Here is a 72,089-nt window from a genome sequence, read left to right on the forward strand (position 1 = left end):
AGTTTCTGACAGTTTTTCCCGCCTCTGCCGCCCAGCCTCCCACGCAGGCCTCCCTTACACACCAGGACATTTACTGCTGATTGAAGGGCGTCCTCGCTGAGCAGTGTCTGAACTCTTGGGATAAGACACAACTCCCTAGCTGCTCTGCAGCCTTCCATCTTCAGCAGCCAGTTCCTGCCAGTTTCTCTCCTCTCTGCCGTCCAGCCTCCCACCTCCCATGAACAACCCACCCACACACAAGGACATTTAATGCCAGTCGCAGTGTGACCACTCTGAGCAGTGCCTGACATCTTGGGATAGGACACAGCTCCCCAGCTGCTCCACAGCCTTCCATCTTCAGCAGCCAGTTCCTGCCAGCTTTTCTCGCCACTGCCACCCAGCCTCCTGCCTCCCACGCAGACCCCACCCAACCACCAGGACATTTAATGCTGGTCACAGTGCACCCGCACCAGACGCGCCGCTGGTGCACATAGACATGCCGAAGGCAAGTCCATCTACATCCATCCATGCCTGGACTGCGTCCAGCGCCAGGACCTCTGGCCCTCGCTCCTTCCACCGCCACTCCTCAAAGGAACTCCTGGCCTTGAACATCAGACCGAGCAACATCTGCAGCTTCACAGCCACCCCAAGTACCACTAAGGGACCTTTCAGCTGCATCCACTGTTGTTTCTCCTGAAACACACAATTACCATCGTTCACCAACACCCTCAGAGAGCCTGCACAAAATGCTACAACACACCCCAAACCTCTCCAGTGCTTCCAGCTCAACATTCGCTCCTAATGCAAACACGCAATGGAAATCTGGGATACCATCACCACTCTTGACAAGGACATAGCATTTATCACAGAAACATGAATTGACCCTTCCTCATCCCCCGCATCAACAAACTCGGTGGGTTCATCGCCATAATTTTTAAGGAATCCATCCACTTCATCACCAAAGACGGCGACCAAACCATCCTCATGGAACACCTCAACTTCCAAGTCCAGAATAACTCCAGCACCACCATTAGAGGCACTCGAGTATGCAGACTCCTGGGACCATGAGCAGCCTTGTGCAATGCCATCGCCAACTTCTTTTCACCCCTCACCATCGACTCTCTGCAGTACTTTCTACTCTGCAACCACAACTTCCACCTCAAGGACCCCAACGACACCAACTCCATCGCCCTCCTGGAGAATAAGGCAGGACACACACTTGATGCAATCTTCATGTCCAGCGATCGATGCAAGCTGATCCACGTTACGGATCCCATGTGGACCGACCACCACATCGTCCATTTCTCCATTTCTGATGCCCATCACTCCATTGCCAAAATCTGCAGCATTCCCCGCTGCATCTTAAGCAAGGTCATCGAAGACCTATGGACACAAACCCTTCAAACTTCACAACCAGCACCGAAGACTGACCTCAACCAGGAAGTCAAGAACCTCACCTCCTGCATCACTAGTTGTGCCGACAAAGTTGCATTGCTGAAACATACCAAATCCATCAACTCCTCCAGACCAGCCAGCTGGTACACCCCGGAGCTCAGAAACATCAAACGCAGCTACTACTTACTCGAGAAAAAATGGCACACAACCAAGGACCCTTCCAACAGAACAGCCTTCAAGGAAGCCCTCAGAAACTATCACAACCGCATCAAAGCAACGAAGAGAGCAGCCATCATCACCCGCATTAACACCGCAGCCAACTGCTCCAAGGAACTCTTCAAAATCCTCAATGAGTTCTCCAATTCTACAGCCACAGAAAACATCATCCATTAATTCCAGGAAATCTGTGGCTCCCTGTCAAACTACTTCCACAACAAAATAGCCACCATCTACAACAACTTCGACCCCCAACCCGACACCTCCGACCTGGAAAACCTTCCCCAAGCAGCACCCATCAGACACCTGCGCACCACCTGGACCCCAGTCACTACGCAGAGCACAGCCACCATCATGGCCTCCGTACACTCAGGGGCACCCACTGACCCCTGTTCCCACTGTCTCTTCAACCTTGGGTCCAGCACTATTAGCTCAGTACTGACCAGCATCCTCAATAACTCCATCTCCATGGCCTCCTTCCCTGATGGATGGAGGCATGCAGAGGTCACCCCCCTCCTATAGAAGCCTTCCGCCGACCCCAACAACCTAAAATATTACAGGCCAATCTCCTGCTACCGCACCCGGTCATTTAAAACATCATCAATCAACAGCTCACTGAACACCTAGAACAAAACCACCTGCTTGACTCTTCGCAGTCAGGATTTTGAGCTGATCACTGCATTGAGACCACACTGATTGCAGTCAACCTGGCCTACAAAGCTCTACACAGTCAAGGACTGACCTACATCAACCACAGACTAAACCTCTACATCCCGCAAGACAGCTACACTCTGCAACACTGAACTTCACACCCATCCCCCAAACCATTGCACTCACAGCGGCGGCCGCTCCTTTTCCTATATCGCAGTCAAGTCCTGGAATGACCTACCCCTGCACCTCAGAACAGCGCCTTCCTTAGCTGTGTTCAAGAAATGTCTCAAGACATGACTCTTCCACGGAGACACGGCATCCACAACGCGCCAAGAGACTCAGGGGTGACAGTTGCCACGCTTTACAAATCTCTGATTGATTGATTGAATGTGTTCCAAGGTGCTTACAGTTAGCTAACCTATCCTCTACATACTTTGTGGTGCTTTTGATGTTAGTGCTTTGTTTCAGTGATTTAGAATTCACAGTCTTGCAGTCTCACTATCTAACTTATGATACTGTTATTTTGGAAATCCTCCAGGCTACAGCTTTTGTGATGTTTATGTGGGCATCTCCGAGCTTTGTAGATTTTGTAGATTGGTTCTTTCATGTGTGCACGTCTGTTCATTCCCTTGACTATTCTTCCTTAGAGTGGTCTCTTTCTGATCTCCCGATTTTGCTATATTCTGTTTAGCATGCAAAACCCCTACACCTCCTAACGTTTTCTTGCATCTCGTGTCTCCGATTTTGTCCAGGATGCCTAGCAACGTTTGTTAAGGTTGGAGACTTTATTTTTGATGCCTGCCAGCAGTGCTTGGCAGTCCAAGATCATGCGAAAAAATTCACATCTAGTTTGGTGACATCTGTAACAAACAGCGGGTCCTGCCCATATTCATTCATCGGAACGGGGTGGTATATATCCTATGTCAGTAGTTAAGATGAATCAGCCGCAATTTGGCCGCTATTGCCAGTGCATTGCCACAATCCTTATTGATTTACATGTGCTGCTTTCGAACCTATCATCATACTTCTTTGATTTTCACCAGATACATAAAAAGCCCCCACATGCTGCTGCACTAACTTTGGAGCACACTCACTCAGAATGTTATTTATCTTCGCATCTCAGAACTATAACCATTGTCCCATTGTCTAAATAGTGCTGTGGGATCTCTACAAGAGATAGAAAGGTGCTTTAGAAATGCTGCATTACAATACGATCATGTTTGAGTCAGGGATAGGTTAAGGGTTAGGGAGATTGTACGAATTAACATTAGCTTTGGGGTATTGTTAGGCGTACAGTGAAATTAAGTGAAAGATTGATGGTTAGGCATAGAGATAGGATTAGGTTTAAAATTCGGTTTATGGTTAGGGCAGATTGTATAGCAATCATCTTAAAACTTCCTTATGCTGCGTTCCCCTGAGTATATTAAAAGTGTCAGCCCGACAAAAATGACATAACCTGCTAAAATATTTTACAGAATAGTACATTAAAAGTTAAGGCTTGTTTGCCTGTGCTATTTAATGTGTCCACAATTATCCTCTAAATCTTACATCTAAAGTGTGCTGTGAGGCCTACATTATACTCCCTAGGGCCACCTTTGTGTCTAGCAAAAAATGCCCACAGGAAAGTGATGGGTACCTTTGCCTTTCTGTGAACAAAGGTATATTGTCTTAAGACTGTGATGTAAAGATGCATGTATAAAAGTACAAATGTGAATGCACACTGTACATATATATATGAGCATTCGCAAACATCCGTACCTATTGTGCATTCAACTGGCTCTCACACTCTTGCAGATAGGTAGCAATGATGTACAGCAGTATGTGCAAAGCTGCACGTTCCAAATTAAAATCTTAGTAAGATAGTGCAGTGGCCCATTGCCCTTGTTGCAGATGGCCTTGAGTAAATTGCAGAATACTTATTGTGGTCCTCTTAAATTATGAAGTGTTTATACATCTGCTGTAAAGATCTGCATGTGAGCTGTTTAGCATATATTTCAAATATGTCAATCCTTTCACGACTGAAGCAAACTTTAGTTCTTAAAACACTGAGCAAACATTTGCATTGAGTTGGGCAGCAAAATTATTAACAGCAAAATAGTACAATTTGGATTTTGTGCTTTGAAGAGAGTCTTCTTCATTAGGCTATTCGAGCGTCAGCTGTAGATTTTATATTTTTTTCCTGCCTATAACAAAATAAAATAAATAGAAGCTTCTTCTTGTTCTTGACACGCCCACCTTCATCTAACTCTGTCAGCTTGTGAAATGACAGCCAGCTGTGTCACTTCTGACAGCTACTTGGTAGCAACTTGGTCAAACGAAAAGCAGTCAGTTACTGGTGTGGTTAACGGTTATAATGTGTGTTACAGTTAAAACAGGGTTCAAGTAACGTTTTTTATACCTTACTAAAAACCATTCAAAGATGGCCACGGCTGCGTGAGTATACAGGTGCAGGTATTAACACACACAAGCGCATGCGGCCAAATTTGGATGTTTTTTAGCAAAGTATAAAAAATCAAAGAAAGCGGCCAATCCTTGACCATACATGTAGCCACATACATGTAGCCACATGGGCGGCCATTTCAAAACTGGTTTCGTTAGGTTTCATTTATTTCCTAGATGGCCATCTGCAAGGGCAGCCAACTTACATTCGCTTTGCCAAAGTTTTACAAAAACCGTTGCAATATGTATCCACATGCCTGCGCACACATGGACAGTCACATTTAATTGTTTTTGTTCATATATTTACTTAGAAACATTCAAAGGAAATAAGTGTTAACAAAGCTACTTGATCAGCAGCCGAAGCCAGAATTAATGACTTTGCAAATACTTGATAAATTATGGAGACTCCAAGTTTTGATTACACCTAGTGCTGACCGTTTCTCTTGCATCTAAGCACTCTCAGGCTTTGCCCCAGTAGGATCTGAGACACTTCCCTGGGGAACAATGTGTGTTTTGAGGAGCAGGTTATGTTTACTAATTTACAAACTTTCCATCACTCCACCAGATCTACCGGGTGTTCTTTGTCCACCAAGATTGGATTATGGAGTGGCCACAAGGAAACATTGCCACCTTCAACATATCTCCTGCATAAATATCTCTATCGAAGAGAAGTATTGTTAGGTAATGTCTAAGCAGCATATTTACATTGTTCCTCTCTGCTAAATGTGTACCAAACAAGCCAAAACGAGCATGAGATGTTCATTTTCTATCCCAAACATCTTGTGCGTGCAAACAGTGCGCTTTCTTAACATGAAGATAAACAACAATCAAATCTCCTGCTAGATTTCATTTTAAATGTAAATTTTCCTCAGATGTTTTGAAGTTTGTAAACATGGCATCTCTCTCTCTCTCTAAGTGATCACATGCTGTTTAGGGAGAGAAAACAGCAAGCCTGCTCTAACCCTGTACAATTGGAGCAAGTACCTTCTTTTAATTGTATGCAGCTCCATTACAGACTCAGACTAAATGGCTTGGAAGAGTGGGACTATAGAGGCATTGGTCTCCCTTCACTTTCTACCAAGGTCACTGATGTCACCTGTTTTAAGAGGGCGTAAATCATTAGTGTAGAATCTTGTTTTGTTTGGGGAGGTCTTTGTCCTCTTGCCATTCTTATCTTTGTAGGTTTGTCCTGAAGAGCAGCCATTTAGAGGATCTTGAAGGGAAGGTTGAATAGCTGGCAGTCTGGTTTCTCATTATGGGCATTAATAAATAAACAATGAAAGGGGTTCTCTAGCACCAGGATCTTTTTCAACCAGAAAAATCTGTCTCAAAACATGAAATGCCATTTGTCTAGCCTTGTAATAGCTTGATTAGAATTTGGATGTGGGAGCCTTTCAGCTAAACCCATTTCAAAAGTCCTACATAACATTGATTTTGTAAGATTTGAAATGAGCTTTGGAAGTTGTGTACAGCAGTGATCTACAAGTACATTGTGTCATATTACATTGCGTACTCACTTTACATCATGTTATAATAGTTTAAAGAGTTGCTTTGTCACCAATAAGGTCTCATGGGCCCTGCACACTGTTCTTGGCCTATGGTACTTCAGACATCTTAGTTGAAGAGATAGGTTTACAGACGCTTGCAGAATGACAGGTGATCTGGCATAGCATTGAGAGGCTATTTGTTCCAAAAACATAAGTCTAAGAACAAAAAAGATCCTCACAGACCTCATCAGGATGAGATCCACCTTGAGGCTGGTCATGCTGTTGGCATTTGTGAAGAGCAGAGTGGTTGCAAAGGTCTATAAGTGGTTAACCTGCTTTGTAGGAATTATGGACCAGATTTACAAGGCCCTTGTGCCTCCTTGCGCCACACTAGAGTCATATTTTTTTTACACTGATGTGGCATTAAGGAGGTCATTTCCCTGCGCCATATTTACAAGCCACGTTGTAACCCCTTGCGCCACATTATACCTGCGTCTGGTATAATGAATGCAAGGTGGGGGCATTCCCACACAGGGAGGCCGCATAAAAATGGTGCAGTGAAATCTACAAGATTTTACTACCACGTTTTTTTCTGTCATTTTTAATGCCCGCTTGGGGCAGGTGTTAAAGAGACAGGCCCATATTAACCTATGGGCCACCCTAGTGCTTTGATGCACTAGTGCCATAATTTATGGCGCTAATCCAGCAAAGAGCCTCAATAGTGTCATAAATTATGATGCTATTGTGGAAACAAGCGCCATGGTGCACCGTATTGTGAATATGGTGCAACCCTGGTGTCATTAGGTGGGCCACGGGAGGCGCAAGAAAAGTGGCACATCTGGACCGATGTGCCACTTTCTTGTAGATCGGGACCTATGTTCCTTATTTTTTTATTTCTCTGTGAGCAAAGTATAGATCTATGGAATAACTATACGTTTTTCCTTTTGTGGCCAATAAAGATGCCTGAATATGAAGGAAAATCAATCTATTGAAGGAATCTTAAGCAGAAATCAGGCTCTCTCATTTTGCAACCTCTTCCAAGTTATCAGCAAACAGAACATTCAAGATTCAATATAATAGTTCTTGGATTTGCTGAGGATCTCAAGGTACATGAACATTGTTTTTAAGCTAGTGTCACAGAATGTGTCTCATATGGTGCCACAATAAACTCGGTATACATTATGACTCACATGTTTTAACCAATAAACCAACTATAGGAGAGGCACTCTAGTAAAAAGCTCAAATCGATAGATTGATATTAGTGAAGTATTGACTTAGAGGCACTAGGCATGAGAACGTCCCAGCTCATTCAGTCACTTAAGATCATCATGCAATGTGCAAAGGTATTGTTATCAATATTTTGTGTTAAATATTTCATTGATTTCTGTGTTAAAAAAGATGGGCGTTAAATCCTACTTTTGAGGAACTCCACATTGGGGATTACTAAAAAGACAGGACAGTACCAGCGGAATAGCATGTATAATTCCCCAGTTCTTTCAGTCTGATCAGTAGAATGTTAGGCTTAACAGTGCTGAATGTCAGAGATAAGGTTGCTTGTGGACAATAATGGAAATTAATACTTCCTGTGCCTGCCCGCATTCTCACAGCATCCAGAAAATAAACCAAATATGTGTCTCTCCATCTTTGTCGGCTGCAAATATTTTTATGAAGAACAGATTTGCTGCACAATTGTGCTTTCAAAGAGTTTTTAGATAAAAGTGGCAATTTAGAAATATGTCTGTCATTAACTGGATATTCAGGATAGAGTAAGTTGTTTTCAGAAGGTAAACCACCATTATTCCTTTTAAGGCAGCAGAAGCAATACACTTTCTTTGTCTATTTGCTACAGGGACAGTATATAAACAATGAAGAGGCTATCAGTAGCACGTGTATGCTGTATGTTGAGGTAGTACTGTCGTACTACTCACTTTGGGCTGAATTTATTAAGGGGTTGGGTTGTCTTTGTGTAATGCAAGGTGACACAAGGCAACGCAATTCCTTAATTCAGATTTACAAAGCCATAAAAGAGGAGTTTTGTGCCACCTTTTGTGGCTTTGTAAATAATCGTAACACAACACAGCTGTGTGCACTGCATTATATTCCATTTCGATCCAGGAGGCGTTCCATAGGTAGAGCATGGCATTCCCATGCATCGACCCATGGCTTTGATATATTTGCAGATTTACAAAGGTCTGTAAACCTGGAATTGCATTAAATCCGTACACCTCCCAGACGATGTTCACACACACAGAAAGAGGAACATGCCTCATGGATTGTTTTTATGCAGGAAGGTATCCCTTTCCTATTTCCTTCTATAGCCTCTCCTGTCCATTATCTGTTGTTCTATCCTTGTAGACCCAAGAGCATGGCAGTAAGACAGCAGCCTACATGAAATATTTATGCAGGCCTATCTTGATTAAATAGTCCCTATTTATTGCTACTGTTGAGGTCTGGGGCTCAGGTCTCCTAAAACAAAGGGGCCCGTCACAAACTGCATTTTTGATCCATTTGTAGTTCCTCAATAGTGCTGCTAGCATACTACAAAATTCTGTTCACAGTCTACCTAGGTTCAAACTCTTCTTTTCCTATCTAATTTAGTAGTAAATGTAGGAGGGACAGAGGGAGAATCTGGAAAATTGAGAGTGCTTACTGAAAGGAGGGGGATTAAGGTAGGAGTGAGGAATGTTTAAGGGAAGGTTAGTGAGAGGTTTACGAAAGGACATGCACCCATCCACAGAAGAGTAAGCCAGTACCTGTTTACAAACTGCTCTTCTAAATAAATTTACTGCAGCCAAAAAGCCCCCAAAACAATTGCAAATATTCTCCAGCTCAAAGCTGGAGTAAGTTCAAAACCACACATGGCCACTGCTGCTCTGCAACATCCCCCATAAAAAAATAAAGGAGGTAGAGACATAAAAGAAAATCCCATTGAAAATAGTGTTAAGATATATTAAATTATTTAAACTAGTTAAAAATATAAATAAATATAATTTAATGTAAAAATTATCTAATAATAAAAGATATATTTTTATGTATTATATTCATAAACCTTTACAAATTAAAAAAACTTATATAACATTATGTTTTATTAAAATATACATACATTACTTTACTTAATTTTAACAATCACCTTTAACTATTTTTGTACATAATAAAAATTATTATTTAATAATTTAAGCTTCAGATAAATAATTTAAATGTCATTCTATATAGTCAGAAATTGCATTTTAAATGTAAATTGTTATTCATGCTATAACTTGTTTACCATTGTTATATAACTACCATAAACATATACAATTATCTTACTATAAAATGTTACCATAAAATATTGTATCAATTTTTTTCATAAATTTAATAAACGTTCACATTTTTCCCTTTTATTTATCATGAATAGATCTCTGCTTCAAAAGCAGCATTGCCCGCCAAGTGTGCAGAACATCTAACACAGTCATAAAGTCACAACTAATAGTAACTTTCAAGTCATACTTGATATTTTTTGTGACGACGTCTTCTTATTTCAGGGCTGGGGACATGTAAATGTACACCTTTGAGCAACTTTATATGCTTAAATGGTGAATAGTCCAAAGGAATAAAGTTACTCAAAAGTGTGATAGTAAACTTATTCATGTAGATTTATGGATTAATTATGTTTATTATGCTTACGGCAATGTAAGAATAAACATAGTTATAGACATACAGCCCAGAAGGCTGACTGTATTGAATTTGAGAATTGCAAAGTAAGTAACACAGCTGTTCACCTACATCCCTGGGGCCAGCAGCATTGGCAAGATATTTTTAATATGAACAGGAACACCCAAAAGCAACAACCCCCTCCCCCCTTCCATAATATGTAGCTAAGTCTATATCCCTGATTAGCAGCAGGGTAGGTGGATAGGTGACAGTGCACAATGATCAGCTGGATAAAGCAGAGCTGGGCTGTCGCTGTGTTCAGGCAGGGGAATCAAACAGAGACATTTAAGGTAGGTAGGGCAAGGTAATTTGTTGAATTATGAGAAAATAATTTGGCTAAATGGTGCCCATAAATCATCGATGAGTTATTCCCTTAATCCGCATCTAGAGACAATTTTCATCCCCAGTATAAACCACAACTTGTGGAGCCAAGTGGTATGGTTTGGAGTCCTATTCATGCCCCATAAAGAGAGAATCACCTGGTGGGCTGTTCCAAGTGCTAGTGCCATTTGTCCTCCTCTCATAGAGCGAATCAGGTATGTTAGTGGATTGGGCAGCCCCAAGATGGTGTAGTCCGGGAACCTCGGGATGGTTGTGTCAAAGGTCTGATCTATGTTGTTAAGTATGCAAGCCCAATAGCGTTCAAATTTCAGGCAATGCCAAAGAAGGTGAAGTAGGATGCCCGTGTTCCTCCAGCCCCTCCAACCCTCTTTCGAACACTCTGGGTTCCACGCATGAACCCGAGCTGGGGTTGGGTACCAATACAACACTATTTTGCATGACGTTTCGGTGCTCACCATGTTTTGAGCCATGTGCCTGGCTCTATAGAAAATGTCTTCACAGTCGTTGGTAATAATAGCCCTACCCAGTTCCACATCCCATCTGGTTTGTCCCTTGGGTTTGGTCAGCAGGGTCCCCTTGCCTAGTAGGTTGTAAAGCTCGGGGGTAAGGTGTTTATCAACTTTTTTTTTTTAATTCCATTTTTCAAAGGTGGTAAGTAGTCTTTCTGTGTGTGGTTTATTGGAGATGTGCATCACCGAATGTCGTGCCTAGAGGTATTGAAGACGGTCTGTTTCTTATAAGTCAGAAGCAGATTTCAGGCCTTCAAACAGAATGATTCCCTGTGTATCAAATAAATACTCCACATGTTTAAAGCCACCATACTGCCATCATTGGAACCTATCCTTTTGCATCTCTGGTGGGAATTCTGGTCTGGACAGAATTAGGGTCATAGGGGAGGGAACGAAAGTAAGGCTGGCTTTAACTGCATTCCAAATCCTAAAGACCGAACTAGTCACTGGCGAGTAGTAAATCCCTCTGGCCCGGTGCTTATGTGGGAGCCAAGGTTCCTTCCGGATATGAGAGACCGTTATGGGCTGATCCATGAAACACCCCGGGAAGCAGAGCTGAGTGGCCTGGAAACAGCACAGTAGCATGGGTAATGCTTGGCCCTGGTCAGTGCGTCAGGGCATCAAAGGATTGAGGTGATGGGCTGAAATGTTGGTAAAAAGTTTTGTGTCAATATTAAGGAGAGAGATGGGTCAGTAAGACCATCACAGCATGGGATCTTTGCCAGGTTATGGTATAATGGAGATTGATGCTTCGCGCATGGAGTCAGTGAGGGAGTCTCTGTCGGGGAATGAAATGAACAGGTGTATGAGTAGTGGAGCGAGTTCCTGACATAAGATTTTGTAGAATTGTTGGGAAAAGCTGTCTGGTCCATGGTATCTCATCACTTTTAAGCGGGAAATGGGTGAAATTACCTTGTCAATCCAGATGGGTTTCTCTAGTGATGCAGAGTCACTGATGGGAAGGGAGGTGAGCGGGGCCAAGTCAAGATAATCAGAGGAGTTCCCTCCTAGAGTATCAGAAGCCTTACAGAGTGCATTATAGAAGAGTTGAAATGCAGATGTTATATGTGTGTCAGTGCTCGCTTCAGTAGTCGGGGTATCATGGGTCCCCTGGATCGAGCTCGAGTAGACTTTTGCACTGAGGTAGTGGGCTCACAACCTGCTACAGCGGCTGCTCCTGAGATAGAACGTGTGCTTCAAGCATGCCATTGCGTATTCTGCACTGTTGAAGTCCAAGCGATTGAGGAGTAGCTGAGTTTTTTCAAGTTTCTTCTAGATTCTAGGGGTCCCAGTGTGCTAAAGCATAGTTTTTAGTTCAAGGACTTTCTGTTCTAAATGTTGGTTGTCCTTCGCTGCCACTGCTATAAATTCCCCTCTTACCACTAATTTCCCTAGTCTCCCATAAAGAAGCTAAGGATCTCTCTCCATTGTCGTTGTTATGGAGGCAATCAGTGATTACTTTGTGCAGGGAATCAATCCTGGATTGGGCCTGCAGGAGGGTATTGCAGAGGGTCCAGTCTGTTTGTTTATGTTTGTGTAAAGTCTAGGCATCATACTAGATGCAGGGGTGCATGGCTCGGCAGAGATCTGGGAGTAATGAAAATGTCATGCACTAGAGCTTGGCAGGCTAGGTTGCTAGAAAGTGATAGATTTGAGCATAGGTTTTGTGTGACACTGAGCAATATGTGTAGTCTCTTGTGTTAAAATGGGATATCCACCAGATATCCCCTAACCCATAATCCCCCAACCAGAGGAGGCCAGTGGCTAACAAGTCTTCAGCTAGGTCAGAGGATTGGGCGGAACGGTCTAAGATATCATCCATGACTAGAATCATGTCACCTCCCACCAACATGGCAGTGTCAGAGGAGCGGAGTATGGGTTTTAGGGCATTTATGAGGAAGGCCACTTGATGTTCACTAGGTGCATAGACTTTGGCAGGGGTAAAACGAAGGGTGCCCACTGAACCTATAAGCCAAGAGCTGCATTTGAGTTCAGTTACATTAGATAGTATCTCACCATTGGACCCCCTGGAAAGAAGGATCGCCACCCAGTGCTTTGCAGTGTTTGAGGACCAAAGTTGATGTAGGAACCATCAGGATTGAATTTTGGGTGTCTTTGGGAAGTAGATGAGCCTCCAGAAGAAGGCAGACATCACTGCCAGACTGCTTGAGTAGTGAAAGGACGGCAGATCGCTTGGTAGGGTCAGTGAAGCCTGGAACATTGAGGCTTATTATTGTGAGATGCAGAAAGGCAGGTGGGAGAAGGGAAGCATCATGAGTTTCACCAGGCTGGGGAATCGAGGCATGGAGTAGGGAAGTGGCCTAGGAGGAGTTGTTCAGCACCATGTGCCATTTGATGTCAGAGGAAAACCATAAGGAATGGAGGAGTAAATAGCCATTAAGAATAACACCCCAAAAACAGCAACAATAACAACATTCTAAACTGAAAGAGTCTGTTGTTAATTGTAAATAGCCTGTAGGGCATGGACTGGTAGGGAGCTCAGAACTGGACATGTTGACCTCCGCCGCCACAGGCCACTGTATGGAGAAGATGGGCCAGCCCAGGCCAGGCCGGGCTGCCTTAGTGTAGGCCACCGGAGAGATTGGTCTCAAGAAAGGGCACCACCAGTTTTGGTAGTCAGACTGTCCAGCATCGCCTGTCATTCCTGGATGTGTCCCCCTCGGCCTGGATTAGGATATTTCTTGTGTTTGCCTGTGGACTTCCATGTTGTCGACTGGGGTGAGGACTCATAAGGTAAGCCAGGAGCAGAACATGGCTTGGAGCCATCTGGAAGGTCGAGAACACAACGTGCGTCTTTAAGCATTTTGAGTTGGTGAAGTTGATCCTACCAGCGGAAGATTAGTCTGAAAGGAAGCCCAGAGCCATTTGTTATTTCAATGGCACGCAGATAGTCAGTGATTGACTTAAAGTTTCAGCGGCGCTGGAGGGTGAGGAGGGAGACACCTTGAAATAGACCTATGGAATGCCCATGGAAGTGTATTGGCTGTTTAGCACTGGCTTTCAGTAGGATTTCTTCAGTTATTTGAAAGTCATGCATGCAGGCCAGAATGTCTGGCAGTTTGGCCTTGGGGCCCGAGGGCAGTCGGCTCTGTGCACTCTGTCCAGTTGCAGTTCCATGTCGTCTTCGAAGTGCAGGTTTGAGCGGAACAGCACTTGAGTGCATTCTCTGCTGTCTGAGCCCGTGGGGACCCTCGGAGGCGGATGTTGTTGCAGCAACAGTGATTTTGGAGTTCCTACATGTGGGCCTTAAGATCATCAACTTGTTCATGAAGGCGAATGACCTTGTGGCTCAGCATTTCCAATTCCTCACCTCCAATGGTTTCACTATTCTCCAGGGCAGACACCCTCTTCCGCATTGAGGACAAGTCTTGGCACAGTTCTCGCTTGTCTTGGGAGAGGCCCTTTTTAAGGTGCTCTATCTATCTATCACCTGTGAGGTTATCCACTCACTGCAGAGCTCTAGTCGAATAGCTAGGTCTTGAGGCCCCACCTGAACTCCTGTTGGGATGGAGCTGTTCTCAGGTGGGTTGGGAGGCTGTTCTAGGCTTTGGCTGCGAAGAAGGTAAAAGTGCGCTCTCGGAGGGGCATATGCAGGAGGTGAATGCAAGAGAGAGTTTTTCTGAGTGGTTGAAGACCATGTCGAACTCTGCAGAGAGGTCGAGGATAACGAGTGTGGTTGAATCTCCTAGGTCAAGCAAGGTCCAGATGTCGTCTGTAGAGGTGATCAGTGCAGATTCGGTGCAGTGATTGGTTCTGAATCTGGATTGGGAGGTGCCTAGAAGTTCGTGGTCTTCTAGGGATGTGGTGAGCTGCTGGTTAATGTCAGTTTTCAGAGAGTTGAGAAGGGACGCCAAGAAGGCTCAGGTCACTGTTGCCTAGTCATGGTCAGAGGATCCCTCGAGTTTGAATTGTGATGGGGTTGAGAGCCAGGGACTGAATCCTTTGTTGAAGCTGGGGCAGAGCGGGTGACATGTCCCATACCGTCTGGTCTCACTTGTGTTTAGCTGCTGCCATGGTGGGGAAGTTGTTTTATCAACCAGGGTTCAGATAATCCAAATGTCGGTAAAGGCTGCTCCCACAGTAAGGTGGGGTCTGCTATGAGATCTTAAGGGGCAAGGTTTCCCAACTTCAGTGGGAGTTCCTCAGCAGACGTACTCCTTGTATAGAAATCAGTGTGCCAATTGTTGCAGTAGCCGAGTGTGTGCAGGCCTTCTGGGTGGGGGCCCTGGCACAGGGGAGCGTTGTCTTAACCAGGACCACACTCTCCCAAATGCAGGGCTGAAGTGACAGCTAAAGTGGGGGCCAAATGCACTTGGCGCCGTACTGAGGTGAGGGGCCAAGGGATCCCATCATGATCACTGCTCGAGCGAGGTGCAAACAGTGTGCCTTGCAAGGGCCAGGAAGGCTGTCGAAAAGACAGGACCCCCAAGGCGAGTATCAGTTCCTAAAGCATTGTCATCAAAGTCTGGGACACTCGATCATCCACCCCAGACTCTATGGCCCACAGGAATTCAGGTAACCTGATAGAGAGAGGTGTGCCTGGAACCTCCACCGGCCCTTTCTGTTGCTGTCAGATCCTGGGGCCTGACCCCCTTCAGCATCCACTATGCAATAAGCACCAATGAGTCTCACTCACTGTTTACAAGCTCCATAATGTTGATTCTCAGGGGCTTTCCGTCTCACCATGGATGTGTTGTGAGTGGTCAAAGGAAACGTGGCTCCAGGGATGCCTCCCACAGGCTCCACACTGAGCACAAATGCAGTTTAGGGCCACTGAATGCCGAGTGGGGCCTCTCCTGGACAGGGGCCTTTAACGGCTGGTTCAAGCCCTTTTTAGTGTGCTCTTGAGTGGAGCTCAAGCCTGCTGCTTGAAGTTAGAGGTTACAGAGGAGGGCCCTTTCAGGTATCGTGCGGTGTGTGCAAAACTGTTGTACAGTCTCTAGAAGTGGCAAAACATTCTTCCAGAGGAGGCCGCCTGTGCAGGTCCGGTGGTGACATTGGAGCCACCAGTAGCACGAGCTGCCTTCTGCTATGCAGGCAAAACAAAGGCAGTACTAAGGCTGGTCGGGCTGTGGATACATTTACATCCACCGCGCGGTTTCAAGGTGCGTGGAAACTTGTCTATAATGGGGGTCCTGGAGCAGGGCCCGCAGTGGTGTTGGGGCCTCTGGTAGCCTGCATGGTCCTCTATTCTGCAGGTGGGGTGAAGGCGGCCTCCATGCTGTTTTGAGTTGTGGGGCTCAAACTGCCGCCATTGTGACAGGCGCACCACACATTGACTCAAGTCCACATTGTCCCTAGGAGGAATCCAAGGGCCCGGCAGGCTGCTGCTCCACTCACAGGTTAGTGGGGCAGCCTGTAAGCCAGGGTCTGGAACGCCACTTTGTGTCACAATTTCAGGCCTGGGCAGCGGAGGAGCATGTCGTGCGACTTACTCTACTGCCATCTTAGGCACGCCTTCCCGTAGTTTTACTCATGTGTAACTTTACCTTTGCGAATAATACCCACAGTATCAAAAGCTCTTGTTATTCACTGAGAATGTTTGCAGCTTTCCAATAATACTCCATTAGGCAGATGAGGCAGTAAACAGGCCTTGCAGGAACTCTGCAGGTGGCTCCTTTGTTCTTTAGTGTAAAACAATGCTATGAGTGGCTGCAGTGTAGAGTGGAATTGGCAACGGCATTCTCTGTCATTCCTTTACCACAGATAATTAGTTGGTGCTACCTGGCAGCATTATTTGAGAGTGGCACATTCTAAAGAAAATGTGCTGCTAGATTATTAGACATTGGGTAATGAATGTCTCTATAGTATTCAATGCACCACCCAAACAAAAGAGTTAGAAACTTATTTAAGGTTTAGTTGTCTGGTGACAAAGCAGCAGGAGTGTGGGAGGTACTGCCTCCACCGCTCCAGCCCGCTGGCCAGAGGTAGAGTTTGTCACATGTGCATTATAATATGAAGAAAATGGACAAATGTGAGTCCCAAGCTTGTTGCTCCACAGGACACAAATGACAATTTCATGATAAGGACCAACAAGAAGAAAGCCGATCAGAGGTTGCTTGTATTTCAATTCAGAAGAAATTGGGCTTGAAGTCCCCTTGGCACAGCTTTAGTACTGTTCTGCATGCAGTTGATCCTCCTCTGTAATGACACAGAAAATCTAAACAATGCACCACAATTAAACTCGAATGAGTAATTACCAGCGGCTGTGATTGACTCAAACTTTGCAATCATTCATTTTTGGGCTGTTCAAATTTAGCTGTAAAGCTGAGGGCAAGATCACTACAAAACATCAAATAAATAGCCATGGTTTGGGGGCGCAGAGATCTATTTGTATTAGCAGATGTAATCTACAAAGTCCCGAATATAGTTCAGACAATATATTTTTCAGAGAACTGCAATAAATGTAAATTTTGGCACTCTATGCTTCAGATGACTGAGAGTTCAAACCCAAGTGGGGGACCACTGCTGGTACAGAGGAAATTAACCTTTATTTCCAGGTGCCCCAATGAATGGGGCTTCTGGGTATTCCTGGTGATGAATTACTGATTGGCAAGAGCAGACCAAACCACCTCTGGTTGGAGGGAACTTCTTTTACTTACTGAGAAATGTACTGTCAACGGAGGCCTCCCAACTCTGGACAAAAAGCTGTGTTTAAGATATCATTTCCATCTACTGGAGGAGGAAGCTTCACTACACCAACACCATTAGATCTGAAGCATGTGCTACAACGGCAGGTCACATTTGTTCTAACACAACCCCTGATGGAAATCAGGATGTACAGTCAGGAATCAGAAGTCCAAGTCAGTGGCTTGGTAGCTATCCTCCACATGATTCCTGCACTTGAAAAATCTAGGACGTAAACGTAATTTTAAAGAGCTAGCTTCACCTTAGGCTGAGATGAAAGTGATCTTTCCCAATTTGAACATTCTGGACTGAGCTGTGTGCCATATCTATGGAATTTTGCTGCTGCTCTTCTTTTATTCTACAAGATACGAATACAACTGGGTACCAATACCCTGTCGTGGCATACCTGGGACATGTTTTTTGCAGTGCTTCACACAAACCACTGGGGGTTAAAAAAAAACAAGAAGACACTGCCATAGTTTTCCTGGTAAACTGCACAACGGTGAAGCTTGAATTTAGTGATCACCCCTAAGAAAGGGATGAGGTAAGGCTTTCACAAAATTGTGCATGCTATGCTCACGGCCATGCTACTGCATATGTAAATGTTTTCTGAAAATACATAATGGCACATGCATGCACAAGGGTGCTTCAGAGTGTGGGAATCAAGAACCCTATGGACTGTTATAATCAAACACTGTAAAGTTAACCCAAAGCCAACTCAGGCATTGGGGTAGGCATCAGGAAAAATGGCTGGCAGTCCTCAGTATTTTTTGAACAATTCGGACACTTAACATCAACCTTTCTAAGGCTGTTGGAACACGAGTACAAGGTTAGCGCACTCTAATATTAGTACGGATTGAATAAAAGAGTTTTCAGACCTTTTAGAAAATAACTAGTGTTTAGGAAATAATTCTACAGTCCAGGCAGAACACTCTGATGTAGTGTCTGTCTGCAGTTGCTTTCTTGAATCTTGGTGTTTAGATTCTAGTAAATGTTAGTACTATAGGTGGCAAGTGGACTGATAGTTCACCAGGATCTTCCTGAGAAACTGTTGAACTTTTCATGGGATGCCCATAATGGTGATGGACTAGATCTTGCACCACCTTCACGAGATCACTGATATCAAGCAGAGATGCTGTAATTTAAATATACTTAGGGTCCCACGAACTAAGGAAGCACACACAGGGGCTAATCTCCTGCCACTCAGAACTTTTGCCATTCAATGGTCAAAATGATAAACGCAGGCAAACAAAAGGAAAATACAGAAACATTGACAAAGGTCATCTGTGGCATAAAAAGCCTTTCTGCCATAAGGAAATTGATCTATGAGAATTATCAGGCACAACCCCTTTTTCATAGAAAAGCCTCAATGACACTAACACAGTTTTCAGATACATTTGTGGGTGGCATCCCTCTGCAGCCTGGCACTCGCCTACTGTGTATTGGTACAGCATAGGTGCTTGTCCTCCTTTACATACAGGAGCATTTCTCTCCTAAGTTCGCACATATGTACAAAAGTGACTATTGAGTCACTATAATTGGGAGAAGTTTCCCCTTATAGACACTGACCCAATGTTATACTAAGGAAGAGAAGAAGAAAATGTCTGACCAATCAACAGAAACCTGTTCATTCAAACACACAACACATATTTCACAGATGGAATGAGTGTGTGTTAATACAGTAAGAGTGGGGAGTGAGCCCTACAAAGAAAGTTCTAGACCAGAAGTCTTCAATCTGTGGGTCGCGTCCCCGAGGGGGGCCATGAAGTCTTGGAAAGGGGGTCATGCATTCCCCGGGCTGATGTTAAAATGCTTCAGCTGAACTTTTATTGACAGTCTCCTGTGCTGTGAAATGAAGCTGCACAGACAGCTAAAGAATCCTTTGAGCCAGGGGCCAGCTTCATGAATAAAATGCAAATGCGAGGTACAAGTTGATCGGCAAATGGTAAAATAGACAAATGTAGAGGATGCTTTGGAGACGGTTCTGGCGTTAATTGATCGAATCACTCAACGCTTTGTGATGACAAAGATTTGTTCTTTTTGAGTGGTAGTGCAGAGAGTTAACAACTGGGCTGTGAAGTGTGTGCTTTCAATTGTATATACATAGTTCTTACTACCCCTGAGGAGGTGTTGAAGGGACAGCTGTTGAAAAATGTATTACATATGGTCTGGTATTACTTAAATCTGCATTTTGGAAACACCATTTTATCTTAAACCATTTTTGTGCATTTTGTTGTGGCCTATCTTATACAGTGTGTAATGCAAATATAAAATAATGATTTACATATTCACAGGACTTTCTGTCACAGGCTGTGACCTCGTGGCACTGAAAATACACGTCACTATTCTCCAATGCACCAAGATTTAATTTAGTTGCTCTCCAGTTACACACAGACTTCTACAGCGCATTAACTAATAGAGGTTTCATAATGCACTAAAGTGCATTTCCCAATGAGTAACCACTTTCTTTTATTTATTTTTCTTTTAACCTGCCTGTTATTTTATCTGGAGCTACCTGACGGTGAAAGACTTTTAAAAAAACGTACAGAATATTTTGGGGCATATTTATGAGAGGCTTGCGCCCCCAGAGCATCCCTTTTATTGACGCTCTGGTGGCACAAGCCTCTCAGGCAAACCTATGAGGTGACGCACAGGCACCCTGAGCAGCTTTGCATGGCCTTATAGATATGGAGTAAGTCAAAGCAGCGCATGCCATTGCGTGACCTTACTCCGTGTCAAGGAGACGTTCCATGGGCGTTGCTGTGGGTGTTCCCATGCAACACCCATGGATTTTGACGATGCCCCAGATTTACAAAATCACGTAAACTGGAGCAGTGCCAAAACCGTACACAGGCATAATGAGGAGAAATGTTCATTTCTCCTCATTTTTCCTCTTTCCATGTGTATTCTGCTGCACACATGGAAAGAGGAAAATACCTCTCAGGATGTTTTTGTTCAGGAAGATGCCCCTTCCTGCACAAAAACAATCATGCCTACTTTCACGCTAGGCAGCAATTTGTGTGGCAGCGTAGGGGAAAAGGACATGAATGCACTGTATTTCAGAAATATGGTGCATTCCTGCCCTTTCATTCTAGGGTAGAGCAGTGTAGCAAGATGACTTGTAGCACTGCCCCATGGCAATTCCTCATAAATGACGACCTTTGATTTTAGCCACATTCTTGACCACGCCCACACACTCACTGACCTTTGGTTTGCTAAACACTGTTTCATATTATTTCCTCACTGTAAAAAATTATTTGCAGTGGGAATTGAGGATGTTTATGACTGTCAATGATGAGGAGTACCAGCTTCTAGAATTTTTTGCCAGGAGGGGGTCTTTATGCCTAACAGGTTTTGAGAGAGGGTCCCGGCATGAAAAAGTTCTAAGACCTCTGTTCTAGACCATGAACAACTGCTCACCTGTGGATTCCTGCATGTGTTTGGGATGTAGAGCAGACTTTTGTTGGTGGAGTGCAGCAGAGAGAGCATCAAGGAGAATTTAGTGAGCGAGAGATAGCTTTCTAACGTCACATCAAGCGTCTCAACAGTCTTAGCAGCTGCTGCCTGAACAGGTTAGAAACTGGAACTTTAGTATTTGTCTTGGCCAAAGCAAGAGAGGTAGTCTAGCTGACTTGGGAGTTTATGATCTCAAGTGCATCTGTGGCTTGTGGACTTGCTGACTATCCCACCATGGTATTGGTTTCCCACTAGGGTGGCCTGCTGAGGTGGCAAGTTCATGGAAGGGATTTTGGCCCAGTTATGAACACCTGCAGTTGGGGACTGCATTGGCTGTATCCACCCACGCAGGGCAGGGGTGTTGGTTAGAAACCAGGGGAAACTAAGAAAAAGCAGTTAATTAAATCAAGGTTCCATTTTTAAACACAATCAATATGCTGGAAAAGAGGAAATAGTGTGGATTTTATAAAAAAGGATGGTGGGAAAATCTGCTTCAGTTAATCCCTCTGCCTGAAAATCAGTGGAAGAAAATCGTGCTAGGAAGCAGGACGGTGGGAAAGAAATCCGACCTCCGTCCCCCTTTCAGTCTGTGTGCTGCTGCGCTAGCGAGGGCAGTATCTCACAGTGACCTCAGTCCCAGGAAGACCGGGCTTTGCCAAGTGCAAGGGCAGCAGCGTCCACTCCAGTTCCCTCTCTGAGAAACTGCAGGTTAAAGAGTGCTGTCAGGTACGGAGGCCATTAGGGACCACCCAGCGCGAGCGGTGGGCGCACGTCCAACCAACAGGCCTGTCCAGGGTTTACATGGAAACTGAAGCGTTCCTCGCTCTGTTTAATGCTGCCGGGTCCAGGGTAAATAGTTTACTAGCCGGGGGCGGACAATGAATGGCTCAGAGTAACTCCCTCCCTCCCTCCCCACCACCCCCACACCCACAATTCCAACGAATGTAATCATTATTAGTGGTTCTGCTGTTAGTTGTAGAGCTCAGGTTTTTCCCAAATGCAGAGAACGGCCAAAAAACGTGAACCGAGTGCAATTACACCACTGTGCATGAAAAGGTAAAACTTCCAAGACGCAGCTCAGAAAGCAAAAATATTATTCCTTCAAAATAGAACGGAAAGGGAGGTGTGTTAACTAGTAAATAAATACCCCAAAATGCTATTTTGCCATTATCCGGCTCCGACAGGCTGACAAGGAAAGGAAAAATTAGATTTGTGAAGGTAAACAAATCTTTTTAAAATACTTTCCCACTACGAAGCATACAAATATATTGTCTGTGAGGATGGGCATATTCTGAGAGACCAGCCACTGGCAGATGAATGTGAATGAGTGACCAGACTGAAGACCTTTCCGATTCAAAGCATATTTTGGCAGTCATCATCTCCAATATGTCTGCATTTTGAACTATTCCAAGAAATACATTCTTATGGACAAAGAAGCTATAATAACTCATTGTCTCATTCCTCACAAATGACAGCTCAGGATAAACCATTCAGGTTATCAGAGTCCCTGACATTCATAGGGGTGTCGGTATGCTGGAATGCAGAATGCTACACGTATGAAAGACAACATTCTATTCAAAAGTCTGACTGTAGCTTTTCTAAACACAAATTCTGGCTCAGAGTGAGCAAATGAAACGTGTTTAATGTATAAACTAATGCTGTCACGCGTACGATCATTCTTGTTGATAATTCGATGCACCTTTAATCTTAGACCTGCCTTTTCCCCTGTGAACGGGCTTTTTCAAGTCTGGCTTGACAGCTCGGCTGTGTGTTCACCTGTTCTTTGCAGTCCACATAGAGTGTCCTTTAGGGTAGCCCACTTCAACCATTGGCTTGTTTGGGTCAGCCACCATCAGTTTTGCATAGAGACAAAGTCAATCGCTTCGTGCCTAAGCCCAGCAAAGTATACATCTCTCACGTTGTTGTTTGGTGTGTCATTCTATCTCCTAGGAAGTAGCGTCATTTAAATTCATTTTACATCTGAAAAGTAAACTCATTCATGACACTCCAGGTCATAGTCAATTCATTAGCTGATACTTGCATTCTGTACAAAAACAATTCTTTTTAGGCAAAGATACTAGAAACACGTTGTGCCCTGGACTTATTTGTTTACAAAATAGGCTCTGATAGGGCACGTGCAGGCCGGTGTCCTGGTGGTTTTAAGGATTACAAACCACAGGAGAGACCCCTAGATCCAGTTGAGATCTAGGTAAAGCAGTATAACACAATGTCTCAATGGGTGTCATTAAGGAAGGACAAATTCAAAGAATGAATCAATCATACAAGAACTATAAAAAACAGGCGGCCCCAACTTTAGGTGAGACGCAATTCAAATAAACAGCAAAGGCATAACAATATGCTTCTAGGGTGTACATTGCACCAACAAGCGTGCACCTTAAGTGTGTCTTAAGTGCAAGGTGAACACATTGTGCTCATGAAAAATGTGAACGACACAAGTGAGCATGTGAACAAAAGTGACTCAGCATATTGGAAAAGTTGTTTACAAAAATGTTATGCATGAATTATTCAAATACAGAAACACTAATTATATCAGAGCATAGATTAACGATCCACATTTAGCTGGTATATGTCGATGGTATTTCGACCTTCATAACTATAGGTCATCATCAGGACAGGAGAGACACACAAGAGAAGGTTGTGTAAACGTACCAAATCACATAAATTCACCAGTTAGAGTTATCTCAAGTAACTATAACTTGTGCCCTAAGAGTTATCTCAAGTAACTATAACTGGTGCCCTAAGGTAACTATAAGTCGCACCCTCACCATGCACTGCTAATTATCCCACAAATTGCAGTACTCATGACATCTTTGACAACAGCATTGATAATATCAACCTAATATTTGCATTAATATTTTTGACAAAATTCTGTGCATGGCGGGGCACGAGTTATAGTTACTTGAGACAACCCTAGCCATAACAGGTGAATTTCTGTGTTTTGGTACATTTAAAATGTGAGCCTAACCACAATGTCCCTGTAACCTTAGTTTTTTTTAAGTGAATATATATCTAGGTCAGGGTACCTGCAGGCAATCCAGGGACCCTAGAGGAAAGGAAAGAGGAGAAAAGGCTAATATTAGCCACCGCTCATACTACTCAGATGTGAAAATCTGAAATTATTTAATTATGTGCGGAAGCACGCACATAGAGATCTTCCAAAAGATAAAGGAGTTGGTCAGCACCACTGTTCAACAGCGTGGAAGGAAAATTCCTTTGCGTCCACTGAGTTAAACAATGAATATCCCCAGTTAAAAAAATAAATTAATCATCACCAGTTATCTGACTTGCACTCATTAATTAAAAAAATAGCCATACAACTTGCACTCTTTAATTAAAAAAATAGCCATACAACCGCATTGTCACTAACCTGTTGGAAATGAAGCACTTATATCGTGAATGGTAACACTTGTTGGTGCATTGTAAACCTTAGAAGCATATTATTATGCCTCTGCTGTTAATATAATTGCACCTAACCTAAAATAGGGGCTACGTGTTTTTTATAGTTCTTGTATGACTAATTCATTCTTTGAATTTGTCCTTCGTTAATGACACCTGGTGATTTAAAAATCATGTCAGGCTATGATATGGAGGTCTCTGGCAGGACATTAGAGACTAGGCACATGCTAGAGTTTATGGCCTGTTTTGTAAAATGTCACAAAGCAGGTCTGAGTGCCCCTGGAAAATGGGAGGGCATGCCTGAAGGATGTCAGTTTGCTGGTCAGAGCACAAGACAAAGGTCTGCTGGGAAATGGGCACTATGCAGATCAGGGTGTTGGTGTGAGGCCAAACCATAGTTCCAAGACAGGTTGACAAGACAAATAGCAGGAGCCCAAGTTAATGAGCTTTCAGGGCAAGAGCAAAGTTAGATGAGGGAGCCAGATCAGGATAGTGAAAAAACAAGCTTTGGCAAGGCCTACTGGCCTCGCCTATACAGAGCTATTGGCTTTGGCAATGTGTTTTTCCATGTTGTTAACCAGTGTGGCTGCTGTTAATTATGGCTAAAAGTTAGTGATGTGGAATCTCAGAGTGGAGTGGGGGAGTAGAGTGTCATAGAGTGGAGTTGTTGGATTATCGTAGAGTGGAGTAGGGGAGTAGAGTGTCATAAAGTTGAGTCAAGGGGAGTAGAATTCAGGAGCAGAGATTGTCATAGAGTGGAGTGGGGTGGAATGGGTTGGAGTGGATTGAGGTAGTGGGGTGGATTTGAGTAAAGTGGAGTGGATTGAACTGGGGTAACGTGGAGTGGATTGAGTGGAGTGGGGTGGATTGTGTGCAGTGGATTGGTGTAGGGTGGATTGGAGTGGGGTAGATTAGATTTGGCTGGAGTACTGGAGTGGATTGGAGAGGGGTGGATTTTATCCTCTGGATTGGAGTGGGGCAGACCGAACTGGGGTGGGATGAATTGGAATGGAGGCAGTGGATTGGATTGGAGTGGGTGGACTGGATTAGAGAGGGGTAGGTGGATTGGAGTGGGATAAACTGGATGGGTTGGAATGGACTGAACTAGGATGGGGAAAGGTGGACTGGATTGGGATAGAGTGTAGTGGATTGGAGTGAGTGTGGTGGATTTGGGTGGGGTGGATTGGTTTGGAGTGGGGTGGATTGAAATGGGGTAGGTTGGATTGGATTGGGGTGTGGTGGGCTTCAATGGGGTGGATTGAATTGGAGTGGGGTGGTGTGGATTGGATTGAAGTGGGGTGTGGTGAATTGGAGTGGGGTGGGGTGGGGTGGATAGTAGTGGAGTTAGGTGGATTGGATTGGCATGGGGTGGATTGGATTGAAGTGTGGTGGATTAGAGTGGGGTAGGCTGGATGGATTGGAGTACAGTGGACTGAACTGGGATGGAGTGGGGTGGATTGGAGTAAGATGGGGTGGATTGGATTGAAATGGAGTGTTTAGATTGGGGTGGGTTGGGTGAGCTGGAGGGGGTGTTTTGGATTGGGTGGGGGTGTATTGTAGGGGTGTGAATTGCATTGAGGTAAGGTGGATTGGATTGGTGTGGGGTGGGGTGAATTGGATTGGTGTTGTGGGGTGGGCTGGAGTGGGTCGGTTTGAATTGGGGTGGAGTGGACTGGGGTGAGTTGGATTGGATTGAGTGAGCTTGATTAGGGTGGGGTGTATTAGATTGAATGTAGTGGATTGAATAGGGGTGGGTTGGATTGGGGTGGGGAGGAATAGATTGGGGTGGGGTGCATTGGAGTTGGATGGGGTGAATTGAAGTGGAGTGGATTGTGGTGGATTGGACTAAATTGAGTGAACTGGATTGGAGTAGGTTGGATTGGATTGGAATGGGTTGGATTAGACAGGAGTAGGGTGGCTTGGTTTGGGATGAGGCGAGGTGTATTGGATTAGACTGGGGTAGATTGGACTGGACTGGGTTGGATTGGTGTGAGGTGGATTGGATTGGTGCATGGGTGGACTGGATTGTATTGGGGTGGATTGTGGTTGATTGTGATGGAGTGGGGTGGATGGATTGGGCTGAGATGGATTGGAGTGGGCAGATTGTTTTGGATTGGAGTGGATTGATTGGGATTAAAGCGAGCAGGGTGGAGTGGGGCAGATTGAAGTGGGGCAGATTGGAGTGGGCAGATTGAAATGAATTGGAGTAGGGCAGATTGGATTGGAGTGGGACAGATTGTTTTGGATTGGAGTGGGGCAGATTGGACTGAGGCAGATATTGTTTTGGATTGGAGTGGGGCAGATTGTCTTAGGGTGTATTTAATTGGGGTGGATTGGACTGAAGTAGGGTGGATGGGTTGGTGCAGCTTAGATAGGATTGAAGTGGGGTGAACTGGGATGGAGTGGGGCGGTTTGGATTGGGTGAGGTAGATTGGATTGGAGTGGGTGTGTATTGTTTTGGATTGCAGTGGGATAGATTGGAATGGGGCAGATTGTTTTGGATTGGATTGCATCAGATTGGAGTGGAGCAGATTGTTTTGGATTGGAATGCAGCAGATTCCCGTGAAGCAGATTGTTGTGGATTGGAGTGGGGCATATTCTTTTGGATTGGAGTGGGGCAGATTTGAGTGGGGCAGATTGTTTTGGATTAAAGTGAGGCAGATTGTAGTGAGGTGGATTGGAGTGGGGCATATTGTTTTGGATTGGACTGCAGCAGATTGGAGTGGGGCAGATTGTTTTGGATTGGAATGCAGCAGATTCCTGTGGAGCAGATTGTTTTGGATTGGAGTGGGGCAGATGTTTGGATTAAAGTGAGGCAGATTGTAGTGAGGTGGATTTGAGTTCGATTGTTTTGGATTGGAGGGGGGTTAATTGTTTTGGATTGCAGTGGGGCAGACTGGAGTGGGCAGATTGTTTTGGAGCGGAGTGCAGCAGATTGCAGGGGGTAGATTGTTTTGGAGGGGGGCAGAATGCTTTGGATTGGAGTGGGGCAGATTGTAGTAGGGTAGATGGGAGTGGGCATATTATTTGGATTGGAGTGAGGCATATTGTTTTGGGTTGCAGTGGAGCAGATTGTTTTGGATTGGAGTGCTGCAGATTGCAGTGGGGCAGATTGTTTTGGATTGGGACAGATTGGAGTGGGGCAGATTGTTTAGGGTTGAGTAGGGTAGATTGAAGTGGGCATATTGTTTTGGATTGGATTTGCGCAAATTGTTTTGGATTGGGCAGATTAGAGTGGGACAGGTTGTTTTGGTTTGGAATGGGGCTGATTGTTTTGGAGTGGTTCAGATTGTTTTGAATTGTAGTGGGGTGAACTGAAGTGGGGCAGATTAGATTGTGGTGGGTTGGGAGTGTTGGTGTGGGGTGGTTTGGAGTGAATTGGATTGGGGTGAGTGGTTTTGATTGGAGTGAGGTAGATTGGTGTGGGATGAGGTAGTGTGGATTGTAGTGGGGCAGATTGGGGTGTACTGTGCCAATGTGTGTTAAAGCATCATTTCAGAAATGATGTATAATTAAGAACAGTGGTGTTTTGCAATATTTAGAAAAATGTAATCTTCATCTTTTGAGAACATCGCCCAGGAGCAGAAACAAAAGAAAATATGTGTGCAAAGTGATTAAAGACGACTTGACAAAATGAAAGAAAATTAGCTATTAAAAATAAAATCTAGCAATTTTGTTTGTCCAGCTGGGCATGTTTTTGCCAGTTACAAGCACTAGAAGTTAAAAAGAACAAAATAGTATCTCAATCACGTCAGGATTAGTGGACGGGCACTGATTAAGTTGATTCAATCAGTTCTTTGTGCCTGCTCCATGCAGAGGAATTGAAATGATGCTTGGACTGCAGAAACGAATTACAAGACTGTAAAGAAGAGTGTCATGCAAGTCAACAAATGGTAAGTGGCAGGTGGGCTCCAAGGCCTTTACTGTACTGTACACAACAGAGTCTCACAAGCAAGACTGATGCGCTAGCACATGCACTCACAGTCTCAACCCTATAAAACAGCCTGGGGCCTGCCAACACTTTGGAGATACAATTCATGTCAAATATATGGCCTCATCCCACTTCCGACTGCCTCTCAATCTAGATCCCAATCTCACTCCTCCATCCTGAGGGTCTGCACACTGTTGTTTCACATGGACGTATCGTTGCTTGTTGAGTCCTTTAGCTTGGTGGGCATTTATTTATGGATATGATGCAGTGACTGTAGTTATCCATAGTTTCTACATTTTTTCTATGTTTTTTTAGCATTGTGCTTTTATTTGGTGCCTACTGATGTATTTTTAGTTCAATGAGTTCACTATAGAAAAATTAGATGCACTATTTTCAATCTAAATTCATTTTATGGTTTAGAAGTTCCCTGTCTGGCCCCTGGTATTGGAGAATCTACTGCAGACCACCTGCCTCCATCACGGAATCCATTAACATTAAATTTTCCTCTGGGCCCATCCTCGACTTTTTCAAACACCTGCCCTGGCATCCCCTCTGGTTAAAAGAAATGTTCAGATTCCACTGAATGGAATGCACAAAGCTGCCACATAACTACTTTAGGAATTCCTTATCCACATAACACTTGCACTCAAATACGTCATTTGTTACTCCCAGTGCAGGCGATACTAAAATTGTAAATGCAAATCTTAATATATGTAACACAATGGCGGATCTAATAGGGAGGCGAAAGAGCACAGTGCGGCCAGACTTGTTTATTCCTTCAGGGATTTCCCAAGGCTGGCAAGCAGGTGACAATTTAAACAAAAACAAAATGACCTAGTCAGTGCATATTCTTTTTGTCCCATTCTTCACCTTGGAGACATCGTGGTACACAGGCAGCGGGGGGAGTTGGGTAGAAGGCTTGAGTGTAGTGGGTGCAGTGTCTTTGGGACTATTCAGTGCTTAATTTGTAAATAAAAACGTGGCGGTGCCCAAAGCTCTCCTTTGAAACAAGCGGCTGCTGCTGCATTTAAATGTGTGAGCACAGAAAACTGAGGCAGCATAATCCTGAAGCCATCTCGGCCTCTTTAATCCATTTGAAGCCACTCCCTCCTGGCCCCTTCAGCTCGCTCTTGCAGCTTTCTTCCTTTTGTGAAGCCTTTGCGTTTTTCTCTTCCTCTCTCTTTCCCATGTGTGCCTTTTGCTCGCAGTAAATACCTGATACAGAAAACCAAGTGCTGGCCCTCAAAAATAAGTGCCGGTGCCCTGCACCGGAAACCACCGGCTCAAATTAAGCACTGGCTATGCTGCTGCCACGAGTTAAGCAATAGTGTAGCAAGGATGCCATGGGCCCCGGTGCAAGCAAGGAGCCAAGGACAAGGCAGCGTCATTTTGTATGCACACACAGTTGTGATGAAGTGCGCACGCACATCCACAAAATGAAGCTGGTGCCTTCTTTCCGCTCTGATGCAGATCGTTAGATTAAATAAATTAACTAGAAGTCGCGTGAAAGTGTTTTTTTTTACTCAAAGAAGTCGGCAGCAATTTGCTGCCTGCCCCTCCCCAGAAATATTTTTAAAAAAAGATGGTGAGGGTGGGTGGAAATGGGGCATGGGTGAGGATGGGAAAAATCAGGACAGGAGTGAGAACTATAGGGGGTAGGGCAGAAGCACACAAGAGAGAAAAACAACATTAACAATATTGGTAAGAAGCATGCAAATGAGAGTGACAGTAAAGCCAATTAATAGTAAGCAATGGACCAAATGTAAGCGCCTGTAAATTCCTTGTAAGCGCCCAATAGGTCTTGTGCAGCTAGGTGACTTCCGTTGTCAGGTAGGCTAGGCCTAAAAAAAAGGCATCTTTGATTGCTCTTGGGATAGTAAACTACAGCAATTCGTGGGTTTTATTGCCTCCTTATTGCTCTGGGCAGTAGTGCCACTGCACCTGCTGCACCAATGATGGTTAGAGAAGTGAAGAGAGGAGATGGGTCAGGTAGGTAGAATTTCATGCAGGATATAATGCGCACTGATTAGTCTGAATGAGTGATCAATGATGTCTAGAGGTCTGGGGGAATCGCAGGTCAGAGGCACTTAAAGGATTTGACAATGAGGGGTGAACAACTGGGGGTTTCAGTGTGTATGTGTGAGAGTGGTAGATTAAGGAAGAACCCCCCCATGCTCTCACACCCTCATCCTTTGTCTCCCTCACCATCACTTCTTCCCTCCCTATTCCTGTCACATGTCCAGTCCTAGTAACACAGTCTCTATCCCATTCTTTTTCACGCTCTTTGTCCATCTTTTTTTAAACCTTTATTTATGGTGTTATGTTGGAAGAACAACAAACCACAATGCAGCACTGTGACACACAGCAGTAGAGTATTCAATACACAATAAATATAATTTCAACAGGCATAGTAACCTGGCAGGTACTTGAGGTAACAGACACAAATGAGTAGTAGTTTAATCAGTTGCCAGTGGGTCGTGGTCCACGTAGTCTTCCTTCGTGGCCAGAAACCTATCACACAATCTCCCCAAGCTTCCAGATCATCAATTTGTGATCAGTGGGGGTGAGGCGCATCTTCCTTTCCTCTGCCACTGACCACTCAGAGACATCTTGGACCCAATATTTTTCAGTGGGAGCGCAAACTCCCATCCACGTGATGGTCACCAGCCTCCTTGCTAGTACGTGGACTAACTGTAAAAACTGATACCGCATTTTACATTATTAGGGATTTACAGGATTGCCTAACAGGCAGAACTGGGGTGTGTGTGGGCAAGTAAATGTCGTGGTCTGACCCATCCTGATTACCATCCACTCCCAAAACTCACTTACTTGTGGACAGGACCACACCATATGAATAAAGTCGGCTTCGCCGACCCAACATGAATGTCCGACGAAGAAGATTAAAATGGTTGAGTCTGAACCAGGCATTGCTGGATACAGACCATACCAATTTGCAGATTGTAGCCCAGTCCACATCTGTAAACGGACCCCTGACATCTGTCTCCCATACCTGCCTCACCCTGAGAAGGTCCCTGTTTGTATCTGACTTTTAAACCTTATAAAACAATGAAATAAGATGTCATCCAGTCCCCAGTGTCAGCAGGGCACCCATCCACTCTGACACACGAGGTGCTGCAGGAAACAATGTCCACATAGTTCTAGCTACATCAGATATGCCCGTGTGTCCTCAAAGGATAGTAAGATGTCATTAGGATACAGGTCACCCACCACCTCACAGCCACCCTTGTGCCACGATTGAAATAACATAACCTCCGCCATCTGTCGAAATGGAGCCAGAATTCACAACAGGAGCTCTCTAGGGAATGAGGCCCTTCTGATCACTGCCGTCACCCCCCTCTGCCATACTGCCACATGCTGACAGACCACATAGAGAACGGTGGGAGGCGTGTTCAATCCAGCCATCAACAACACTGGCAGCTCCGCCCATGTCACCATATCTGTCACTAGAGCCTTCTCCCAGTTGGTGCTGTACCCCATCCATTTCACAGCATGTTGCATTTGCAATACATTATAAGTACTCCAGGTTCGGAACCTTCAGCCTGCCTTCCTCATAGCCCCTCATTAGAGTTAGAAGTGCCACTCGACTGCAGGGTCGGCTTTAGCTCTGGTGGCGCCTTGTGCAACAGTCTTTTTTGGCACCCTCCCACCCCATGACCACCTCCTCGGATTCCTTCACCACTACCAGGCAAAAGTGCCCCTCATCTCTCCATAGCCACCCCTTCACATGCATTCCATTTTTGAAAGCACTTGTAAAGGCTGGCTTTACTAATCCACTGAGCTAGCCACATAAAACAGTTCTGTCCTTTACAGCAGGCACATTAACCCCCTGTGCTACTTTATATAGAGTCAAAACTACCACTGGACAAAATTCCGATCCCTCTCTCTGGCAGGAGCATTAATCACAAGAGTTATCTTGGCATTTTAATTGCTTCCTGAAGGCTGGATGCACAAGGAACATTTTGGTGCTTTTAAATTGTAAGTTTAGTAAGTTATTGCCAAACACAGCGCCCCCCTGAGGTCAGCGCCATCTCATCCAGGTTAGCACCCGGTGTGGCCACACCAGTCGCACCGTTCTAAAGCCGGCCCTGCTCATCTGCGCTTCCCAGCCTATACGAGAGGTGGGGAGTGTATTAACTTGGCAAAACACTCCCGCACGTAATAGGCACAATAAGTTCTGGATCGCGTATAGGCAACAGGGAAGAAAACTATTTTGGCCACTGTGATTCTATCCATAAGTGCTAGCGGGAGGGCCCACAAGGGCCGCAAGGAGCATATCACTCAGTCAATATTATGGCTCAGTAGTTCTTTTTGTGTATGTGCCACCATAACCCCCAGGTAGCTAAAGTGAGCAGTCTTCCATCTCAGGGTCAGGTCTGGCACCTGTTCTATGGGCAACCCAGCCAATGTCACCAACGGGAAGAGCAATGATTTTCGTAGGTTATTTTTGCAGACACCCTAGTGAAGCAAAACACATACGCTGTGGGATAGCGTAACTGGATAACGGAATGCGGAACCAATCAAACATTCACCCCCAGTCACAGATCTGGGTTTAATCCATCCATTATTTTGCTCACCATGCCACCCCAGTTTGAACCCAGCCATATGCAAATCAGTCTTGACCCTGTTCCTCATGGGAACAGTCCAGCCCGAACTGCCAGGCCAGGTTCTCCCTGGACCGGAAACAAGTATCCTGGGACCGGTTTCGGGGTTTCACCCCTCATCAGCCAGGCTAGCTTGAATCCAGTGGCACAGTGAGCCCGGGACCCACGTCTGGGCATACCCGGCGCACTTAGGGCGGCAAAAGCAAAGCAAAACACATACGCTGTGGGATAGCGTAACTGGATGGACGGAATGCGGAACCAATCAAACATTCACCCCCAGTCACAGATCTGGGTTTAATCCATCCATTATTTTGCTCACCATGCCACCCCAGTTTGAACCCAGCCATATGCAAATCAGTCTTGACCCTGTTCCTCATGGGAACAGTCCAGCCCGAACTGCCAGGCCAGGTTCTCCCTGGACCGGAAACAAGCATCCTGGGACCGGTTTCGGGGTTTCACCCCTCATCAGCCAGGCTAGCTTGAATCCAGTGGCACAGTGAGCCCGGGACCCACGTCTGGGCATACCCGGCGCACTTAGGGCGGCAAAAGCAAAGCAAAACACATACGCTGTGGGATAGTGTAAGTGGATGGACGGAATGCGGAACCAATCAAACATTCACCCCCAGTCACAGATCTGGGTTTAATCCATCCATTATTTTGCTCACCATGCCACCCCAGTTTGAACCCAGCCATATGCAAATCAGTCTTGACCCTGTTCCTCATGGGAACAGTCCAGCCCAAACTGCCCGGCCTGGTTCTCCCTGAACCGGAAACAAGCATCCTGGGACCGGTTTCGGGGTTTCACCCCTCATCAGCCAGGCTAGCTTGAATCCAGTGGCACAGTGAGCCCGGGACCCACGTCTGGGCATACCCGGTGCACTTAGGGCGGCAAAAGCAAAGCAAAACACATACGCTGTGGGATAGCGTAACTGGATGGACGGAATGCGGAACCAATCAAACATTCACCCCCAGTCACAGATCTGGGTTTAATCCATCCATTATTTTGCTCACCATGACACCCCAGTTTGAACCCAGCCATATGCAAATCAGTCTTGACCCTGTTCCTCATGGGAACAGTCCAGCCCGAACTGCCAGGCCAGGTTCTCCCTGGACCGGAAACAAGCATCCTGGGACCGGTTTCGGGGTTTCACCCCTCATCAGCCAGGCTAGCTTGAATCCAGTGGCACAGTGAGCCCGGGACCCACGTCTGGGCATACCCGGCGCACTTAGGGCGGCAAAAGCAAATCAAAACACATACGCTGTGGGATAGCGTAACTGGATGGACGGAATGCGGAACCAATCAAACATTCACCCCCAGTCACAGATCTGGGTTTAATCCATCCATTATTTTGCTCACCATGCCACCCCAGTGACCTATAGGTAAAACAGCACATTATTAGCAGGGAGATGACGTGTCTAGTGTGATCCAACTCTATTCTCCACTAATGCATAACCCGGTATACTCGTACTGCCAGTGGCTCCATCACCAAGGCAAACAGTAGTGGAGATATAGGGTACCCCTGCCAAGTGCCACACTCTATGTACCAACACTGGCCCACTCTCACGCAAGCATGTGGGCTAGTGTAGAACAGAGGAATCCAGGATCTAAATTGGGAGTCGATACTCATGCCCTTCATCACCCCCTGTAAGTATCCACAGTCAACCATGTCAAAGTACTCCTCAATTTTAATAGAAACCTGTGCCATTTTCTCAGCACTGTCCATGACCTCGTGAAGCTCATGTGTAAGCGGCCACAAATTCATAATTGTGCTACATCTTGGAATAAAGTCCTACTAGACCACATGCGCCACCCACCACTGGGCATAGTCAGTTGTCCAAAAGCTTACAGAGAATCATTATGTCGGAGTTTATCATTATAAGGGGACAATACGAGGCAAGGTCGGAGCTGTCCCCTCCTGGCTGCGGCATCATGCATATAAGTCCTTCGCATATGCTCGGCAGGAGCAGCCCCAACTCTCTAGCCTCTAAAAATACCTAACAAATGTTGAGTCAGCACTGAGGCAACCCCCTGAGAACATTCTGCCGGGAACCTGGCCCTCTGGGGGCCTTTTTCATAGGTAGCATTGTCACTCTCGTGCAAAGCTCTTCCACCATGATATATCCTTCTAAATCTGTCCTTGCCAAATCCACCAACCAGGATATGTCCATCAAAGCCAGAAATGCATGGATCCTGCCAAATGAGAAATGGGAGCACGACCTATACACTTCTTCCAAGCAACTCTGGAATTTTGCCACTACTGCCTCTTGAGAGGCCACCATAGTACTGTTCAGGTTTAGGACAGGAGGCGAGCTATGCTCTCTATGGAGCAACCAGGTCAAGAGCCTGCCTGATTTATCTCCTTCCTGATGAAGTCTGCCTATATTGTTTGAGTGTGAAGGCATCATGCCTGTCCCAAGTTGGCGCTAAATACTGACAGACCTGCTACTCCTCCCTTTGGCACACCAGGCAACTCAATTCCCGATTTTGCAATACTGCCAACTTGCCCTACTTAACGTGTATCTCTCATTGCAACTGCCTGCATACTACACAAATGAAGCCCACATGTTGGCCCCTCATTATGGCTTTCATAGCGTCCCATTCGATGGCCTGAGGACCACTTGAACCCCAGTTAGATTGCAAATAGTCAGGTAAGGTTTGGAATAGAGTTTCTCTGCCCATCACATCTGTCAAAATGTTGCTCAGGAAACACCAGTGCCGCATTCAAGTCCCTCCCACACCCCAAGCTAAGGCACAGAGCACCAAGGAGTGATCAGAATAGAAACAAGCTAAATGGGTCCCTCCCGACAGAAAATCCAGGGGAAGACCTACAGTCAGCACCCTATCTAGTCTATTAAATGCTCTATGTATAGAAAAGTGGCAGATAAAGGCTTTATCAAATGGCCTATGAGTTCTCTATGCATCCAACAACCCCAAGTTAGACATCACCTCCCACAGTGAGAAGGTAAACCCTGGTTTCATATCCTGTCCAGGGGGCTGATGATCCCGCTTCCCATCCAAAAACACAGTTAAAAGAGCCCAACCAAATTAGCGGGCCATCTAATTTTGAACCAATCACGTCTTGCACCCTATAATAAAAGTGAGGATCCTCAATGTTGGTCACATATAAGTTAAGCAAGAAAGTGGCCTTATTGTCCAACTTTCCCTGCAGAAATACGTACTTCCCCTCCTCATCCGCCTCCATGTATGTGGGTGCAAATGGGGTCCCCAGATTCACTCATTCCGAGAATCCCCTAGCGTAGATTAAATAGGGAGGCATGACACTGTTGTCCTTTCCATTTTCTTGCCATCTTATCCAATTCTGTGTCGTTAAGATGAGTTTCCTGGAGACATGCAAAGTTGACTCTGTGGCACTTCAAGAAGGACAATACACTGTATCGCTTAACATATGTACCCCGGCCGTGGATATTCCAGGTAAGTATCTTGAAGTTACCCTCCCATGTAAATCTGAATCCCAGTACAGTGAGGATCTGTCCCCCCCACTGCTGGGAAATAACAGGGCGTGATGAGCCCTCCCCATTGCAAAATGGTCTGAGAGGCCCGGGGGCACCCACAGCTGTCTTTTCCATTGCTTCGCAAAGCATTCTGCACAGGAGTCCTCCACTGTCCCCAGATCCCTCAGAAAGCAGAGATTGTTGCATCGGAAGCAGCCCTCAGCGTCCTCCACCCAGGCCTCCAATTCTCTGATGACCATCGTCAGCTTGGCCATTTGTTGTTTTAGTGTAGATACTTCTCCCTGCAAAGTCTCTATATTAATCTCTGCATGTGTTACTTTTTTGGCCACCTTCCTCAAGTCAGGGTGGAGCAAGTTTACATCTATGGAGACTGTCCCGATCTTATGCTCCAAAGCTGTGAAGGAACCTTGAATGGCTCAGATCTAGAATCTCCCCCACCCTGCCTGACCAAATGCTGCATCGACTGCAAGAGTGGCAATCTGTGTAATGGTGTTGGCAGATGATGTCTTTGGCTGCCTGTCCTTGCCCATTCTGCCGCAGCCACACCCGTCGGTGCATTCCTTTCATAAGTTGACATTCTCACCCAGAGGGTCTGCAGATATCCAGCAATGCAGACCAGGGGTCTCCCAGGTACTCTCCACTCGCCACCACTGCCAGAGGATTATTGCAAAGCGCTGTATGCCCCTACCACTCCCCAGCCTTGGGACTGCCACCCAGGATGGACTCACCAGAGGCCCCATGGACATTCTCAGGGCTCCTGTAGTCCACCAACCAGACTCCTAGGTGCAGACTCCTAGGTAACTCCCAGATGTCCACCTGGGGAGAGGCAACCCACCTCCTGGGCCCCAGACAGGGCCTACATATCTCCGGTTGTCAGGCTGTTGCGCGCACCGCAGTGCTCTTCAGTGTCCACTGGCAATCCTCCACACATAGTGCACCGTGGGACCCCTCAGTGGGACTGGCAGCCGTCTCACTTCCCCAGGAGGCCTCGGTGTCGGCAGCCGCCATCTCCCCACAAGCAGCACCCCGTAGCAATGCACACGGCCGGGCGACCGCGGTCAATCAAGGGCACAACAGCAAGGCAGAGAGCTGGCCATGAAGGATCAGGGGCTCCACTTGGGCATTGGACCAGCTCCTGCTCTGTCTGTGCTGTAACGGCGCGGTGCATCTCACGGCTGGGCCTTCGCACGCAGTTGATCCAGTGGCAATAACTCAGACCACACCAGTAACACAGTCTGGGCATAAGAGCCCCTTACTTGGTCCGTCCTGTTTATTTATCACCTCCAGCCATTTAGACAGAGGAAGTCCTCTCTTGGCATCCGGGTCAGCCAGGTATGACCACTCCCTGGTGTGACCACTAGACCACAGCATGCCATTACAACTGCTTCATGGGCCCACTGTTGTCTGCACCGCAACTTTGTGGCCTCCAAATAACCTCAGTCAGCAGTGCCCCAAGTCGGCAGCGCCGTCTCAGCACATGTGGCACCAGATGTAGTCCATGTGGCCTGGTGACCACATTTGTTCAAGGACACAGCTGCAAAACAAGGAACTGTCCCGGAAGGATCGGGGGCCCGGTCAGGACTTTGAGGCTGTTCCTGCTCTTACCCCACCTGGACTGCCTGCTGCCGTCCTCACTGCAACCTCGTGGCCCCAAAATCCTACACTCAACAGGGCCCATGCACAGCTGCACCTCCAGGTGACGATCTCGCTTCCAGCCTGGGACCGGTTCAAAAGAGTGTTTATGACGCTGCCAAAACCAGCCAGGCAGTTGAATCGAAAAGGCCGCAGCTCCAACGCAATCAGGCAGCTGCGGCTACACTTGCGATTGTACTCAAACACAGGATCATGCAGGATATTAGTTGGGCCTGTGAGGAGAAGGGCGAATTACGTACTGTCGGCCATCTTGCCAGGCCATGCCCCTCCCTGTCCTTCTAAGTCATACTTCTGTAGCCTGTAGCACCCAGTCACACACACAATCTTTGTCACCTTCTGTATCCTTGGCATATGTAGGAGTGTCAAATATGGGGGGGGGGGGGTGCCATAATGAAGTCTGTGTATTCTTGATCCCACTTCATGAATCTTTAATGCACCAAAGACTCCCTGCCACCTTATCCAATCTTTCATGTGATTTATCACCCAAACTTTCTTTTTTGTCACAGTTTTCCTATCCTTCCCTTCCTCTTTTTTGTTTTTCTTTCTCTTGCACTGAGTCAAATTTTGATATGGAAAAGTGCCAGTTTAAAAAAATATAACACCACCTGCAACCACAAGCTCATATTAAGTACTGCAGACTCAGTGGTCAGAGCATGCGTGGACATGATGTAGAAGTAGGGCCATTTGTACACCTATGCCCGCCCACTTCATGTACCTTTAATTAGTGTGACAGTGCAATCCAGGAGAAATTCTAGTTCTGAGATTTCCTCTGCTCTGGGCTGTTAGTTTCGGCAGGGTGAGAGTGCTTGTACATGCTCACTCTTAGATTACTAAAATCAGAGATTTTTTGTGGGCTGGCCTACCAAATAGTAGTATGAACATGCATGTTTATGATGAGAACGCAAATACCTGGGGCAAGGAGAGGTACAGGAGTTTGTTTAATTTAGTTTAACTTGAATTGTTGTCCCGCTAAACCAGCGGAGGGCATACAATCTGTATGTCAGCAGGGGCATTGAACAGATAACATTATTAGGACATGATGACTAAAGTTTTTTTTCCAATTTCAAATGGCTTGTTGCACTTATACTAAGACCATGGTTGGTAAAGAATCACAAGTATTGGCAGGGTTGAGTCTGTAACATTGTTTTATGAAGAGGTTTAGTTATTGTCAGAGCCACTGGAATTATGCGGCAGGGAAGGACTAAATTATGCTGAATAGTTAAAAAACTTAGGCCTACATTTATACTTTTTTAGCGCTGCATTTGCGTAATTTTCTGATGCAAAAGCAGCGCAAACTGTCAAAATATAATTGTATTTTGTAAATTTGCGCCGCTTTTGTTTAAAAAAATGACGCATATGCGGCGCTAAAAAAGTATAAATATGGGTCGTAAGATTCAAGAAATAGCTAATTATGTGGCGTAATGCTGTGCAGTTTTAAAACAGCAGTACTTCGCTATTTTGTAATTTATACACATGCTAAAAGTGCATGGGCAAAGGTTTCACATAATCAATAACATTATACACACAAATACACCAAAATGCAACTGAAAAGTGGCCTAGCTCTATGCGTCAACAAGTCTCCCACTGCAAGGCAACACAGGTAGCGTTTTTAGTAAAATTTGATCTGTTTGAGCTAAAACATTTTTTTTAATTCTCTAAATTATGCAAAAGATGATTGATTTTGTGGCAAGTGCAGCAAATCAATACTTATGTGGAAAATGCTGCATCCGTATAATCGCATAATTCCAGTTGCCCTGATTATTGTACATCATTTTCAATAAGAAACATGAGAACTGAGTTTCATCGTTATTATGATGTTTGTGTTAGTCAATATATGTAGATATAACTATGTCTGTATCAATGTCTGTAGATGTATCAGAATTGTTGTTGTACTCCGCTATCTCGAAACAACGTTTGATAAGAAACCTCAGGCCTCTTTGAGTTAGTCAGACTTTCTCATTGCCTCGCTCATTCTACAGCATACTGTGGCTTCTCCACCCATGTGTACTCGTTTGGGTGTGCATGCGTGTGCGTGGTGGGCGATGTGTCTGTGTGTGTCGGTGTCAGTATCGGTTTCGACATGAATATGGGAAAGAGTGTGTGTCTGTCCCCCTCCACTTGACCGCATCTTCTACCAGTGACCTTTAGTCTCTCAAACCAGGAGCCAGTTGGTTAAGGACCACCTATAACTTCAAGCCGCACATCCCTGTCATAATATTGGCAATTTCTTGGCATATTTTGGGAACCCATAACATAATGTGTACACTACGGGATGAGAAATATAATTATTTACTTTTGTATAGTTCTGCAACATTTCAGAATAGTTAGTGTAATTAAAACAAACATAAAGCTAGCACGTGGCACTGTGTTTAGAGAATTAAAATGGTACACAAAAAAACAAAAGCACCACCAGCAACTGCCATGTGCAAACATCAGATTTGCGGTAAATGTTTACCACGAAGTACGCATAATCACGCGGTAGTATGAGTATGAAAAAATTCCAAAACAATGCTAATTGTGCTATCTTAACTCAAATCTTACTGAGTTACTGTGGGCATTCGGGGCATGTGCCAAGGTACTACTCACCCCGGCATAGCAATGGAAATTCTTCACGTACTGAGGGTATCTATGTCATGATTGTGTCAATCCATGGTTTAATGGTGGTGGAGGCATAATGGGGGTTATTTTTCTAATGGTCTTTATATGCATTGCATGTGCTACAATTCTTCCCACCACTGGCAGAATCCTTCCCCAATGAAGTCGCATTTGTAGCATAATATAGGCATCCATCATGCGAAGGTGCCCGCCACTGGCATAGTGGTAATTTAAATATTTGACAAGTAATAGACATTTCTTTCATGTAATGATGCATGTAAGATGTGTGAGACACTGATGTTTGGAGAACACACTTGTATTTGCTAAAAAAAAAAAAGGTCAGTAAGTCAGGACAGAAAATACATTTTTGTGAAAATGGTATGCTTGCGGGTGAAACACCTTAATGTATTTATCCCAAATAAAATATTATTGCTGATAGTAAAGTTTCAGAAGCGAATATTTGAGAATACAATATTTGCAATGTATTACTTTTCACGTTTTTTGTAACTCTGCTGCTCATAGTTTGATTGTGAGATGTGTCTAGCTTTTAATTTTTCCACACTGTACCTTTAATAACTACATTGTCATCACAACATGCGACTGAGAAGATGCATGATGGAAAAATGTAAGCAAGTGGAGTATAGAAGTGAAAGAAGATGCTATTCACAATTTAAAAACTATTAGGCTATATGAAAGCAAACTTCCAGATATTTTCATCTGCTTCCAATACCCATAAAACTTTAGTAAAAAATACACAGTAATTCCACTGTTTTCCTAAATTTTATTATGGAGAATAAAACCAAACCCGATGATGATGGTCAGGCTTTCTTAGATCAGAATGGAGGCACTTAACCAATTAATTAATGACCCTTCCGAACTTAGGAGTTTTAGCAAATTTAGAAGGTACAGATTATATACTCAATATTTGAGGGGCCACCCCTTCTCTCATATCCAAAACCTCACTTTACTAGCTGTATGCAAATAATGCCAGTTATTTACTACTCACCAATGTCAGAATTTTCCAGCTACATCTGTGCTTTGCTGTGCTTCATGCCACACCCATTTTGAAATTTCAGTAGCTGCTATTGACTATGGTGCCTCTCAAGCAGAATTTACACTCCTCTGACACAAAAGCCTACCTCCACTATTGATAAAACAGTGCAAGTCCCAACACCAAAACACCTGAAAAGCAGGCAAGATAGTGTAGTTGCACACAACTGAGCAAGTAACAAAGCGGGACGAGGCAGGAGCACTGTGGCAAGCAGCAACAGGGGAGGGCACGAGAGAGATGTGGAAAGGAACATGCAAGGATGGCAGGAGGGATGGAGGAAGCAGTGACTGCAAACACGCCCACAGCCAAGTAAGGATGTGATAGTGACGATGAACCCAACCCATAGTAAGCAATGGGTGGGCTCTAAGCCCCTTGTAAGTAAACAAAATGACTGATGGCACTGAGGCAACAAGAACTTATCCCAATAGGGGTCCCCAAAAAATTGGTATTAGCTTGACATTTATAAGGGCTTCAGTTATTCGTCAGTTAATACCTTAGCGGTCAGCAAATCTTAAAATCCATCAGCAGGAACCGGGCTGTCAACTCTGGTTAATAATCAAATGAACTCGGAATCTCCCATTGAGCCATTGAGGTACAACGACACTGCCCCTCTGGCCTAAGAGAGCCTTTCTTTGCCAGTGTTAATGATAAACAACAACACAAGATCACTCATCAGGGATTGAATCCTGGCCCTCTTAGCAGTAACAACAGCATCTCCTCCTACCTTACAAGGCAAGAATGGGAGGAGCTAGTAGAGTTGCATTCACAAAATTCACCTCTGAGAAAAAGTGATTTAACATTGCATAGTGACCACAAACAGGAGAAGCAACAACAGACAGACACAACATAGGCATTGTTTTGAATGACATGCAACGTTCAGTCAATGCCCTATGGTATCAGTCTGATAAAATAGACATCCAACTTTAGTTTCTCAACTCCTTAGCAGTTTTTGTCTCAACATTGATGGGAAACTTGCTGATTCCAACAATCTCATCAAGCGTGTTCATTCAGATACTCAGCCAATGCACCTACGCTGTGCTTGTGCCCTAGTTGTGAAGAAACTATCCACTCTGCCAGCATGGAGGACCTACTGACGGACATAAAGCAATCAACTCAGTCTGCAATAATTGCCCCTAAAGGAATTCCACTCTCAGGGAGCAGGGGCTGTATTTCTGACTCGGAATCAATCTTGCCGAAGGCTCAACTGGTCCGGCAAAAGCTCAAAAAGTATTCACTCTTCAGACAAGCAGTCTGAGCTATGGTGGAAATCAGGGAGATCATTAACTTTTTACAGCCTGTTTCCCCCTTGAAGGATTTAGAAACACCAAGCAAGCTCGCCCAAAGGCCAAAGGAAGGAGCTCCAATAAGCGAGCAGGGAATGAGCATTCAACCGCGATGGAAGCAAAGAAGAAAAGGTAGGAAAAGAAAGTCTGACATTGCAGCTTGTTTTCGGATGGGCTCCACAACAGAAGCGAGGGAAAGACCCACACAAAGGCCCACTAAAACAACAGCCCTAAGTTCCTAGAGCATGGCTGGGTTTCTCACGACAAACATATTGAGGCAACTGAAGTGGAAGCAGGATCCTGCGGAGGAGCCCACTCCGGGATATAGCAAGGCCTCATCTCCTGGATGCTGCAAAACTGTCATCAGGTCACCCGCCCTCCCAGTCTACCTTGGTGCCTGGGAGGCTCAGTCTGGCTACCTTGGCTGGCAGAGGGGGCTCTCTTTTGGGGCCTACACCCCAATGCCCAGACCAGGGTTATGGCAACTCCAACGATCACAGATAGCAGCCAGAAACTGGAGGCACATCTGAGCGCCAATCCAACAACACTGGGAGGGGTAATCGCAGTGAATCCAGCAAGTACAATATCTACAGTGGCCTCTTAAACTTACCACAAGCAGAAGCCAGACTGCTGGAAACAGCCCTGTAAGTCAGACCATCACATTGTTACAGTTACAGACTGAGCTCAACTCTAACCAACCTGGTCTGCTCAACCCCCAAGACCCCTAGGCTGAAACACGCAGCACCATCTGTTTACCAGAATACAAGTCAAAAGGGCAAGAAGGCATTTGTAAAAGGGGTAGTATACAGCGCTTACTACTAGCCATCAGCAGTTTGGAGGACCTAAAATCATCTGCCTTACCCTCTGTAGAGCTTATTCAAATTAACAACCCTTTAGGTAATGAAGCAACAAAAGCCATGGCATCTCCTGAGATAGCCAGGAAGGTCATGAACCAACACGCGCTGGGGGATAAAATTGTCATCTTATTATAACCCAGACTATCCCCTGCCATTGTTAGCCAATAGTCACACAAAGACAAGACTTCCTTGTGGTAATACCACTTACTCTGTACTTAAAGGCGCTCAGAGCGCATCCTTCCTCCTACACAGAACTAAATCAAGCTCCCAGATGGCCCAAAATCCCCTGATGGAAGTAACAGCAACTCAGGACTGGGCCTGGCTAGCGCACACAATAAACAGCGTTCGAAGTAACCATAGACAGTCCTTGCAGGCCAACAAATGATTGCAAGCTAGGTAGACATTCTTTCACCTACGCTGCTGGAATATAAATGGTCTGGGGAATAAAACAACTGCTTTACTTGCAATCTTTTAACCTACAGGAGACTTGACTGGAACATCCATTTCATTTACATGGTTTCATGGTTCATCATCTTCCAACCTGTGAAAGGGCCATGTTCAGCCACCTGAAAGGGGGACTTTCAATCAGTTCTTCATAGCAAATATCGTTAGTGTAAAAGAGCTGCATGTAAAGTCCTCTGCGACAAACGCGATGAAGATCATCGAAGCATCAGTCAGATGTGAGAAAATGGATTTATAGTTGGTGATCATAAACATTTGCCTCCACTGTACAGACAGGGCCAAGGCTGTCAATCTGCTGGTTAGTGAAATAACATGGCTCCTAGAAGGGGAACACACGTCCAATTTTATACTTGCTGGAGATTTCAACTTGCACCTACTGAGATCAACTGAGGATGATTACTTTTTGGCTGCCCAATCGCTTTAGTGGGACATCCCCTAGCAGGAAGATAACAAAACTGGCAGACAAAATATAATAGCCAAGAGGCTCCTGAGGACCATTGATCATCTTGGCTTCCAGGCTTTATACAGTCGATTTCCCGAAGACCGCCCAAGAGCAGCAACATTCCATACAGCGTCGGCCAGTTCAACTTTAGATTACACGTTTGTCACTCTCCCTCTGTTCCATAAAATCTCACCATTTCATCTAAGAGAGAGGGCAAACAGGGATCACCTCTCACAAGGAATCACTCTCAAGGTGAATCCTATATCCTTTCACCAAGCAGTAGTTGCACCAGGGTCCATCATTACCGTGAATAGTAAAAGGATCAAATACAACCCTCTGCTTTTAAACAACCTGCTAGAATTAGCCAAGGGTATATTACAACTGCACCAAGTAACAAGCCTTAACCCAGTGGCTGAGTGAGAACCCTTCATAAAGATATTAGGAGATGCTGATATGACTTTGAATCGCAGAAACCGAATCAAGAAGGGATTCGACAGGCGCGGTGCACTGCAGATCAGCTTGTGCAAATTAAGTTCTGTAAGAAGAAAAAAATAAAACTCTCAGAAAGCTTCACCCGTGCGCATAAGACAGCAACCTACAATTTGTGATGAGACAACTTAAATCGGGCCTAAAAAAATTCAAATGAGCTTTAGAAAAGCAAGACAAAGAATCTTTTTTGACCAAGCTGCTCTTTGATGCAAAAAAGCAACAACAGTGCGCACTTTTGGCGCATGATAAATATGTTTTTAAATCCCACACATTGCGGCATCAGTTCATACTTAACTGAGAAGGTCTGGCGAAGTTTTTGTGGGAACACTTCAACAGTACATCTGAAGCAATCACTCAAACAGGAACTCCAACCAAAAACTCGCCAGTCACTCCAAACATCACAAAATATCCTGACATGGCAAGGTCAGATGAAGTAGCACCAGGCAACGAGTCACAGTGTGATTCCTTAACATTAACGCTTGCAGTTTCAGCTTGGCAAATCATGAGGCGGATATGTAAAAGAAGAAGGAAGGGGCCACTGGCCCAAATGGCATACCCCTGCCTTATTTAAGCAAGAACCATCATTGTGGGGAGATAACTTGATACCAGTTTATCAACATATTGTAATGAAGGAGGAAATCCCAGCTTCTTAAATGTGATATAACATCTCACCCATTTACAAACATGGGGAGAAGAATAATGCAAAGTCCTACAGATTAGTAGCACTCATTGAAAACAAAGCTAAACACTTTGCTCAGATCATCATAGAGGAGTTAAAATCCTGGGCCGCAAAGAACGCAATTGTCCCTCTTCACACTGGGGTTTGCAAGCATACTGGTACTACCACTAACAGTTCGGCCCTTTCCTTACTAATAGATGCCACAAAAGGAGCCAAGATTCCCCTGTTTCTCTGCTTTATTGATTATTGGTCTGCCTTTGATCACATGATGTAATTTGAAAAACTGGAAGATCCCATCCACCCTTTTGAAACAGCTTATTTTGCTACATAGGGACACCTGGGTACAAGTTAAGCTTGGGGCAGGAACTCATCTTTCCAGATGCATTCCAACATCCAAAAACCTGAAGTAGAGGTGCGTCCTAGCACCCACTTTGTTTAACCTCTTCATGGTGGATCTAACATCAAGGCTGGATGGCTGTAACTCCCTTGTCCCAAAGTTGGGGAGAGGCTCTCTGCTGATAATCTGGTGCTTATAAGCTTTATCCCTGTGGAGCTTCAGCACTTGAGCGATGTCACCCAATCCTACTCTGATGAGAATTGTCTGACGATCATCTTAGAGAAAACTAAAACTTTAATCATAAATCAATCAAAAAAAGGGCGCCATGCTGGTACCAGGCCAATCAACCTCTGGAGATGGTAGTAGAATATAAGTACCTGGGGGTGATCATAGATAGTAAAAGTTCATTTGCTGCCCAGAGAAGTGCCAAGAGAAAAGGGAAAAGATCTAGCCTTTGCGTTAAAAAAACTGAAGAAGAAGGTTGTCAGTTCCACCTTTGCACCACTACTTCGGGTGATTCAGGCAAAACATGATGGGACAGTAACCTATGGGAGCAAGTCAATGAGGGGCAGAGATGTGGCTACTCTGAATGGAATAATAGATGGCACATTTAGGATGATCTTCAGCCCTCCCAAGTATACATCGCAAGCCCAGTTACGACTAGAGTTTGGTCTGCAATAGCAGACACTGGTCAGAAGAGGCCATTCATACACTGCTGGCACAAGACCAAGAGTGCACAACCAAATACCCTGAATGACCATCTTTGGGCAGAACTGAAAACTAGGGAGAATTCCCCCATAAGGTCCTATCTTTACGAGAGAGTTAAACAACTGGGCATACAGGACCTGTGGGAACGCCAGGAACCCATGCTAGCTTTAAACGTTTGATTGATAAGACCATTAAACAGATCTCCCTATTGGAAGACAAAGCAACGCTGTCAGACAGGATGCATGGCTGGTTTGTGTGGCGCAGTTTTGTTAATACAACACCACAGCCCTATCTCTGCACAGGGTTCACAAATACCGTAAAAGAGAAATACCTGCAGCATCACCTTGGCGTATTGCCTTCACTATTCCACCTACCACCCTGGAAACACAATCTAGCCAAGCTTAATTGTCACCTGGGCGGAAAGGGGAGAGAAGATGTTCTGCACCTGTTATGTGTATGCAAATAACGCTTGGGTGAGCAAAGACCTATCCTGCGCTCCCTTTTTATCCAAAGAGGTATCCAATCTTGCAGGCAAGTGGTTATGGTATGTTTGGAAGCAGAAGACCTGCAGTTAAGCTGTCACTTTGTGAGGTTCTTTCATGAAGTAGAAGGGAAACCGTCCACTAAAATCTGCCCCCAGGTCAAGCAAGAGGCCTAAGGAGGATCGGTGCTAAGTGAACTCCAGCTTAGGTTTATCTATGCAGCTGGGTAACCCGCAAGGAAGTACTGCAGCTGATGCGTACTGATGGCTGCTCAAACTTGTCAACAGAAGAGCTGAAGATTCTCCACTGTGCAAGAACATATAATCCAGTACTTAGGCCCTTACCTTGTACTGAAGACACATTGCTCATAGTGACCTTTCTTTTTATAGGTCTTTGGAAGTTGGGTTGTACGCTAAATTGATTGGTATCTTGTACACAGGACAGGAGCATATGGGAGGGATCCCAGCATGGTTTCTTACAAAGGCATCAATGCCAAATGAGTTTATCTTTGACGGGGCCATGGGTCTCGAAGGCCTGCTTGATGTTGCAATTTATTCCCCCCAGTTTCAGAATGGAGCAGAATTGCTATATATAATGGGAAAAGGGTATGGGACCTGGAGGAGGAAAAATGTTTAAAATGTTTTTTTTCCCTACCTAGGTCTTCCATGACCCATTTCATCAGGATGGAGACTGGCTTGGTGTCATGGAGTACATTGGCTAGGGTAACGATGATTAGAGTTTGGAAACGGCTGAATGCGGGGGAGGAGAATAAGGTATCTGTATAGTGTAAAAATTAAATTCAGAAAAGTGAATTAAAGTGGGTCAAAGGAGTAAGGGAAAGCCTTGAGGAAGTCAGTAGAGATATGGGAGCCAAGGGGGATCCACAAAATGTACATATAATTGTTGTGAAAAATGAAATATGGATAATGAGTAAGGAAAAGTCTGGTATTTATGATCAACAATATCTTGAGGGGGAAAAATCTGTTAATTGTATGTGTTCTTCATGGCGAGATAGGAATTGTTTTCTGTATGTAGATATCTTGCCGAACTGTTGGCTTAGAAGTGAATTGTTACCGCTGAGGATCGGAATTATTAATTGAAATGCGTTCCCTGGATATTGCTTGTACCATTGAGAGGTTTCTGACTGCGGCTAAAAATGTTTTTATGTGTACATAAGATTGAGGGTTTTTTGATGAGGTATTTATAAAATGAATCTTTTAATCAATAGATCCTTGTGATTTTAATGTATGAGTTATGTTTTAGGTCGATATGTGTTTAAGGACTAAAGGCTGATAAACGTTTTCATAACTGACTGACAATTTAACTCTTCAAGTTTGAAGTCTTTTTAATTGCTGGCTTGCACGTTCTGATTTTAATGCACGTTGTGTCTTTGCACTTATTGGTTAATAACCTACCTCAATTTGGACTAGGTAAGCACTTTGATATGTTCTATGTTGTGATTCCTTGTTTGAACTGACACAGCAAGGCTGTTTGCTTTGCTTTTAACTTGTTTTTATGTTTTGTAATGGTTTTGATTAACCACGCATAGATAATAAAATACTAAAATACTAAATACTGTGGTGTGTTACTTGCCAGATGTGGCCATTTTTATGCATTAATGCTGAAATATAACAAACTGTAGGAAGATGGTGATGGTGGGGTATTCTGATGCGTGTATTTGTGAGTGTCGCCGGGCTGTCTTTGACAGAGCTTTATTGCATTTCGCTAGTCATCACTTATACAACTCATGGACTTTTCTGTTGATACATTTGCCCGATGCAAGTGTGTTGTAATCGATGCAGGGGACGCCCAAGTAAGCGTAACATATAAACTTTTATTGTTCTTAAATATCCCCAAAGAGCGCCGCTGTCGCGTCTGCTGGCCTGCTTCTGCCGCTTCCAACCGTCTCCTCTCGAATGCCGTGCCCGCAGACGCGACCGCCAGCTCTGTGAGACAGTTCGGGTTCGGCACACAGCACCGCGCGCCGAACCTGCACACAACATATTATCTCCTTTTTTTTAAAACTAAGAACAACTTACATAGAGAAGAACAAAGTACATAAGAGCATTGGATCACTTTTGCATAACATAACATTTAACAATCACATCAGTGTGTCCATGAGATGACAAAAAAATTAAAACATTCTTGCTAAACACTATGATGTTCCCTGAGTTTGATCGGTACCCATTTCTCACGGACAGATCTCCTCAAGGTGTTGGGTTCTAACAAATGGTTGTCTGACACCTTGCATTCCTGATGGATGCCCTCTGACCCAGAGATGCCACTTCCTTCCATTCCACAGTGACCGACATCCCTAACCTTAACAACCTTACCCATATGCCACCATTGACCACCCTCAACCATGATGGCATTACCACATACTTTCTTAACCCTCACTGGACATCCATAGCAGGCTTCCCCTTTCCTCACAAATGTCTGTAACTTGACGCGCACCAGATCTCCAGGTTGAAATGAGAGTTTTTTTGTAGAATTCTTCAGGTTATACCTAGCTTTTACCTTTTCTTGATTGTTTTTTACTTCACCCAACACCCAGTCCTTGTTCACAGAATCAGGAAATTTACCAGAGACAACTTTGGCTAACCACGCTGGAAACAGTCTTGACGTGCTACGTCTTAATTTGAACAGTTCAAAAGGAGAGATTATTGTCACAGAATGTGGAGTGGTACGATAGAACCACAACATAGAATTCACTGCTTCTTCCACATCCAGCTTACTTGCTTTAGCCCACTTGATACACTCTACAACCACCCAATTCATTCTCTCTACTAAACCATTAGTTTGAGGATGGTATAGAGAACTTTTCAAATGTTTCACACCAGACTCTCTCAGAAACGTTTCCATGTCATTACCCACAAACTGTACACCATTATCCGAAATCAAGGTTTCCGGAAAACCTTCCCTCCAAAAAATCTCTTTGAGAAACTGAATTGCACTACCAGCACTAGGTTTTGCAAAAAACTGCACTTCTGGCCACTTACTAAAATAGTCCATTAGTACAAAAGCATAACGCATCTGGCTGGGGAGAAAATTGAAAGGTCCAACCATATCGACCCCAACTTTGACCCAAGCCTTGTCTGGTAACGATATGGGTTGTAATGGAGGGTTTACAATCTTCAACCCTTTTTCTGCACCATTACACACCACATATCCACCAACCACTCTTTCTACATCCTTGTCCATAGAAGGCCACCAATAGTGTGCTCTTATACGTCTCTTAGTCATAGTGGCACCAAGATGACCCTCATGAGCATGATCCACCAACCTTGTACGAATCTCACACGGGGTACACATTTATCATTCCTCAAAATGATCCCATTTTCAATTGACAATTCATCGTCCACCTTGGCATATGGTTGAACTTCAGGATTCAAATTTCTTTCTTTAGGCCAGCCATTGATTATATACTGCTTAACAATGGACAAAACCTCATAACTGCTTTCAGGCATCCTCCACACAGTTTCCGTGCACACCTTGGACTCATCAGGATCAACAGCAGCTATAAAACAATCTTCCACATCATCCTCCAAATCAAGATTAATTTCTTCATTGATAGGTAGACGAGATAGAAAATCTGCTGTGAAATTATCTTTTCCCGGAATATACTTGACCTGAAAGTCATACTGCAACAATTTTGTGGTGAGGTGTGCGATACGAGGGGTCGTATAGTTAATTTTATCCCCATTTAAAATGTAAACCAACGGTTTATGATCTGTTTGAATTACATATTTTCTGCTCCACACATAACTCCTAAATTTCTCGCTAGCCCAATAGCATGCTAGCAACTCTTTTTCAATCACCGAATAATTCAGTTCAGGATCACGTAAAACTCTAGAAGCATAACTAATAACTTTCTCCTCTTTTCCCAGACCTTGCGACAACACAGCCCCCAACCCATACCTACGAGCATCAACCATAATGGTACACAATTGGCTGGGGTCATAAGGACTCAGTGGTCTGGCGTCCACCAACTCTTGCTTCACCCTTTCGAAAATGGTTTGACACTCACTGTCCCATTTAAATGGAACTTTGCTTTTGAGCATATTGGACAAGACTTTCATTTTGCTAGCATAGTTGGAAATGAACTTTGAGTAGTATTCACACATGCCAACAAAAGATCGTAACTCATCTTTATCTTTAGGGTTAGGAGAATCTACAATCACCTTTACTAACCAAGGACAAGGTGTAATACCTTCCCCAGACACACAATGGCCCAAAAATTCTTTTTTTTTTTTGTAAAACTCACATTTTTCCTTCTTTACACAGACACCAAAGGACTGAAAAATCTTAAACACTGACCTAATTTTCTCATTGTGATCTTCTAAACCCATTGTGTGAATCAACACATCATCCTGAAAGATTAGTATACCATGAATTTCCCCCAAAATTTTGTGCATGATGCGTTGGAACCCTGACGCAGCAGAAGCCAACCCGAATGGCATCCTGCAAAACTGGAAAGTGCCAAAGGGTGAATTGAAAGCTGTGTAATGGCGCGAATCCTCATCCAATTCAACCTGGTGATATGCAGACGCCAGATCAATCTTTGAAAACCATACTGAGCCCCTGAGCCCTTCGAGTAGGTCACTGATCTTGGGTAAAGGATACGAGTCTACCCATATTTCCTTTTTGAGACTCCTGAGGTCCACACATAAACGTAGGTCTCCATTACGTTTACGGGCAACAACCAAGTGAGAAAGCCACAAACTGGACTCAATTGGCTCAATTACACCATTCTGTTGAAGCTTGTTCAATTCAGTTTTAAGATCTTCTCTTAAACTAAACGGCACTGACCTGACTTTATGTCTAACAGGAATGGCCCTATCCTTAACCTTTATCCTATGCTTGAAACCTGTAATCTTCCCCAAACCCTGGGCAAAAATACCAGGAAACTCATCTTCAAACCGTGCCTTGGAATCTGCGTTCTCCACCACCAAAACTTGTTCTTTAGTTCCAGGTTTCAGCACCATACCAAACAAACCCTGATGGTACCACCCCAAAATGTTCAAACCCTTGTATGCCACATAGATTTTACCAAATATCCTCCGACCCTTGAACACTAAACTGTCTTCTATGTAACCTTCTAACTCAATTTTCCTGCCTTCATAAGAGACCGGTGACCTATCGGGAGGGAATAACTTTCTGTCACCCCAAATATTATGGAACAGATCTGATGAAATCATAGTAATGCGTGCACCAGAGTCCACCAATAAATGAAGCAATTTATCACCAACCCAAATATCTACCATGGGATCTATGCATTAGTTTTGTTCCTTGACCCCTAAAACTTTATCTGTGACCACAACAATTATGTATTGAAAGGCTTTTACAAAAGATTCCTCTCTATTTTCTTCATCATCCTCCACTACACACGTTACATTAGCTTGCTTATTACTAGTGAATTGACAGACTTTAGCAAAGTGACCAACTTTACCACATTTTCTACACACAACGTTCTTTGCCGGACAAGTCTTGCCATCCTTGAAATGAGGCATGTTTCCACATCTAAAACAAATATTCGAAGACCTAAAAAAAGGATTGTCACTTTTCTTCATCTCAGCATTCTTTGCCGCGCCCCTTTTAGTAACAACACTGACATGAAGAGGATCCGAGTCCTTCACAGCAGAGCTAGAAGAGAGTTCCATCAAAGAGATCTGGGCCAGCTCTTGGCTACTTTGATAGCTTCATCCAACGTTGGATTTCCCATGGTCAGTCATTTCTGCTGAATATGTTTATTCGAACAGTGACCAATGAACTGGTCCCTTATGAGTTGGTCTTGAAAATCCCGAAATTCACACTTGGAAGCCAGTTGTCTTAGAGCACTGACATATGCATCAACATCCTCACTTTGAAATTGCTGACGCTTGAAGAATTTGTGCCGTAAAACTACTAGACTTGGTAAAACATCAAATCTTGTGGACAACTTTTTGGTAGTCATCAAATATTCATCTAGTTCTTCTTCATCAATTTGCAGTAGGTCAGGTAAGTGTTTGAAGATTTCTCTCCCTTCATACCCCAATGAATGTAAAAGCAAAAATTTTTTCCTTTCAGGGCGAAAACGAGAGGCTCCTATGGCACCCAGGTAGGTTTCAAAACCATCAAACCACTGTCTCCATGGAATGGGAGGGGCATCAGGAGTTTCCAAGAAAGGTGGTGGAGGATTGACTGACTGCATTACTTAAGACCAGATGTGGCAATCAAAGTCAATGTGCTGTGAACAACGTAGCAATAAAATTCTACTGGTGATATATTTCAGTAGAGATTCAAGCACGAAGTACTCCCAAGATGGCGCCTGAAAAGGCCATTCACAGTACAAGTAAATACACGTTCTATATCACCAATACAACTGCTGACCAACAAACCACCACAGGGAAATACCCAGCATACACTTGTTTTCTTCAGTAAAATGATGTGGAAGACGCTCCACACGAAGACAGGGCAAAGGAATATTGTCTCTATGTGCTCTCATCAAACGCGTAGGAAGAAACCAGCTCGTCGCCAAAAATATGATGTTGTAATCGATGCAGGGGATGCCCAAGTAAGCGTAACATATCAACTTTTATTGTTCTTAAATATCCCCGAAGAGTGCCGCTGTCGCGTCTGCTGGCCTGCTTCTGCCGCTTCCAACCGTCTCCTCTCGAATGCCGTGCCCGCAGACGCGACCGCCCGCTCCGCGAGACAGTTCGGGTCCGGAACGCAGCACCACACGCCGAACCTGCACACAACAAAGTGGGCTTTTATATTCTGAAAGTATTCGGGGAATGTCATATCCATGATTCTTGTACACGCTGCCCCCTCTTGGTAGATCAGACCCTTAGATTCTGCCCCTTAAGCTGACTTATACCTTGACTGGTGCCAAGACATAAACCCCTTATGAGCACAGAAAGTAGTACTACTGGCACACGCTTCTACTTTCTCTTACATGCCCTTATGAATCAGAACTAAAATATTCAATTCTATAGGAAAAATGCAATGTACGCCTAGTTGCTTCTGTTTTTACTAATTTCAAATAGATTTCCCATAATATTCCCATTTTTTTTTTATTTAATGTTTTTTAGGAACAATTCACAAAGACCCACAAGAAAACGTGAAAGAGTGCTGGAGAACTACTATTTTATGTGCTCCAAAATGCCGTTGTCAATAGGCCTTCATTAAGTGCTTAATTTGTAAATAAAGATGTGCCCGGTGCCCAAAGCTCTCCTCTGAAGCATGCGCTGCTGCAATTTAATGTACCAACAGAGAAGACTGAGGCAGCATAATCCTTAAACCATCTTGGGCCTCTTACATCCATTTACAGCCACTCCCTGCCCCTTCAGCTCACTCTTACAGCTTTCTGCTTTCTCTATTTGTGACCCTTTTCCATCTTTCTCTCATTCCATCTTTCCCATATGTCTTTTGCATGCAGTGAATGCCTGATGCAAAAACATAAGTGCCCGCCCCCAAAAATAAGTGCTGGTGCCCCCCACTGGCAACCACCGGCTCAAATTAAGCACTGACTTAATTTTCAGTTTGTTGCTCCTTTACAATCTCTAGTAGTCTAGTAGATGCTTCTTTGTTTTTTTTTTGTTTTTCTCAGTGCCTTATTATCAATATTTGTGATAGGAGTATGGGGTGCGCCTTGTACTATCTATTGCCTTTCAGGGCTACACTCATGACTGACTATTTTTCCCCCCTTTGAGACTCCAGCAAAATAACAATGTGTGTTGCCCGCTCTGTGGCTCTTTTCTCAAGTCAGATGGCTTATTTTTGATAATCAATGGGACTCATAAGTGATTGAAGGTTGTGAATCGTTGTGTGTCATGTACAAGCAGGACATTACTGGTTTCACGCTCTTAAGGCAGTGTTGGGTGAATAGAAGGGGCCCAAAAATACTGTTATTCCAATACTAAATCAAAAGAAGACTTCCCAAGGGCCGGGGTTTGCTGCTTGCGACATTCCAATATGATAGGCCCATAAGAAGAAGAAAGAAGGACTTAGCAAAATGAATCATCATTCCAAAAATACAGACATGTAAAACAGTTCTATTAGAGCCCCATCCTTTGTATCAAAAGGACACACAACTCAAGGAAAACGTGCATTAATTCCACCATATGAACTGTTGTCCATATCATTAAAAGCTGAAAATGTAATGTGTTTGGTCCTGAAGAAGGTCAGCCTAGTAGATCATTCACCTGAGCTGAAACATTGTGGCATTCTCTCATAGTAGAGCAAGCTCCCCAAAAGATTCCCAGCCTAAAACTGCAAATATAATTTAAAAATATGCTAGAATACGTAACTTTATCCATTACCTCCTCGTCCAGCCAACCCAGTCACTGTGATAACTGAACTACTACATATGTATGGTTTCGACATAAGTTATTGTCTACTTCATAGCCGGGGGTGGGGGGGTAGGTAAAGAAGCTGAACATTTGCAGGTCAAATTAAGTGATGATTAGCAAATCATAAGTTTGAATCCCTGCTTAGAAATGGCAGAAGTGCATCACAAAATGATATACAAAAATCAAGTTAATATTCCAGATCTCATTTAATGATGAATTTCAGTGTATTATTAAACCGTGAGTCATATAATATATAACAGTCAACCTCAATATCATTGAAATTACACATGCACTAATGACCAATTATCTTATCTTACACAGTTATGTATTGATTGATGACTAGAAAACTGTGTTCACCCTTCTCACAGGTTCAGCATGGTCTAATACTTCTTGATACCTCTTTTGCAACTTTGTCTGTCTAATCCTTCTTGATACATATTTTGCATTACAAGTGCAGTCATGTGGCAGTGGGATTCCTTGGTTGCCATTTTAGCTGTCATAGCGGGCTATACCGGCCATGAAAGTCCCGCTCCAGTGTATCAGCTCCAGCCTTTAACAAGAGAGCGGGACTTTAATGGAAGGTATGGCCAGCTACGAAGGGCTATTAAAAGATTCTACCACTAGAGGGCAGAATGTTCTAATACAGCGGTCTCCAAACTTTATAATACCACGCCCTCCCATTTGAAAAATAAAAATTCTTCGGCCCCCCTCAGAATTCCTCACAATTATTTTATAAATATTGCAATGTTTAAATATGTCTAGACCTATTTAAACATTGCAGTTAAGTTAAGTACTGTTAACTTTTTAAAAATGCACCAACATTCATCTGCTTAAAACAAAGCCCTGTTATCTGTATAATGCTTCTTTTTACCAGAGCCTGGCGCCCCCCCCCAGATCACATGAGGCCCCCCTAGGGGGGCCCACCCCCCAGTTTGAAGAGCTCTGTTGTAAAACAAAAAAATAAAGACCTCATGGAGCCCCAACATTCGAATGTTCTAATCATCCTTAAAGATTTTTGAGTGCTTTAATAGTGTTTCTATAGATTTCCATGGCATCAGCAACTAAGGTCATCTTTCTATTTCATAGCTTTACATATATAGAATAGGATCAAAGGTACGGAAGCTAGCATCTCTAATATAGCCTTAGAACCCGCCATAGTGGGCTCTACCGGCCATTAAAGGCCCACTCCTGCGTTAAAGGCCCGAGCCAAAGGCGAGGGCCTTTAACAAGGGAGAGGGCCTTTAATGGCCGGTAGAGCCTGCTACAGTGGGTTCTAAGGCTATTAGAACATTCTGCCACTCGGGGGCAGAGTGTTCTATTAAATAAAACAAATTCCTCAGGAAGCCCGAGGGGATCAAAATCCCCTCAGGCTCCATGAGGCTTTGTTCACAGCTTTTGCTGTGAACAAAGAGAACATTGGAATGTTGGCGCTGCGGGCTTTTACCAGCCAGTAAAAGCCCGGAGCACTCCATTGTTTTCAATGGAGCTGCCAACATTCCAATGTTCTAATAAAAAAACTAGTGTGACCTGAACTCGGGTTATAGTGGGAATGTCCATTCTTGATTTTGCAAAAACAAATGTTTAAAAATAGCAATCTAATAACAGATGTTATGATCTGTTACAATCTTATAGCAGACAAACACAGGTGTCTTGGCAGGAACCACTGTCATGGTGGTTCCTGTTGATGCATATTGCTATTTGGCACAACAACATAGCCCTGCACCAAACAGTTTTCTTTTTTTATTTTCACAAAGAAAATCCTGAACCGGGATTTTCTTTCTGAAAATAAAAAAGTAATGCCCCCCTTGCCTGGTGAGTCATCTCCAATGGCGGGATGGAGCATTATTCTCATTTTACTGTCCCTCAAAACCAGGGTTTGCCTGGTGGGGAATTACAGCAAAAAAATTGCTATGTGGCTGCCCATCCCTATTGGATGAGCAGACATACAGTCATTTCTCCAAAGGCCTTTACTCCGTCATCCCATTGGAGAGGTTTGTCTATGGCAGTGATGGAGTAGTCACTGCTGTAGCCAAACCTAAGGACCTCCCGCAAATAAATCTGGCGGGCAGACCATTATGTTGGCAGTAGCTACACAAACTGCCAACATATAAATGAATCAGGCCTTATGTGAGGGCATGTCTTTTTGCAGCAGACAGATGTGGACTGGACAAAAATACACATGAGAACTAATTCCAAATGTAGAGAAGACTCAATATAGCTTTAGAACCCGCCATAGAAGGCTCTGCCGGCCAATGAAGGCCCTGCCGGCCAATGAAGGCCCGCTCCTGCGTTAAAGGCCCGAGCCGAAGGCGAGGGCCTTTAACAAGGGAGGGGGCCTTTAATGGCCGGTAGAGCCTGCTACGGCTGGTTCTAAGGCTATTAGAACATTCTGCCACTCGGGGCAGAATTTTCTATTAAATGAAACAAATTCTCACGAAGCCCGAGGGGATTAAAATCCCTTCGGGCTCCGTGAGGCTTTGTTCACAGCTGTTGCTGTAAACAAAGAGAACATTGGAATGTTGGTGCTCCGGGCTTTTACCGGCCAGTAAAAGCCTGGAGCACTCCATTGTTTTCAATGGAGCTGCCAACATTCCAATGTTCTAATAGCCTTATAGCCTGCTACTGAGGGCTATACCACTTGTTTAACACCTTGAACCCGAGATTTAGGCCCGAGTCGCAGACGAGGGCCTAAAATGATGGAGAGGTTCCTTTAACAACTGGTATAGTCAGAGGCAGAAAGGCTATAAGGCTATTAGAACATTCCACCCATTGAGGATAAAATGTTCTACATTAAAAGGGGAGAAACTTGAAGACAAACATTGGAATGTTGGAGCGCCGAGCTTATGCCAGCCATTATAAGTCCAGAGCTACTCCATTGTCTTCAAAGGAGATTTCAACATTCCAATGTTCTAATAACCAATATGGCACAGGCAAAACTCATGTGTCTACATACTCTCATTTTCCCATGCTTGTACAGTTTTTTAATTAAATCGGGCTCTCTTCTATACGTCGTAGTTTTTTCTTTATTTCTCACTTTTTGCTAGTTAAAACCCCATGTCATGTTCAAAGGCACTGGAAGCCCGATTCCACAGTTTGCAGCGATTCTGCATAATTATGGATTTTATTCACTTGCCAAATAACCGACACCTTGCACTATGATTTGAAAAACAAGTATTTGTAACTCAAATGGAGCAAAGGACATTAAAACGCCACACTCCGCATACAGTGGCATGACAGATGCTTTGAAAAGTTAGCAGATATCTCTTTAGCTGTTGCCTGCTATACTTACACATTTAAAGAGGTGACAATTTCACTCAGATGCTATTAACGTACCAAATTAATGCACAGGGTAGCATTTCTGTCTGCAGAAAAACAAAAAATGGAAAAAGATGGAAAGATGGCTCCTTCCTTATCATGAAGCTGTTTTCTTTTATTAGTGGTGATCCCAACCTCGTCTATTGAAACCACTGATCCTTGTGGAACGGGCACTGTTTTCTTTTCTTCAAACCACGTTTATTGGGTGTTTCATCTTACATAATATATTAAGGGAAAACATTTTTAACACTAAGACGTGAGCATGAGACACTGCCTAACTCAGGAGTTTTCTACTGTAATATCCAGCTGGTGATGGTTTCGATTCTTACTGGGTTATTGAAGGTTACGCTATGAATTCAAGGGTTTCCCCCTTAAATGGATGCGGAACGAAGAATAAGGAGGGACACGGGATTAGGGTTTTATAGACTTCCCAAACTTTACATATTATAGACATGTTGCCACCTGCTGTGCTCCCCTCAACGCCCCCCATGTTTTGTGGAATTTCTCCAGGCATTGCCTGGCCTCATATAGTACTTTTTTCTGCAGCTGTACACCAGTCCATATATCACATCCAGTCTTCATATGTCAGCAGCTATGAACTTCCCCATCTCTGTGCTGTGTCTCTTTTTACCACAATCAGTACTGGTTTATGAGCATGTTCTAGTACCTTGCAGTGTCATCGTTTTCTCAGACTCCAAGAAGCCCTATGTCCTTCTTCAGAATAAGGGGAAGGTTCAGCATCATCTCCAACTAATGTCACATTTTTTTCGAATATTTGTCTATGCTGGGAAATTTTCATTTTGAATGTATGGATGTTTCTCCATGGCCACAGCCTCTCAAACAAAAGCCTCTCTGTTGTTCCAAACGTTTATGTTGAACCCTAGTGAAATACATCCTGTGGAGGACTTACCGAGTGGGTGCCATGTCTGAAGTATTTTGTTCTGCAAGAATGAACTCCTAGTCTCATGGAAGATGGACTGCCAGATCAAGAGTTTCCACCCGTAAATCTGGCTGAGGCTGCACCTGTGGAAACCTAGTGACCACTGTCCTCTGAATGGGACCAGGGAACCACAACCTTGGTGGAACAGTGCACGTGCCATTTTATTGTGGATGCATTGTTCCGCCAAACACTAAATGACCACCTTAGTCTAGGAGGTAACTAAGACTGTGATATGCTTCCATTTAAGACGAAATCATCAATTGATTTTAAATAGGTTTTTTGCAATAGGAACTGTTGAGCGTTTAAAGGAAATATGTATTTTGTACTGCATTGGAATCCATCGTATGCCATTTTCGTTAACAGGTGAAAGAATGAAATAAAACGCACTATTTCCTTACCTTTAATTGCATTCCTTGCATCACAATATGCCTTTAGTTTGCCACTTAATTGCCAAATAGTTTAGTCAACTCTGGTGCACAGTTTATTGCAATATTCTAAATGCGCACATAATATGTTACACATTATGCAAATTGTTGTAGGGCTTATTTAAAAGTATGGTTTTGATCTTTTTCTTGTTGCTCAATCATTGATCTCGCAAAAAGCAAATTAATTTTGTACTCTTTGGCTCGGTAAGGCTGCAGTTAGAATACAATGTGCCAAATGTATTTTTTTAACTTTCTTCTCTAAAGTAAGGATTTGTGAAGGAAATTATGCTTTTAATTTCCTGGGAGGTGCTGAACTATTTTCCTTAGAAAGAGGGGGAGCGGACTGAAGCCTGGGTGGGCCTGGCGGGCCAGTCTGCAGCTGGCCTCCAGCATCCCTCCTGTGCCACCCGCGCACCCTGTGAGAGCGCAGACAGCTGTAAACCACAGCCGCACCTTCCCAGAATGGAGCTGCTGTGCTATTTTATCAAGAACATTCCAAGAGCTGCTGTGGTCCCACACGTGGCTTTGTGGAATCAAGAACTCCCACCTGCAACAAGAAGTGCCTCATAAGTCCAGAATAGCGCTGTGGCGCTTTTGGAATAGAATGCAGCGCTTCGCCTGAGCATCATTATTTTTTTCCAAGGCATTTGAGCAAACTGAGCAAACCGAGGAGCTGAGCACCTGAGAATGATCCCATTGGATGAAGGTTTCTGACTCAAAACCCCACTATGAATATATATATTATGATAATTACTCCCCGCCCCATGCAAAACCGGAGGGTGCCCCATGACTGATTGGATCCAATTACAATAACAAGCAGAAATACCCCAGGGAATCGCCGGTCCATCATCCTTCTCCTCATCACTGCCAGGACCATGCTGAGTGTCATCCACTGTGTACTCTCTGTTTGTCAGAATAGAGAGGTGACCACCAGGCCCTAATTATGAGTGGGCTAGCGCTTTCCAACCTTTGTGCAAAGTTTATTGAACCAGGTAATTACCAGGTGTGATATAGATTCACCCATCATTTAATTTTGGCAGGTCAAAGCTGACGGAATTTAAAGAGGTAATGTAGTACTGTGTTTGTGTGACATTGATTTTGGTGCGGTAACACCAAACACGTGTTATTCCTTAAAACCTGGAATAGATGGAATCTATTGCACCTCAGATTTTTATGGGTCCAATAAATAGCATCAGTCAGAATGAATAAAAACCAATACAAATCTATGTGGGAAATACCGAGCTTATGCATCCGGTAACTATCAGTAGATGAAATCTGCACTACTTGTAATTTCAATATGTAGAACAACAGGAGAAACTACAAATCTCAGAACTATTGGGTTATTCCTGTTTGCATGAGTTTCTGTATTCCGGTTAGTGTTCATCAATGCTCATATTTATGTTATGCCTGGCGCACAGGTGTCTTTAGGCATTATTGTCTATGTGCATTGATGTTTGTGTTCGAAACTGGGCCTCTAGTTGGCAGAGGTTCGCACTCTGTCCAAGTAGGGACCACAACCCTAGTCAGGGTAAGTAATAAACACACTGAAAGTTTACCTGTGCTCACCATAGGGTAGCTTGGCACAGATTGGTCAGGCTAAACTAAAGAGGCAATATGTAACATATTTGTGCACACACCCCGTAACACAGTGAAAACACCACTAAAGGAATCCACACCAGTTTAGGAAAATAGCCAATATTTATCCGAGTCAAGCAAGACCAAAGCAACAAAACTCCAACATACACAAGTCAAGTTATGAATTTTCGAGGATTAAATCAAAATGCAGCGCTTAGGAGCCAATAGCTCCCACCCAGGGCTATCTGGTCAAGCTGGACCAGGGCAAAACGAACGTTCAGTCTGACTGAAAAGAGTGACAGTCAGGCACAGCAGTCACGCAGACCCGCTGACAGTACCTTGGTTGTGTAGATGCTCGGTGATGATGCATTGATCCAAGGAGGGGATGCATCGCGCTTTCAAGCTATGCATTGTTTCCTGATCTGGCAACATCATTGATGTGTCAATGTCCAGAAGCGACGTGTGCCCGTTCCAATGAATTGGTGCTGAGTCGGCCAAGCCCGAGCTGGGTTGTAAGTTGGGGTCGTTGCATCATGCTGTCTGCAAGTTGTGTCCATGGCTTTGTGCAGGCAGCGGCAAAGCAGCGTTTCTGTAGCGGGACGCGTCGGTTCCAAGTGATGCGCCAGTGTTGGCCCACTTCCAAGGGCCCAGGACTGGATTTGGCAACCATTGGCAGAGCGGGACTAACAGCAGAGGAGCCCAGGTGCTTGTAGCAACATACAGGTGAAGTCATTGGTATCTCTGAGACTTCAGAAACAGGAGTCAAGCCCAGACAGGCCCTTGGAGAAACTTTAGATTGCAGGATGTAAAGAGTTAGATCCGGTCCTCTCACTCCCAGGCAAGATGCAGCAGGCAGCAGGCCAACACAGCACAGCAAACAGCAAAGTGGCAGTTCCTCCTGGCAGCCCGGCAGTCCTTCTTCCTGATAGAATGTCCTGGAGTTTTCTGAGTACATGGTGTCAGAAGCCCAGTACTTATACCCAAAAAGCCTTGATGTAGGGGTAGCTTCAAAAAAATTCTCTGAAGTGCACACAATTCCCTTTCAACACAGTCCCGTCCCCAAACTACCAGCATGAGGTAATCAGCCCTTTGTGTAAGGGCAGGCCTCAACCTATTCAGATATAAGTGTGAACTGCCTCTCTGTCTCCCTGCCCAGGAAGGATATCAGTATGCAAATAAATGTAGATGTATCCCGTGTCACACCTATCCCCTCCTGTGTTGTGGCTGTCTAGAGAGTATGCACAAATGAAGTTGTCAACCTAAAGTCAGACGTGTATTTAGAGACAGGCTAAGTCACAGAATGGTAAAAGTAAGAAAATGTCAACTTTCTAAAAGTGGCATTTTCAGACCCACAATTTAAAAACAACCTTCGACAAAAGATGTATTTTTAAATGGTGAGCCCAGAGACACCAAACTCCAAATTTCTATCTTCTCCCAATTGGATATTACACTTAAAAGATGTATTAAGGTGTTAGAAATGGGGTCTTTGGATGACAGTTGGGTTACCCCCTGTTCAAGCAAGGACCCTCTTTCTAGTCAGGGTAAATTAGAATCACCCTCAGCTAACCCCTGCTTTCCCCCTTGGTAGCTTGGCAGAGCAGTAGGCTTAACTTCAGAGTGCTAGGTGTAAAGTATTTGTACCACCACACACAGTAACTTAATTAAATCACTACAAAATGATGCAGCACAGGTTTAGAAAAATAGGAAATATTTATCTAAACAAAACAAGACCAAAACGACAAAAATCCACAATACACAAGTCAAGTTATTATTAAAAATACAAAAAGAGTCTTTAAGTAATTTTAAACACACACTAACGCTGTTAGCGTGAAAAAGTACCTTGGGTGCGTCAAAAATAACCCCGCACGGGCGAGTGCACGTCAAAAAGGGCTTGCGAAGCGTTGATTCCGCTCACAAGCGGGACCTTGCGTTGTTTCTCCTTTTGCCGGGTCAGGCGCGTCGTTTCCTCTCTCTGCAGGAGAGCGATGCGTCGATACAGTCAGCACTCTCGGGTACGGGCAGGCCTTGAGTTGTTTTTCCACACCCAGCGGTACTTGAGTCAGAAATCCAGCCGCACGATGATCCGAAAACCCTGCATCGCGTGTTGTGGTCTCCCAGCCTCCGTCAGCGATGTTGCGCATCATTTCTCCTGCTCCCTGCACCGTTTCTTCGGTCGTGTTTCCTGCGAGTGTTGATTCTCAGCTGCGAAGCCGCGGCACGTTGTTTCTTCAGACGCAGATCGGAGTCGCGTTGATCTTTTCTCCGCACATCGCTCTGTGCGTGGATTTCCTTGTCTTTAGGCTGCCAGCTTCTCCTTTCAGGGTCCCAGGAACTGGATGGGCACCACAGGGCAGAGTATGAGTCTCTCCAGAGACTCCAGGTGCTGTCAGAGAGAAGTCTTTGCTGTCCCTGAGACTTCAAACAACAGGAGGCAAGCTCTAAATCAAGCTCTTAGAGATTTCTTCTCAAGATGGAAGGCACACAAAGTCCAGTCTTTGCCCTCTTACTCTGGCAGAAGCAGCAACTGCAGGGTAGCTCCACAAAGCACAGTCACAGGCAGGGCAGCTCTTCTTTCTCCAGGCAGAGGTTCCTCTTGTTTCCAGAAGTGTTTCTAAAGTCTGTTGTTTTGGGTGCCCTTCTTATACCCAATTCCTCCTTTGAAGTAGGCTTACTTCAAAGTAAAGTCTCTTTTGAATGTGAAATCCTGCCTTGCCCAGGCCAGGCCCTAGACACTCACCAGGGGGTTGGAGACTGCATTGTGTGAGGGCAGGCACAGCCCTTTCAGGTGTGAGTGACCACATCTCCCCTCCCTCCTAGCACAGGTGGCTCATCAGGATATGCAGGTGAGGTGCAACCAGCCCAACTGTCAAACTGACCCAGACAGGTAATCCACAAACAGGCAGAGTCACAGAAATGGTATAAGCAAGAAAATGCTCACTTTCTAAAAGTGGCATTTTCAAACACACAATCTTAAAATCAACTTTACTAAAATATGTATTTTTAAATTGTGAGCTCAGAGACCCCAAACTCCACATGTCCATCCGCTCCCAAAGGGAATCTACACGTTAATCAGATTTAAAGGTAGCCCCCATGTTAACCTATGAGAGGGACAGGCCTTGCAACAGTGAAAAACGAATTTAGCAATATTTCATTGTCATGACATATAAAACACATTCTATATGTCCGACCTTAACCAGACACTGCACCCTGCCCTTGGTGCTACCTAGAGCCTACCTTATGGGTGTCTGACATGTAAGAACAGGGAAGGTTTAGGTCTGGCAAGTGGGTACACTTGCCAAGTCGAATTTACAGTTAAAACTGCACACACAGACACTGCAGTGGCAGGTCTGAGACATGATTACAGAGCTACTTATGTGGGTGGCACAACCAGTGCTGCAGGCCCACCAGTAGTATTTGATTAACAGGCCCTGGCACTTCTAGTGCACTGTACTAGGGACTTACTAATAAATCAAATATGCCAATCATGGATAAGCCAATTACATACACATTTTGTAAAGGAGCACTTGCACTTTAGCACTGGTTAGTAGTGGTAAAGTGCCCAGAGTAACAAAAACAGTAAAATCAGAGTCCAGCACCCATCAACAACCTGGGGAACAGAGGCAAAAAGTTAAGGGAGAACATGCCAAGGATGAAAAGTCTAACATAAGGCAACCCCAATTCTAGCCTATGGGAGAGATAGCCCTTGCAATAGTAAAAACAAATGCAAGTGTTTTCCACTATCTGGATATGGTAAACTTAAAAATACCTCTCCAACGTTTTAAATACAAAGCACCCTGCCTTTGGGGCTAAGTGGGGCCTACCTTAGGGATGACTTACATGTAATAAAAAGGAAGGTTTGGGCTTGGCAAGTGGGCACACTTGCAAGATTGAAATGGCAGTTTAAACTGTGCTCACAGGCTCTTCAGTAGCAGGCCTGAGATATGTTTGAAAGGCTTTACTAGTGGTTGCCACAACCAGTGCTGCCGACCCACTAGTAGTATTTGATTTGCAGACCCTATGCACATAATGCCCTTTACGAGGCAAATCAAATGTGTCAATTATGGAGAAGCAAATGTTACCATGTTTTAGACACAGAGTACATGCACTTTATCACTAGTCAGCTGTGAAAAAGCGCACAGAGCCCTAAAGTAGGCAAAACCAAAGTTCAGCACACAGTCAAAACAGGTCAGAAAGTAAATATTTAGGGGAAACCATGCCACAAGATGTCAGGACTAACAGGTTGTTTTGATTTATCACCTCTGCCTGTAGATACACTGTGCTAAAGCCAAGCCTGCCTCTGTCAAAGCGTGTTATACTTGTAGCATTTATCATTGATAGTGAAATGCATTTGACACAAAACACTGAAAGAAACTGGAAAAATCACAGATGTTTTGGGGGGAATTTTACTTCCCTTCCTTGTCTGGTCACTTCCTTGATAAGGTGAGTTTTAAAAACAGACAGAAAGCCCACTCTCATGGGCAGTGGATAGATATATTCTCAATGAATGACCATCACACAGCCTCCCAGGCGGCCCCTCCTGAAATAGCTCACTCTAGAAGTCCTGAGCAGAAAAAATCGGTCTCATTCCTCAGGGAATATACTCGCAACCTTGGCTCCTGCTTATTTTTATTGTGAAAGTCTTAGCTAAAAGGCTGGTCAGTAGATTACAAGGTGTGTGTACTTTGTCTACTATAAACTGGAGACAACAGACCCATGCTGCGAGTCTTCATGGGCCTAAAAGACACACTCCACATTTAGTACTCATTTTCAAGTTCTTTAAATTAGTCATGAAATAGCTCAGAAGTAATCAGCCCTTAATTAGTGCAGATGCCTTTCTAATCTCACATCGCCGTTCTTAATCAAATTAGGCACTTGTTGCTTAGTTCCTAAACTAACTAATAATTAATCACTAATTAGGAGGATTTTCTGCTCTTGAAGTGGTGACATTTCGAATCCTTGTTATTCGCCGTTTCGTTGCTTGGGAAGGGGTGAAAGTCGGATGATAAAACATGGTGCGTCTCCAGTCGAGTCCTCGGGAGACCCCAGAGGCACTGGATCTCAAAGACTGGATACAGACGTTTGAAAGACCTTCTGGGGTTGGACAGTTCACTAAATAATGAAGGCACCTTTTTACTTTGGAGTGGTGGAGGGGAGAGAGAGGTTGTGTCAGGACTACAGCATCCATTTTAGGACATCTTCATTCCTCACTCCTCATCCCTACTTCTCATCCCTGCTTCTCATCCATCATCCCTACTTCTCATCCATCATCCCTACTTCTCTTCCATCATCCGTACTTCTCATCCCTGTGTCTCATCCCTGCTTCTTTTCCATCATCCCTGCTTCTCTTCCATCATCCCTATTTCTCTTCCATCATCCCTACTTCTCATCCATCATATATCATCCCTACTTCTCATCTACCATCCCTACTTCTCATCCATCACCCCTACTTCTCATCCATCACCCCTACTTCTCATCCATCATCCCTGCTTCTCTTCCATCATCCCTACTTCTCATCCATCATCCCTGCTTCTCATCCATCATCCCTACTCCTCATCCCTCATCCCTGCTTCTCATCCATCATACATCATCCCTACTTCTCATTCATCATCCCTGCTTCTCATTCATCATCCCTGCTTCTCATCCATCATACATCATCCCTAGTTCTCATTCATCATCCCTGCTTGTCATCCATCATCCATCATCCTTACTCTTCATCCTTGCTTCTCATCCATCGTCCATCATCCCTACTCCTCATCCCTCATCCCTGCTTCTCATCCATCATACATCATCCCTACTTCTCACTTCTCATCCATCATCCCTACTTCTCACTTCTCATCCATCATTCCTACTTCTCATCCATCATACATCATCCCTACTTCTCATCCATCATCCCTGCTTCTCATCCATCATACATCATCCCTACTTCTCATTCATCATCCATCATACATCATCCCTACTTCTCATCCATCATCCCTACTTCTCATCCATCATCCCTGCTTCTCTTCCATCATCCATCATCCCTACTTCTCATTCATCATCCCCACTTCTCATCCATCATCCCTGCTTCTCTTCCATCATCCCTACTCCTCATCCCTGCTTCTCATCCCTACTTCTCTTCCATCATCCCTACTTCTCATCCCTCATCCCTGGTTCTCATCCCTACTTCTCATCCATCATTCCTACTTCTCATGCCTCAGCCATCATCCCTACACCTCATCCATCATCCCTACTCCTCATGCCTCATCCCTCAGTCATACCAACACATTTTCAGTTTTTTGAAACACAACTTCACACTGATTGGTTAGGAACTGCCAATCAGAGTTGTGAGAGAGAGCTGTATTCTTACAGCTCTGCTGGTTTGGGAAATACAAGGGGCCCACAGCCTGGGCCATAAATCAGCTCTTGGAGAAAGGGTTATACAGTTCATGGAAAATCTTTCTGGTTTCAGAAAAGAAAAAAAACAGCTCTCAGAGATAAAAGCAGCCTCCGATGTAAGCATATTATTTGTTACAAATAAAAAGCAGGCTCAGATTTAAACATTTTATTTGTTACAAATAAAAATGAAACCAGAAAAGGTTTGGATGAATTGGATTGCACTGTCACCAGAGTTGATTTTAAACATTTTCTTTCTACATATGAAACTGAAACCAGAAAGGTTTTTGGTTGAACTGTAGATGACCTGTATAACCCTTTCTCCAAGAGCTGATTTATGGCCCAAGCTGGGGCTCTTTGTATTTCCCAAACCAGCAGAGCTTTCTGCAGAGGCCTGTGTAAACAGAAAAACATTTAGTTAAATAAAATGAAATGTTGTACAGCCTTGAATTCACTGGAAACAAACACACAGTTACATTTCTTCTCCTCCTTCTTTCACCCACCATGTGCAATGAGAAGGCTGTTTTTCATTGAAATAGAATGCAGCTCTCTATCATAACTCTGATTGGCTGTTCCCAACCAATCAGTGTAAAGGTGTGTTTCACAAAACTGAAAATGTGTTGGTATGACTGAGGGATGAGGAATGAGGAGTAGGGATGATGGATGAGGAGTAGGGATGAGAAGCAGGGATGAGGGATGAGAAGTAGGGATGATGGAAGAGAAGTAGGGATGGGAAGCAGGGATGAGGAGTAGGGATGATGGAAGAGAAGCAGAGATGATGGAAGAGAAGCAGGGATGATGGATGAGAAGTAGGGATGATGGATGAGAAGTAGGGATGATGTATGATGGATAAGAAGCAGGGATGATGGATGAGAAGTAGGGATGATGGATGAGAAGTGAGAAGTAGGGATGATGTATGATGGATGAGAACCAGGGATGAGGGATGAGAAGCAGGGATGATGGATGAGAAGTAGGGATGATGGATGAGAAGGAGGGATGATGTATGATGGATGAGAAGTAGGGATGATGGATGAGAAGTAGGGATGATGTATGATGGATGAGAAGCAGGGATGAGTGATGAGGAGTAGGGATGATGGATGAAAAGCAGGGATGATGGATGAGAAGTAGGGATGATGTAAGAGAAGCAGGGATGATGGATGAGAAGTAGGGGTGATGGATGAGAAGTAGGGATGATGCAAGAGCAATATGGATGATGGATGAGAAGTAGGGATGATGGATGAGAAGTAGGGATGATGGATGAGAAGAAGGGATGATGCATGAGAAGTAGGGATGATGGATGAGAAGTAGGGATGATATATGATGGATGAGAAGTAGGGATGATGCAAGAGCAATATGGATGATGGATGAGAAGTAGGGATGATGGATGAGAAGTAGGGATGATGGATGAGAAGAAGGGATGATGCATGAGAAGTAGGGATGATGGATGAGAAGCAGGGATGAGAAGTAGGGTTGAGGAGTGAGGAATGAGGATGTCCTAAAATGGATGCTGTACAGGACTGTAAGAGATAAGAACATGTCAACTCCCTGCTCGCCATTATTTGTTTTTTAATAAAGTCTGCCAGTGAGATTCCAGTGTGAAAACTGAAAATGTGTTCTCGTTTGCCCCCACTCATTGGTGCAGATTTCTTACTTCTTAAGTGTCCAAAAAGACACTCAGGAGTAGTTTTGGAAATTCGCAAGAGTTGCCGATTTGCTGTAGTACTTCAATGTATGTTGCTTATTCAGGCCAATTTCCTACCAGGTGAAAAAATTAAATGCGTAAATGTCATACAAATGTGCTTATTGTCAGAGCTGAAAGGGATTTTCGCCATAATTACCTCCCCCTCATCCCTAGAGGCCGCTCTCGCTGCTGTACGAGAATGTGTGACATCACTTGTCACTAGAATCATCTAAGGCTGAGGTACACACTGCAGTACTCAAAAACCTGAAGATTATGGATGCCAGCCGTACACTGGAACCTGTACCAACAGATTACATATGAGACTGTTCATGTCCTCCCTGCTCCATCATGTTCATGTTTCTGCTGGAGAATGATACTTTTTCCTATCCAAAACGGCAGAGGTTTATTACTACTGAGATGAGCATGTTAGTGACAGTCTAAAAACACCTCTAAGCAAATCATCTTTGCCCGTGCGTCTGATGGGCTTCTTCACTTCTGTATCATTTCACACTTAGGGCCGTATTATACATACAGCGTGCTTTTCCTGTTTCTGCAAAGGTGCACCTTTCAAAAGGTGCACCAGGTGAAAACAGGGAAAATGCAAAGGAGCTATATCCCACCTCCACCCTACCCCTCCGGGTAGTCGAAGAGTTGTGCTGCCCCGGGGCAGAGCATTTTAATAGCATTTGGAGCAGCTGCCTTAAAGCTGCTCTGTTTCACAGGGCAGGTGACATGCTGCCCACACCTTCAAGAGATGAGTGAGTGACTGCACACGCCTGCAAGGGGATGTCTGAGGTGTCCAATTGACCCCTTTCTCCCCTCCCCCAGACAACTGCCTTTAGGGAGTGCACTGAAAGTGTGCCACCTTTTTGTGGTGCACTTTCAGTGTGCCTACAAAAGGTATTTTAGCTTCTGCGCCCACATCAGCAATGGGGCATGGGTGCGTAGGCAAAGTGTTTCTCAAATTTGCATTGGGCCACTCCCCCATGAAAAAGAGGGAACAGTGATTCATGATAGCTCTAGAGCTACATGTGTGCCAGCTCTGTCAGTGTTATAGAAGGGGATTGTTGTGTTTGCGTGAGCTCACCTAGAGTAGAGCTTTGGATTTTTGGAATGTGAGCACCGATGATCCTTTTTCAAAGTTCCAGGCTAGTCAGGTGGGAGCGTACACCTGGAGCTGCTGGAGGGGAACTGTCATTGCGCTGTCTTGTATTATCTTCAAATAAATGTATTTCATTATATGACACCTTGGAAGCCCTCTGTTTCTCTCTCTCTGCCACTTACAGGAACACAACAGGGATGCACAAGTCTATGAGCCCTTCTATAATACCGTTGTGCCCCAGGGGAGCACAAAGTGGGCCTCTCACCCATTGCACCCCCGGGGCACAATGTCTAATATGGCCCTTGGTGTGCTCATTTGTTGTTTTTTGATGCTCCATTTGGTTCCATCGCTGCTTACCTCTCAGACCCTGCAGCCAGTTCCATTTATTTCAGTTTATAAAGTCTTGCTGCCACATCCTGTTTCACATCATCATGGCCTGAAACAGAAGCATTCATACTCATGCTTTGTGTGATGCTCCTCTTCTAGTCTGCCAGCGGCAAGTACATATGTCCACATATGCCAATTGCTTTTGATTAATATACCACATACTTTAATCTTAGGTGTAATAGATGGTGAACATACTTCAGAGATAATTTTGGAGCATTCTAGACTACAAGTTGAGTTCCTGTGTTTCCCCCTCCCTATCCCTTCTTTCCTTCCTCTCAAGGGTATTAAACATTGTCATTTTTGGGTAGAAGCCTACTAGACAGTGCAGCTGTCTGGTTTGCTAAACACATCTTGGGGACATTCAGAAAGCTGACCTAGGAATGCATTCTGCCCATTGCTTCTTGGCTTTCTGGATTGTAACTACACATTTTCTGGCTTTCCATTTGCTGACTTTGTTTGCTTTAGGCTGTCCAGCTTGAGTTCATCCCTCCCATTGTTAAAACCTTGTTTACTGGATTCTTCCACAAACTCACTTTCTATAAACAGCGTTTTAAATCTTCTTCTTATCTTGTCACATCAAAGACAGAGGTCAAATGCTGGGCTCTCTCTTCCAGAGGGCTTGGTGTTTATTATTCTTTCCCTGACTTCACAGTGGAAGAATTTAT

The sequence above is a fragment of the Pleurodeles waltl genome, chromosome 6 (genome assembly GCF_031143425.1).
Source record: "Pleurodeles waltl isolate 20211129_DDA chromosome 6, aPleWal1.hap1.20221129, whole genome shotgun sequence".
NCBI classification, from domain to species: domain Eukaryota; kingdom Metazoa; phylum Chordata; class Amphibia; order Caudata; family Salamandridae; genus Pleurodeles; species Pleurodeles waltl.